Source organism: Perca flavescens, chromosome 20 (assembly GCF_004354835.1).
Source record: "Perca flavescens isolate YP-PL-M2 chromosome 20, PFLA_1.0, whole genome shotgun sequence".
Classification (NCBI taxonomy): domain Eukaryota; kingdom Metazoa; phylum Chordata; class Actinopteri; order Perciformes; family Percidae; genus Perca; species Perca flavescens.
Genome location: NC_041350.1, coordinates 23907026 through 23976896, shown reverse-complemented (window position 1 = coordinate 23976896; position 69871 = coordinate 23907026). Strand labels below are relative to the sequence as shown.

Below are 69871 nucleotides of genomic sequence, written 5' to 3'. Positions count from 1 at the left end.
GTTTTCCTCACCATCCGAGGTTTCTCCCTAAAAGGAAGTTTTCCTCACCATCCGAGGTTTCTCCCTAAACGGAAGTTTTCCTCACCATCCGAGGTTTCTCCCTAAAAGGAAGTTTTCCTCACCATCCGAGTTTTCTCCGTAAAAGGAAGTTTTCCTCACCATCCGAGGTTTCTCCCTAAAAGGAAGTTTTCCTCACCATCCGAGGTTTCTCCCTAAAAGGAAGTTTTCCTCACCATCCGAGGTTTCTCCCTAAAAGGAAGTTTTCCTCACCATCCGAGGTTTCTCCCTAAAAGGAAGTTTTCCTCACCATCCGAGGTTTCTCCCTAAAAGGAAGTTTTCCTCACCACCCGAGGTTTCTCCCTAAAAGGAAATTTTCCTCACCACCCGAGGTTTCTCCCTAAAAGGAAGTTTTTCGCCACTGTCGCACTAAATGCTTGCTCTTGGGGGAATTACTGGAATTGTTGGGTCTTTGTAAATTATAGAGTGTGGTCTAGACCTACTCTATCTGTAAAGTGGCTTGAGATAACTCTTGTTATGATTTGATACTATAAATAAAATTTAACTGAATTGAAATCGATCATGCCGGAGAAAAGCTCCAAACACGGACAGTTGTGTGCACTACCTGAGTCTGTTTTGAGCTGACACAGCATAATGCCTGAAGAAGATTAAGCAAACTGTGATCAAACAATCCCTCAGCGCCTTGAACAAACTAAGGTGGGGTTACAGGAGACGGTTTCAGGACAGGCTCAACAGTGGGGCATCACTTGTGCAGAAGGATGGAGGCAAACAGACTTTTAGACTTTGAGCGGGCACCAGTCGAAGGCTGTTGCCAACTAAACTCATATTCAACCTGTGACCTTTCTGTCCAGTTTTAGCTCCTGGCCCCCGACGTTCTGTACATTTGTCAGAATTATTAATGGATAGCATGTCTCTACAGGTCCACAATGGAGGAGGAAGAGTCATTAAGTCGGTTTCATAGCCTCTGGTCATGCATAAATGAGAACAGAGCAGTAGTCTAAAGAGCACAAATGTTAATATGGAACACTGTGTTTTCATATATCTAACATTACGTAGAATCACTTCAACAGCCTTGTAACTGGTAACTCAAGGTGCTGTTACTGTTTATTTTTCTGTGTGCATTAACTTATCAATATATGGACATGTACAGATGTCTGAATGGATTCTGATGCAATGTAGCTTAATGGTGCAACTTTCTAGACTAGCAGGAAATTAAGATTGTATCACTGTGGTGAGCAAGTAGAGCATTCTGTTGGTTTCCTTCCACGCTAAATGATCAAAACTATTATACTACTGCTATGATCATGTATGTAAGCCACAGGTAAAAACTACATGGTATGTCAACTGAGAATGTTTTAGACTATACAACCCTTTTCCCTTCTTTGCTTTATTTTATCAGCAGAACATATGCTTCTAGGATTGTGTGAACACAGGAAGCTGAGTCACACCAGTCAACTGTGACTTAGTATGATATCTATGGGAGGGAAACCAAATGTTCAGATAATTGCTCCTGTCATGTTTTGGTCATGCGATGATTCAACTGATTTGCAGTTTTATGTGAAAGCATTCCTTTAGAGATGAAACTGATAAATAACTTGGGTTTTGGGCCATTGGTTGGACGTAACAGGTTATATCAACAGACCAATTTGGGGAAATTGTAAAATAGTTTTTTCTAATATTTTAGATCAAACGATTTATAGAAAATAATCTGCAGATTAGTCAAAACCGCTTTACATTCCATGTGTCACATGCAATATTTATTATGAATTTGTACTACTATTTACTGTCTTTTGAGTTCTTTATATTTGAGAAAATTACTGCATTGCACTTTTTACTTACTTTTATCATACCGGTAGCACGACTTCAACACCCCAACCCTCTTGAAACCTCTTGGGTAAACCAACGTGGTTCACCACAGCATTTCAGCATCAGACAGTTTTCATGCCTATTCACCTGATAATGATCAAGACAGGAAGTTATCTTAATCGTGCGAGCTGAGGAATGAAGAAAGACAAACTGTTCTTTGCAGCCTTAAAGCCTTCTTAAAGTCTAGGTTACGGCATTGTAGAAATCAAAAGAAGAGGAAGCTACAGGCTAGTGGGCTGATCGTTTTCAGTATTTCTGCAATGGAAGCTGACCTACACAAGCTTCTGACTTCTCGCATGACAAGTCAACCGCAAGAGTACTTTGAACAAAAACACAATGTTGTGAAATATTTCATCCATTTTGCACAAACTAGAACTTTTCCCTGTGCATAAGTTCAACAAATTTACTGCCTCCATTGCCACGTGGGTCAAATTCTATTTTGAATTGCCGTTTTACTTTGGCTCCAACAACAAACGCAGAGCTGCTCTGTTTTGTAGTGGTCAAAATGTAAAAGCACGTATATTAGAAGGAGCAGGGGACGGTCTACAGTAACACACTGATTAAAACACTGTGGTACAGACAGATCTTGTAAAAACAGACATTTATTGCTTGTATACACGTCATTGAGCTTATGTCTACTGAGCTGTGGCAGTGTTTCCAAACTACGGGGGCAATGAGGTGGATCGATACAGCCTGTCTTTTGATAAATGGACCTATTGCCTGAATGACAGTAATCCCATCAGCTCCACCTTGCACATTAGGACAACATGGAAGCAGTGTGTGCTCCCTGGGAGTTACCCTGTAAACACAATGCTCTCTTAATCTGGAGAGTGGATAAAGACGCGGACGGAGCCACTACGAATGAAAATCTCAATAAAGCAGATGGGCCTCACACGCAAGATATCAGCACAAAAAGGAAACCTGAATATACAGGAATACTGTAGGCCAACCCTGAAGGCAAGTTGTAAACAGCATAACCTGGACATGACCAGAATATCACATTGCAGTGTTTAATAGTCTGGAATCCAGGGTCGGTTTTGTTGCTGTGACTCATGGAAGTTGCTTTGTTAGCTGTAAAAACAAATTTATATCCTTGAATACAAACACAAACACAAAACTGACTCCCAGCTTCCCGAGGGGGCCACATAGCACTGTAGAAGCTTCATTGTGTGTGTGTGTGTGTGTGTGCGCGCGCGCGCGTGTGCGTGTGTGTGTGTGTAAGTCCAGTGGTGTTTACAGCACATATGAAGTGACATCCTGGCACAGACTGGGCAGCACAGTTGATGAGGTTGGCTCCTCGGCATATGGCAGAGGAGCTGTTCATGCTACTGCAGAGATGCCACTAATGAGCCTGGGTGCTCCAGGAGAAGGAGGCTGCTGTTGCTGGCTGCACAGAAACACATCCTAGCTAGTGTCTACCTCTGAGCTCTGCACTTAGCTTGGTGCGCCTTGGATTTTTATTTTTGTTTTGTTGGATGGCAGGAGGCAAAGACAGGTCACTTAATCTATAAATTCCCCAGACTTTGTGAAATGCTGAACAGTGACTTGGTCATATGACATTTGCAAAAAGGATGTCAGGAAGTTACACATGGGTCTGGTCTGGTGTGTGTTGTAATGTTTGTGCGAGTGTGTGTGTGTGCACAAGGGAGTGGAGGATGTTGAAAATTCACTGGAATCATCCAAGCTTTACTTTCCTTGTGTGGCTCTCGGAAGGAAAAACAAAAGAAGGATACAGCCTCAAAGCTCCACTCTGAGTCCCGACGGCCAAGATTTTCTGGACGGGGTCAAAAGCCATTGAGGATGGTTGATATGGGAAGCCATGGCGCACAGTCTGCAGGAAAGAGCAGAATTTATATAAGACCTAGAGTCAGCTAATCAATCATCTGCTACACAGTCAAACTGGCTTTACTTGAGAAAAAAACAAAAAAACATTACCATAATCTCCTAGAAAAGTAATCCATTTAATGTGGAAAATTAGTCTTATTCATCCAAATAAATGAGATAAAGCATAAACATTAGTGCAAATTGGGACTGGAATATGTTTCTGATATCAGCCTGATATGTGTGCAGGCTCAGTCCTGTAAAACAGCAGTAATAAATTCATTTTATCCATCCTAAGGCTCACATTTTCAGCCTTGGGGTGCACTTCACTGCCAGGATCTTGCAGTCCACCAGCCACCAAAAATGTTATCCTCATCAGGCATCTATAACTCAATTGTTTCGCGTTACAAACCTTCCCCAGTCGTTCATACTCTGTGCAGCTTGCAGCAGTATTACGTAACAGGTAATACCTTGGCCCTGTAACCTAGGGACCTGACCCGGGCTGCTCCCAGCCGGGGCAGGAGCAGGTGGGCTGGCTCTCCAATATGTGCAACACAATCCACGCAGGCAAAGCCTTTCCAGGACAGATCTAACGGGCTAGATTATTAAACCGTGCGTGATTAAAAATGAGTTTGGGAAAAATCATGTGTGTTGGCCAGTGAGGCTAGGATTTAAAAGGATAGGGCGGTTCACTTTTCTTTTCTTTAGTCTGCTTTAAAACATGTTTACAGAAAGAGTTGGTTGCTGTAATCAGTCCTCCTGTCTACACTGGCCCTCAAGAGCTGTTAGTGATAAGGGGGACAAATTGACAGTCCTTTGCAGTGTAAATGCATGCAAAAGTTATAGCTGAACTAAAAGACAAATCGAGTAGGTATCCACCAAAGTCTTTTTAGTACCAAGCCCCTCTTCCCTCAGCAAGTCACCATTGTCAAAGAAAACACAAATAGGAAATGTTATACTAAAAGGACTGTAGCACTGAAAGATATCCACTTAATTTGTCAAACTCAGATTGAACTCCAATTTATTTTGACACAATGTGGATTTTGTCCTCCTTATGAAGGGTTCTTCTTCGCGCCAGTGGGGACGGGAGGCAGCCAGCTGTCAATGTGCATGCGAGTGTTGTATTAAGATATACTTGAAAGAAATGTGAACTTATTGTTTAATGGTCTTTCCCTTCTTAGTCAAACTGCCGAGAGCTGATTAGGTTAGCTAGCTAGGTAACTTACATTAAAGAGGAGAAACGGTGACTTGAGGCGACGATTCAGTGCAACGCAAACAGCCACGGTGCTATGACAGACAGCCTGCATACTGTACAACCATGGGCACAGCCAAGCACGGCAGTCAATAACAAGATAAATTCCCTATTAATGTGTCCAGTTATAACTTGTACTTGTATAACTATATAGACTACATTTCTGGTTTTAAGTGCGTACGCTCGTGTCATTTTCATTCCAATGAACAGTGCTGATAAGAGTCACGCCGCTGTCATCTGACAGTCAGTGTGCAGAAACAGTCCGTTAATGTACGCTGCTATTAACGTAACCCACCTTGCAAAGCTGGAAATGCTCCGACTGGAGAGTCTCCTGGATAACATCGTTTTCCCTGGGAGTACCCGGCTGGGCAGGCGCGGAGGAGGAAGAAGAAGCCGCCGTCAAGCCGTCTAGCACCTTTCTAATGTTAAACTTCTTCATTTTACTCCGGTACAGACTCGACGGTTGAGAAAACAGATTAAGCGAGCTACCATAAATTGGATAGAGAGGGGGGATAGCTGCTAGCTAGTTAGCCGAAATAACGCACAGTTAATATATTTCTGTAGCTATACATCTCACATGTTACGGAGGGTGTTGCCAGCGCACTCTCCAAAAGCACCCGAGTTACGAACATTGATTTAGCGAGTCCTTTCCGATATCAGTGTTAATCCGCCATTAAATGTTGCCAGCTTTGACGTTATTCGATCGGGATCAGTCGTTTCCGTGAGCTGTTTCCCCGGTCTGGGCTCAGCGGGTAGCAAACAGCAAACTGGCTACGGAAACGCAGTGAACTGCAGCGGGGATTGAGTCTGCGCTCTGCTGTCACCCGGATGCTGGGTCCGGTGTTACAGTGGACTCTGTGACCTCGATGGGATTTTGTTTAGCAAAACAAACGTTTTAACCAGAAATGTGTTGTGTATTTTGATTGCTTTTAACATAAGTGATGACTTCACAGGCCGTGTATTTTAATATCTTTTAGAAATCGTTACCTCGTTACCCAACATATGAGCTGCCGTACAGGTAGGCTTCTTTTAATTGAGGTAGCCTAGATATCAATCTGGCTATTTATTAAAATGGACTGTCAAATGTGCTAAGAAATAATGTTCATTCTGTCGAATGTAAAAAACAAACAAACGTGGCTGTCGAAATGGAAATAAAATGAGTGCCTCTATTTTTCTTTTAGCACCTTTACAGTTGTAGTTGTGTATTTTAATGGATAACTCCTTTTACCCACCTCTTATAGCTCGCAACAACTAAATAAATAAAATAAAATAACTAATATACACAGTGTCATTTTTATGAAAAGTACAAATACAAAAAGTAACATGAAAACCATGTCAACAACCCTATATTCCCAAATATTTAGTGAAAATCCCCCCAAAATGATGTTGTTACTATGAATGTAACTGAACACTGTAGCAATATCCATTTGAAAACATTGAAATTGGCGAACCTAAGGATCACTTTCAGTTCATTATGTGTGTGTTGCGTGGCCCCCTGCTGGCTGAAGGATCTTGAACGGCATGAATGCCTCAGGATGAAAAAGAAAGAGAAACCAATCCTTGTGACAGCTATCAATGTCTAAAAACTATCAAATAATAATGCAGGGGCAGTAGGGAAAACATGATGCCATAGATGTCGTTTAGAACCACTCAAATTGTGCTTTTTAAATCTCCCTGTGCATACTCCTCTTCACTGAAGAGCTTTCCCACAGAAATTTGATAGGAGGGTAGTCCTTTGGATCCAATCTATTGTGCGTGCATGGAAAATAGGCCGTATTTCCTCATTCCTCTTGTTCCCCAAGGAGGAAAAATGAGGTTATTTTACCTCCACAGAGAATTAGAAAACTAGAAAATGTTGTTATGAAAAGCATAAAACCTGGTTAGATGATCACCTTCATGATCTGTCATTTAGGAGGCCCATATGTTTTAGTGGCTGAGATTTATCTACTGATTTTGTGCTTAATTTAGATGGCACTTTGTAAGGAATTAAGTAGCACTTTGGAAGAGATGTAAGATAGTAGGCAACATGGTTACGGTGTTTTATAATGAAGTAGGCCTAAACCTACTTTTACTTTAGAAAAGTATCTTCTTCCACCACTGCTAATAAACACATTTAAGGATTTAAAGTGCTCATATTATGCTCATGAAGTTACATCAGAATAGGTTTACATGGTTTAATTTTCAAAAAACACCATATTTTCACCCTGTGTGTTGAGCTCTCCGTTTTAGCTACAGAGTGAGGCATCGCACTTCTGTTCCATCTTTGTTGGGAGTTGCACATGCGCAGTACCTAGGTAAGGACTACTAACCAGTCAGAGGCAGAGTATGAGGGAGTGCCATGCTAGCAGCTAGGCTAGCATTATAACGTGTGTTACAAAGTTTGTCTCGGAAGTAAAGGCTGGACTACAATAGAGCTGTTTGGAGCAGTTTGTGAACAGTGTTTTCTGTTGGAGATGGTAAGTCCCTTTGGGGTGGACTTTGGGCTTTTTCACTATGTAAATCTATAACATGCACAAAAAAGATATATAACACAATAAAGGAAAGGGAAAAAGCCAAAAAGCATAACATGAGCACTTTAAGATGTACCATAATGTGTGCACAGAGATAAAACATATAATAACAGATTTCCAAACAATATGTAATTCCTGTTATAAACTCCATATTATTCATATTTCCTCACTCAGGTGCATCCTATAGCTTTCCTCAAGCACTTTAACTGTGTTTGCACATGCATGTTTTCTACACTAGATGGGGTATTCTACCAACATTCTACCACCCTGCAATCTGAAAGCATTTTGCTGTGGAGGGCTCTTTTTACAGCCAAAATTCAGCACCATGGACAGCAACATATGGATTCCTCCCCTGATTGGTTGCCTTGATGGTGCAGGATATGATCTGTTTTTAATAATTAGGTTAATTTACATCCTGGCATTTTTGCACACACTAAGAAGTTGCCATTTTCATGCCAGTGGGACATCAAAGAGTCTGTTTGACATCCAGAATGTGTGCAGTATACCAGACTAGTATTTATGTCTGCTTTCCACAGACAGTGAATACTTAATTAACATAGGCCATCATAAACTGGGTCACTCAATCACAAGACACAATACAAGACTGGCAGAGGCACAGCAGAGATATATGTACTTCATCAACTTATTCACAAGTTTGACTAAATAGAAATTTTTATGCAATCATGATATGAAGCTGCGAGCAAAAATGCTCACTGGAGGGTAGATAAAATAGGGCAATATTAATAATGCACAAGTAACTGGATCTGATTCAGAGTGTGTGACTCCCATTCAGACTGTCATATTTATAAACAAGTTCCAAAGCTGAGCTTTTGTGTCCGATGTAAAAAAGTATTGGGGCCAGCATCTTTGTTTGACTCCTGAATTCAGGTCTCTAGTATCTGGGACATAAATCCATAATTAGCAGTTGTGTTTTACTTCTTCTCTCACTTTCCCTCGGGCGCAATTGCCACACAAAGGTAAACTTCCTTCCTGGCTTTTATGTTGCAATTTACTTGATCAGCAAAGTGTATACATGCTGTTACAATAAAGCGGTATGAGGTTTTACACATAGACCATTGCAAGGTTTAATAAAAAAACATGAACATGACAAACCTGCATAGGGCCTGAATTTGGACAAAAGCTACTGTGTTTAGGTACCCGCCGGCAGGATGTAGAACAGTTCCCTAGATGCACAGCAAGGACACTGAAAAGTAAAACTACAGCAGGACAGCAAAGAACAGATTGGTGTGCAAAAATAACCTGTGAAATACACAACATGTCAGTGAGCATAAAGGACAAGGTTTCACTCTCCTCAAATATCTACAAGACAATGCACTGAGACATATCATTAAATGCATTAAAAGCATCCAATTGCTTTCAGCATGAATATTTATATGATACTGATTTACAAAAACGGAAAATGAATCCCCTTGAAATTGATTAAAATGTGAAGGGACGCTGCTTCATTAGAGTACAAAAAACTAAAAAGCATTTACTGACAGAGCCACATGATTAAAGACAGGACAAATGAACTGATAGACGCCACTCTCCTTCAAGGTCATGGAGTGGAAAAAAAATACCCTACCCTGCCAAATGTATGTGGACAGAGGAGTCTACTTTTGGCAATATAGGGCATCACACATAGACACGAATCCTATTAACATAGACCTGGAAGTGGCCGGTGAGCTCAGTTGGTAGTGCGGAGGTTTATTCCTCGATGCAGATGTGCACCTATGATGGTTTTCCTGCATGTCTTCCCCTTTCATATCTCTCTTTTTTCCTGTCCAATAAAGGCAGAAATGCCCCCCCCGAAAATAAAAAAAATAAAAACATAGACCTCAAACATATTTGGCTGGATTCACTATTGTTGCACCTTACTCAATGAATAAACTGTATAGCGCCTTGTTACTTTACAGATTAAGATTGCACATACAGAACCTATGATGAATTTATAAAATATAATGCATTGTTATGGATTAAACTACCCATGATGAGTACATTTTGTGTACAATACTTCTGCCATTTTGTTTAAGTCAAATTGTTTTGTATGTTTGTATTGCTACTTTTACTTAAGGATGTGAATAATTCTTCTTCCACCACTACTGGTGGTCAATAAAATACTCTTTTCTTTTATCAGCAGTCACTGCTGTAAGTGCTTGATGCTCCGTCTGAGAATGTCTTTCCCTCTCTGTATCTCTGTCTATCTCTGCATCAACAAATCTAGAACTTACAAATGCATCAATCTAAAAATTCAGTCATGTCATGGTTGACATCCTATTATAGAAAAAAATATATATATATTTGTTGTGATGATGAGATGATGATTATGTACAGCATAAGTGCTCTGCTCCCTTCAGCTCTCTGGGCGGTATGTAGCATCTTTTCCTCCCTCCATCAAAATCAGGTCATGCTGATATGCTTTTCTCTACTATTGGCCATATCAAGCCTGGCTGCGATGCTTATGCACGGGTCTTAGCCATCATCTCACTGTGAAGTTATTAACATTTAATTATATGCATGTGTTGCATAACAGGCAAGTAACACTCAGAGCTGAGATTGAATAGGTTGTCGTTTAATGAGAAATGTTTAATAGCTTCAAACAACATTTTAAAAATCTTTTTGTCTCTCTCTCTTGCTGTTTTTGTTGTTTGGGAAAATGGCAGTTGTGACCGTTTCACAGTTTTAGGTCAATCACCAGCAAGTCTTAGTTGCACGATGAGTGTCACAGACTTTTCCCAGCAGGATGTATGTCATGCTGATCACTTTATTAGCCTGTTGGTATCAGTGGATCATCAGAGAAATTAGCTCAATCGTCTCCACAGAGGTGTTTATGAGGCAGCCCACACAGTCCACACATTACTGAAAAAACCTGGCGAGGTAGAAACGTGCATATAAAGTTACTGGCTATTATGTAACACAAGCTCAAATAGCTTCTAATCAGTGGCTGTGGATTCATGACATGGTATCAAAAACAGGTCTAGTTAGAGCGTTTAACCAGTAGCTGCAGTTGTTTGGCTCTTTGCCTCAGAGCCGTGGTCTCCAGCAGCACAATGACTGGCTCTGACTCTCCCCGGGAGCCTGGCTCACTTTGATCCTGTCCCAGCGGTGCTCTTCATTGGACAGGCCGGTGTCGCAGAGCATCATTTGTTTGACAAGGAAGGCACCTGCCTCATCAATATTTATATTGTCCTATAAATGGTGAGGGGGGGAATATAATTTAGAACATTGTGTATGCATCCGTTGAGTTGAGTGTTTGGCTCGGTGTTTAAACCTTGGCTGCAAGTTGTTCCTGTTCCACGTTTTGCAGTGTTAAAGTTCACGCATATAGTATAGGGTAACCTCTTGCATTCTAATTGTGAGCCACAAGAAACTTTGCTCAGGCAGAAGAGGAAATGGAAACTAAAATTTGTCATACAAAAAATGTAAAATACAAAAACCATCAAACAAGCAAATTAATACATCAATAATTCAGTTTCAGTAAGTCAGTCAGCTAAGAGAGTATGCCAATATTAGTCCTTTTACTAAGTGACAAAATACAGTCTTAGTTGTTCAAAACAGCCAAACAACGTGTGACCTCACGCATATTAATGAATTCACTAGCACGTTACTGCAAGAATATGTAACTAGATACTGTGTCCTTAAGGACACTTATACTGTGTCCTATGTTGCTGTTTGTCCCCTGAAAACTTTTGACTTTTGACAAAATTGGTGATTTATTTCGGATAAAGTGAAGAGTCAAGTATTGCTTTCTCTTCGGGCTATATTAACCATTAAAACCCCATTATTTAAAACCCCATACTATTTAATTATTTTAATGATTTGTTATTTTTCTTAGTTAATGAGAAGTTGATATTTTGGAGATACCTGATTTTCTCAGGACAGCAATGAAATGCTAAAACATGGTGTAACAGTAGCACAGGTAAAGAAGGGTCATAAAGTCAGAGAAGTGACTCAGTAATGTCAGTTATACAATAATATCTACCTAAAGCTTGCTAACATCAGCCGTCATAAGCTACTGGTCATACCAGACCCAGTAAGACTGTAGACACAAAACCTCTGAGTGTATTAAATTGAGCAAGTGTACTTATTCTTGCTAATTAATTTAACTTTCTGAAACTTTCTATTGTTTCATGTTCTTACATAATCTCACTTTAAATCATTAGGAATAGGCTAATGAAAGGAAATCTATTATAATCTATCTATTTGTAATGATAATCGTTCCTCATCTTACTGTGTTATTGGTTATTTGGCATAAACAAATACAGTAATGAAAGTGTTAAAGTTAGATTTGAATAAGTAATAATAGAGGACCTTTCTTGGTTAATATTTTGCTTAAGTGGTGCATGATTAATTTACAATTTTTTAAATTACCAAAGACAAGTAATACGTTATGAACCTGGGTTTTTTAAGGGGCTTCTATGGGTATGGGATCATGGGACAGTTTCCCATAATGTTGTTGGTAATCCATTCTTGAGCCTATGATGAAATGTGTTTACTAAAGTCATCCTGATAAAAGAAAAAAAAACTGAAAAAGGGGAATATTTGGTGCCTCATATCCTATTCAGGCTTTACTCAGCCGATAATGCCTCTGAGAAACGTTTGCATATTTCTAACTGCCACTGTAAACAGATTTTCTTCTCCTAAAATAACTTAAATACAACACACCTTTGCAGATGTCTCAAACCAGCCCATGAAGCTGTTGTCTTTACAGAAGCTGTCCAGCGAGGACACCAAGTCTCTGTCCCTTCCTGTCATGTCACATTTGTTGGCCAGCAGGACGGCAGGTACCGGACGTCCGCTGTCGAGACAGACTTTGCTATCCAGGTCCTGCTTCCACTCTGAGGCAGCCTCCAAGGTGGAGCTGTTTGTAATGTCAAAGACCACTACTGCTCCCATCGCCTCTTTGTAGAACACTCTGGACATCTTCTTAAACCTCTCCTGGCCTTGAGGGAAGAGAAAATAAATCTGTGTGATTTATGCTTCACCACAGCTTGTGCTCAAATCGAAGAGTGAAGATGAATTCATTTTCCCCAGATTTGCTGTTATTATTTGGCAAAGGCTTACAGTTTTTTTATTTATTTGAATTTAAAGTTGGCCCAGAACCAGTCAGTGATGCTACGGTTTGTTTATCATGCGTTATTTGAACTATTGGACTGTAACAACAAAGGTTATGTAACAAATGAGAGACTAACAGTAGTTTTCTGAAATAAAATGGTATATTTGCATGGCCACTGGTAAGATAGAATTAAAATAAATAATAGAATTCTAATAATAAAAAGACAGCAAATTTCCAGTCACTAAAAATACTGTGAAATTATTTAACATTTATAGTCAAATCCCAGCATGATTTATTATTGGTTGAGGGTAATATATTGGTTGAGGCATATAGGACTTTTGTAATTTAGACAAAGATAAACTTTCAACAAATACTGCGCTGCAATAGCTGTGGAGAGGTTGTAATTCCCCAGGGGATGAATAAAGTGTATCATTTACCTACAATCCATTATAGGCTAGCAGGCATAGGGATTAAATATGTCTCGGTTTTGCTAGGAGTCTGCCTGTCAGTCTACTTATGTGTATATTGAAATCAATATTATACATTAATTCTAAATTGAAAAGATTTAAATATTACATTTAAAGTTAACTAAGGTAACCACCAATTCACATAGCGATAAATTCCAAGTCCAACTGTCAAACGCGGTGATGGCAGTTGATGCAACTCTGCTAAGCTAATGTTAGTTTAGCATTAGCTGGGTTTTTGTTCTCTATTTTAGCTAGCTACTAACGTTACCCATTTAATTATGTGGATTAACAAATACATTACAAGATACAGTATCAGTTTATTAAAAATTGTTTCAACTACAGAGAACACCTTCAGCAACTAATAAATGAATGTTTTTAGCTTTAACGTTACCGTTAGCTAAAGCTAGCCAAGACGATCCCACGGTTAAGCTAGCTAGCTAGCTTTCATTTGACACAGCTGCTTCAGCTGCCTAGCCACAGTGCAGTTACCTTTGGCTTTAGCTTCCTTTTGTAGTTGTAACGTTACTGCAGATTTTACTGTTTTCCCAGAAATTGCACATTTTTATGGCATCACCATCATTTATGGTAAAAAGGGACTTCATAATCTTGAAACTCACCTGTAATGTCCCAAAGCTGCAGCCTCACCACTGTCTTTGCATCCCATTCAAGAGTTTTTAGAGCAAAGTCAACTCCAATAGATGCCTTGTATCTTTCATCAAAGCGTTTATTAACATAACGCAAGACAATGCTACTTTTCCCAACACTTAGATCCCCAATGACTAAAACTTTAAACAGCTTTTCTATACATGGTGTAACTGAACGTACCGCCATGTTGTGGTCGTTTAGCCCATAAAAATACAGCAAAGGTCTTACATAATCCGGACTTTACTGCAGAGGTCTCAACCCTACACTTTCTCTTTACAACTACTTCTTAGTGTTCCTGTTTTGAAGTTCTTCCTCCAAACCAAAGCCATAAATCCTTGACCTTCGATTTAAAACATGGTGCTGGAGTAGGCAAGGCCAATTCTACAGTCAGCTAATGTTTCACCATGAAAAACAGGAGACGAAAGCATAAAAAATATTTAATTTGACTTAGTTTAAATACTGTGTGTATATATCAGGCTGCAGGTAGCTCATTCAGAATATTATTAATGGTAACAGAAGCACTTCATCACATTATACGGTTTTGATAGGCTCTTAATACTTAGGAAATAGATTGGCTGTACATAACACAATAGAGGCATACACAGCTAATTCGTTTTTTCTAATACTGTAATGCATATAGATATCGTCTGAATATCAAAATACGATTCACAATTCATACATTCACAAAACATATGCATGTTGTTTATTTTATACATAAATCTATGTAGTTATGAAATCAGATGTCTAATTATAAAAAAATACAAATTTTAAAACTACAGTAGTTTTAACTTTCATTTCAAGACCATAGAAATGAGATAAATGTACAAAAGAAAAGAACAAAATCTAAGTGAAAATGTGGCACTTGAACTTGTTCTCTGCTACATTCGGTGCACTTGCTTGGCATACTGTATCAATATAATAAAAAAAAAATTAAAAAAAATAATAAAACATAATTGCTTGTTTTTTCCAACAAGAAATCATGTCGACATTTAAAATTTTGTCAAAAAAGAAAATTTTTATTCTGCTCTAACCGCTTAAAGCAAAAGTTGGACAGTTGGGAAATTTGCTTTCTTGCCAAAATGTTTTATAACAAGATTGATACCACTCTCATGTATTGTACACCTTAAACGAAGCTACCATCAGTAGTTAGCATAGCTTAGCATGAAGACTGGAAATGGGAAAACAGTTTTAAAACACGTGGTTAACGTTGTTCTCATTCTGAACTTTTTGGTTGTTGACTTTTGGTTTCACACAGGACACGAACATCGGTCTCGTGGGTGAAAGTTCTGTGTTTGTTTGACCCATCTCGGTCTTCATACTACGTCACAAGTCAGTTGAGACATATGGCGTGAAATGACATGCAAAAACCAAAAAATGTGTTGGGATAATTAGATATTAGCGTGTTATTCGTACACCTCTTGCTGAGAAAAGGCAGCCGTTTCCCCTTTTCAAGTCTTTATGCTAAACTTAGCTAATGGCTGTAGCTTTATATTTAGCGGACAGATGTTAGAGGGAAATCTCATCTCAAACTCTCTTCAAGAAAGCAATAAGTGTATTTTCCCAATTGCAAACTATTCCTTTAAACTTTTCAATTTCTTTTGTTAATAAAACAGAAAAGTCACAATGCGTAACACAAAACATACTTTCTAAAAATACTATTGACAAATCCAATTTTACATACAAACTATATTCCCCATTAAGTCGCCCGGTTTAAAATCTGTAAAATCATCTGCTTGTTATGTCACCTATAGTTTCTCAAATAAATTTGTTCATAGTAATAAATGTACATACATAGACAATCTTAGTTGCTCGTCTTATTGTTAAGCACAAAATGTATTTAATCCTAAAGCTTATATTAGCATATAAATATCTGTTTGTAAGAGGCAAATTTTTTCACTATTGTAGACATCAAAAAGAATTTTAAAATGTTGTGCCTTGTTCACCCTTATCATGTAACAGCTATCAATTATAGAGTGAAAAATGACTTGTCAGACCACAGAATGACTTCTTCCTTATATATATATATATATATATATATATATATATATATATATATATATATATATATATATATATATATATATATATATATATATATATATATATAATCATATACAGCACAAGTCATTAGAAACTTGAAAATATAGTACAACAACTGGTAATATTTAGTGTGCACCCTCACAGAGTTGAGGAGCTTTGCTTGAAGTCTTTGAGGATGACGGAGGCATATGTCACATTTGTAGGACTGCACAAAATCGACTCGGACACCGGCGAATTGGGGTAGGGGCTAACTGGAGGAGCAGCGCAATCTCGGAAAGGGGACGGAGGCATTAGAGCCAGAGAGTTTTCCAGGGCTAATTTGACCTCAACAACGTCCTCGTCATGAATCTGGGCGTTGTTGTACATGTAGCCTTGGAGAAGGCCAAACTGCTCATTCTCCATCTCCTCGTCCTCTAAAGGGGGGGAGGGCTCCTCATCAAACAGGTCCATGTGCAGAGGCAGGACCTGCTCCTGCTGGATCAGGTGGGCCTGGTGGTATACGGGCATGCCGCCGCTCACCGCCTCGGGCATGCTAATCATATCATTAGGATCAGGGGTGTCACTGTTGAATTTACCAACCGTCACATTCCCCTGTAGGTGGTCCATGACGACGTGTTGGGGGATAATGCAATTTGGCTGCAGATGCTGAGGTTTGTAGAGCTTCACCTCCTCCACGTCTTTTATAAGCCCACAGGCAGGAATGTGTCTGTGGGTCACCATTGGCGGAGTGATGGGGGGATTGTATATGATTGGGTCATTCTCGTCCTCCTCAGCCACATTGTACAAAGTCTTAGTGCTGAGGTCTGAGAAGTCCAGGCCTCGGCTTTGGTAGGTATTAGTTAAGGGTTTGATGACAGCCATCTGATTGGAACCTGCTTCCTGTCTCTTCACGTGCACTGACAGTCTGTGCCACGTGTGATCCCCTTTTGGAGGATGTCTTGCACCTGGTTCAGACCATGACACAGACTTTCCATTAGAACTATGAACAGAATAAAGATGGCTGTTACTTCACAGGAACCCACAAAAGTGGAGACAAAAACAGCATTTATGGTTCATGTAAGAAAGAATGATCTTGTGGTGTAAAAAAAAAAAAAAAAAGAAAAATATTTATGTTGTACGTAGTATTCCAGGTTATCTGCAGGTTTTTGAAAAATCTTTAAAAGTTGAATGAATGAATAATTTTTCATGTAATCTCTCCATACATCTATCCATTCTATCTCGCTTATCTGGGATCAGGTCACATTATTTATATCATTGGGAATGATTGTAATACATTGCTGGAAAGTACTAAAAAAGGATATAAATAATTCTAGGCCATATTGTCCCCACTGGTTTTTGATCACACTTTCAAACTTTGGCTGGTATGACTGTAAAAACAGGCATCACACTGAATTCTATGTGGTATTAAAAAGGTCTGAAGTTCTTACATTTGATTTGGTGAACCCTGCAGGAAACCTGTAGTCTGCATTTGTGATCCCACTTGTCATCCCTTAGCACACAGAGATGCTTGTTTTAATTTTACCATCAGTTCAAAGGTTCAAACAGCTGTGTGAATTGAGCACTGACCTATATCCGTCACACTTTACAACAGGTGTCCCTAAGAAAGTAAATACAGTAAGACATCAGGCTCCCTATGAGAGGGAATTACAGTAAAACCAGCATCCCTGAGGTGCCTCAGGAGCAGGACTCACAGACTCAATTAATGAACCTACCTGCCGTTTCCAGTGTTCTTCTTCCTCTTGAACATGTTGAGCAGGCTGTTGCTTCGGCAGGCAATTTTGCCATCGCCGACGTGCATGCGCACAGCGTCGGAGGTGGTGAACGCACTGCGCACGTTCCGCTCAGGTTTAGCAATGATGATGTACATCTTTGGGGTGAACATACAACCCAAAGCTACAGTCACACTGAGGCTTACAGAGAAAGACGTGGTGATAATCTTGTAGTTGCTGCCAAAGTAGATTGGCACGAACGCCAGCCATATTATACACGTGGTGTACATGGTGAAGGCGATGTATTTGGCTTCGTTGAAATTTGCAGGAACGTTGCGGGTCTTGAAGGCATAATAGGTGCAGCTCATGATGAGCAAGCCGTTGTAGCCGAGAGGGGCCACGACACCCACGTTGCTGGTGTTGCAGATGAGGAAAACTTCTTTGATGCTGGGGTAGGATTTGATGGGTTCAGGAGGCTCCAAGATGATGAGGGTAATCTCCAAGGTGAGCTGGACACTGATCAGGATGGAGGCAATGACCACTTGAGCCCAAGCGCTCATGAATCTCGGTTTCCTGGTGCAAATCTTCTTCTTGCTGCCCGCCAGAATACGGGCAATGCGGTTAGTTTTGGTTACCAGGGCGGAGTAGCACATGGCAGCTGAGAGTCCAACAAGCAGCCTCTGGAGGTAGCAGGAGGCCACGGTGGGACGGGCGATAAGGGTGAAGGGACACAGATAGCCCAAGAAGATCCCTGCGAGGATGATGTAGCAGAGCTCACGGCTGGAGGATTTGACCACAGGCGTGTCACGATATAAGACAAAGATGAAGGCAACAAATGACGTGACCAGGATGCCCAGACAGGCAAAAACCACCTGGATAATGGACTCTGGATTGCTCCACTCCAGGTAGCGCAGAGGAATTTGCTCACAGCCTGAAAAAGATAAAAACATACACAATATAAACCCACAGCCAAAATACTACAATAAAAGCAGCTCATAAAACTTTAAGCATATCCGCATCAGTTTGGTGGTTAGATTTGTGTTATCTAGAGAAAACACCACCTAAATAAAAGGTAATTGTGAGAAGAATGAAATTAAGAGTTTCAAATTGTTAAGGCTTTATAGTAGGGACATTCAAAATTATTAAAATACATTTTAGCCTGAGAAAATACAGTAAGTCTTAAACTAGGTTTTTAGCTCAACTATAAATAAACCCTTTTCTACTCCGCCATGGCCAGGCTGGGCCACAGCCAGTGGAGGAGGGGGCCAATGCAGCAGGACAAAGTAAATCACTGAGTTTCTCATGGATCCATATAAGATCTGCCTTCTGCTCCATGTTGAGGTCACACTTTGAATATCTAAATTATGTAGTTTTATTTATTTATTGGGGACAGGAAGGTTAGGGTTAGAAAGCTGACTAGAATAATTTGTAAGTCATCCCACAGTTTCTAAAGGTCTTGCAGTAAAAAATAATAATGCAAAAGCATGGAGGCAGGATGATCCGATTAAGAAAGTGTCTTGTCTTTGAACAGCACAGAAGGCCTTTGAAAGTGGGCCAGAAGAGTGGTAAGTGAAGTAGGGCTGCTGTCGGATAAAATGGTGAGGATGATGAATGGCTCTCAGGTGTCATGGGAAAGCAATGGAAATAGGACAGAACAGGTTTACGAAATAGCACAGGTGGCAAGGAGATGGGAGGAAAAGCTTGGAGGAACTTAACTTTCTACAGAACCTCTAATTAGACTAAAGAATCTCCTCGTCTCTGAAAACACCAATCATGCAACAGGAACGCCTGTGGCAACTGAAGTAACCTAAATTCATCTCAATTTACATGCAAAAATTGCAGAATCGTATGTTCTAATCAGTGGGGCTTACTGTCTTGGAAGAATATGGCAGAGAAATTCAATTTTGATGATTTAAAACAACAGTTTGACATTTTGGAGGATAAGTTTCCCAAAATGCAGCTACAGCCAGCAGACGATTAGCTGAGCTTAGAATAGCATAGAAATGGGAAACAGGAAAACAGCTAACCTAGCTCTATCCAAGACTTAAGTCTGCTTTTCAACACCTCTAAACTGCACAAATTAACATGCTATATCTCATTTGTTTAATTCAAAAACAAAACAGCAACTTGGGATTTTACGGGGCGTTATGTGACAAATTATTTCTTGGCTGATGACCAGAGACATGAAGTCTTGTGACCATTGTGAGGTTGCCTATCAACCAGTGGAGACTCTAGGAAGTTGCACATAACCCCCTACAAAACCACAAATTGTTTTTACACTTCCGTCATTGTACAGATTGGACAGACTGCTAGTAGGCAGTTTTTGTTACATTTAGACAGAGCCAGGCTAGCTGTTTCCCCGTTTCCAGTCACTATGCTAAGCTAAGCTAAGCGACTGCTGACTGGTTGTAGCTTTATATTTAATTAACAGATATGAAGGTATTAATCTCTTCATCTAACTACTGTCAAACTACCCCTCTAAAGGAAATCCAGTGAAGTCCTGTGCCAGCCCTTGTACAGTGTTCCTATCAGGTCAAACCTACCTTCCAGTTCTTCATCTGGCCACCAACCCAGCTCACAGGCCTTACATGTGAACTCGTCCTGGACGATCTCGTTGTCCTTACAATCAGTGCAGATCCAGCAGCAGCTCACTTCTCCCTTCCTGATCACCTGGACGACAAAACATGTAGAAAAAAAGTCAAAATACTTTACTACGAGTACCCCCTGAGTTTGTTTCAGTGTAAAAAGGAGTCCCACTGTTTACTGTAGTTATTTAAATATTTGTTTTTAACACTGAAAAACTAAAGATAGATCATTATAGTTATAAACCATTCATAATAACAAATAACAATCTTGACAAATATTGGAAGAACAGTCAAACCAAAGCAAAGACAGAGGTAACCTGTGCAGTGACAATATGTCCTATAAGCAGGACAGTATCTAAGGGATTTGTCCCCTACCTTGATCTCTCCTTTAGAGCAGGGCTCACTGCAGACAGAGCGGACCACGTCACTGCGGTTCATATGCATCAGTTCATCATCCAGACTGAGAAGACCCTCATGCCAGGAGCCAATGTTGATGTAGTCATAAACACCAGGCTCCACTTGCTGGAAGTTCTTAATCTCGTACCTGATAGTAGGTAAAAAGCCACGAGTTAGACAGAGACACAATTTCAACAAGGTTTTACCGATGTTGAATCAATTCTTGATGGGGAAATAACATGAGTTTTACTGCCACTTAGAAAAACAGCACACTGTATCAGCAGGGGGCCTGTCAGGTTCTCAATCAATACATGTGGCTCAAGGATTATTTCGCCAGGTGCTGATTTGTCTTTTACATCTCTTACTCCCTGGTTTGCAATAAAAACTCCCCACTGGAACTTCAAAACACTCAACCTCACCTGACAATGCAATTTTAACTTGCTCACGGATGAAAGAAGCTGAAAAACTGTTACTTATGTTCTAAACAAATTCAGTAACTTTAGCAGGATTAATGGGAGTCTTTAGTGCATGAATCATTAAAGTGGCCAGGCAATTGCTTTTCTCATTACAGTAGGGACATTATTCTGCATATGTAAATGTACCCTGATATGACTGAAAACGTCCATTAAAATAATGCGATTAAAAATGGTTGTAGGTGACTTAATGCTGCTTTAATTACAGTAGAGTAAAAACACCTCCGGTGAAGGAAAGCATTTGAAGAATTGTTTCCAGTGATGGGAAGTAACAGGTACATTTACTCAAGTACTGTACAATTTTGAGGTACTTTATACTTGGCCTTTAGTTACTTTCCAGATTCAAATTCATAATACAAAACATAATTATCAAATACATTATCATAGTAAGGAGGTGAATTCAGAAGCTACCCAGTAAAGTATTATATAGAAAATCTCTATAAATAAACTTAAAAAAAGAAAAGAAAAAAAAAGAGCCCCATATTAACAAACAACGCTAAAGTGATGTACATTAATGCATCAATAATCATAATCCAATATTATAATACACATTATTCTGCAAAATGAGCGCTTTTACTTTTGGTATATTTTGATGCTAATATTTTTGTACTAAGTCAAATTTGAAATGCATGACTTACTTGTAGCAGAGTTTTTTCTATAATGTGGTAATGCTATTTTTTAACCATCAATAAACCATCTGAGTACATCTTCCACTACTGAGTATTTCTAGAAGAATGGCAGGAACGTGTGTTTTACCTCCCGGGTGAGTCGCCATTCTCATCAAACCAAATGTCCTCTCCAGAAACACCCGTGAAGGAGGTCTTGAGCAGAAAGTCCAGTAAGTGGCTGCCATCGACAGGCTTCATGTTTTCACAGAGCCCCACATGCCCAGGGCAGAGAACAGTGTGCATGTCTTGCAGCCCGTGGGCCATGGCGTAGATGGCATTGATGACGAAGCCCATCTTGCTGTCTTGAACGTAGTTGTCCTCCAGACTTTCATAACCTGCCCAGCCACACACGAGACAACGGTAAGAGTTCATCTCCAGGACAGAAATTTAAAAAGGGAAAGCCTTACAGGAGGGGCTTCATTGCTGCAAGCAGTAGCATGTTGTGTGTTATGCTGTAGGAATCATTTCGAAGTCTCTGTACAGGTGTGTCTAGCATGATGTAAAATATTACAAAGGAGTGATAGGGTGCTCAGTGCTCACAGATGCATTCTTGTAAAAAGTATTTGGCTGAATACAGGCTTTAAAAGAACTGGAAGCCTTTAGGAAATGGCTTCAAAGAAACCTTGTTACCATGGCAAGACTATCCATTTCTACACTCATGAGTCCAGATTCAATTAGAGTTGGTCTAAAATACTGCGACACTGAGATTGTGTATCCTCAAGCAGAAAAATTAACCAACTGTTCTGACGTGTTTAGGATCTGTTGTCTTCTTTTGATATCATTTTTTCCTCCGACAAACGCGATGAGTGAATGAGACAAACAGTGTGTGATGTTCAAACACACCCTATCAGTTCAGTGTAATGCAAGCTAGAAGCAGAGTAAGCAGGTGTTTTTTAGTTGCTTTGTGATAAAGTAAGATGTCAACTTAGGGTTATTACAAAGAGCTGCACCATGCATTCGATATATTGTGGTCAGGTACGTATGTTTGGCAGGTCCTGGAGTTGAAGACTATGGTTTCATTGTAGCATCCTTTGGTGTGAAATTTGGTGCATCTTTTGCCAGAGCACAAAAAACTCTTGTAAAATCAGCACTTGGAAAGAAGGGAACAACAAGCTAAATCTTTCTTTCCACCAACTATCTGACATTGAATCCCTGTACAATCATCAGTTTAGTCATTCACACATTTAGATTTTGTTTTTTACAAAAAGATCACTCTGGTAAAGCATATTTTCACTTCAGTACCCTATGCTAGTAAATTACCATAGCTTATGAAACGTGGTCTAGACTGAAAATGATGTGATACACTGCTCTTGTCACTTTACTCTACAGTATCTGTCTGCACCTGTTCCAAAAATCCCTGTTTCATATTTTATGGAAATGAAGTAGAGTGTGATTTAGCAACTGGTTATGTAATATCTGATGGAAAATGATACAGCTTTTAACTGAATTTTACCCTAGTAGGGAATAAATATTAGGTGGCCGTTATGACTGATTTAATCTACTCTTTGATGATGCAATAATACTTTAATGTGAACCCAACATTTGATTCAAGCAAGTGAAACTCCATTATAAGCAAAATTATTGTTACACTATGAGCGGTCTTCATTGCTGGTATAGGTTAGTGACCGTATTTTAAAAAGTAGTGGTATTTCATTTGACAGCTCTAAGTTGAATTACCTTTTGTTTGCATTTCTAGAAGTTATAGGCTTAAAATTATTTGAAATAATAAACTGACAGGTTTCTTTGTTTGTTTGAAGAATCTTTAAAAACCTGTTTTACAATAGTTTTTGGTACAAAGTCAAGAAGAGACTTTGGAACAGGTTAGCCCCTGATATTGGCACTATTACATAAATATTTCTTATTAAATCTAACTTCAAAATGTATTTATTTAGAATGGCTTTTAATACTCTTTTTCCTGCTTTTATGTAACCTTTTCTGATTTTACTGTATGTTCTGTTTTATTCTTTTCTGATTTAACTGTATGTTAGGTTTTATTCTTGGACCTTGATGTAAAAGAATTTTGATACCTGCTGGTTGCTGTAAAGGGCTATATAAATATATTTAAATATATAAATACATGTGGATTGCTGATTGATTATGTTTTAAGGATTTCTTAAATTTTCAGAATTTTTCTCTTATTTCTCATGAGTTGAGGCAGAAGTATGGAATCTTTTTCTAAAATCTTGTATACTGTATTTTATTGTAAGTTTATTTAAAATGACTTGTTTCAATGATTGTGCAGGGTGGGCAAAGATATTCACTCTCTTTTCTAGTTACATCATTAGTCATACAGTACATATTGTCAGTTGCTACATTTATCCTACTGTGTAAGACAACACTGCAAACACTGCACAAAACAACGGTGTGACACATGAGGCTGACAAGCTTTTGAGCATCATCCATTTTTTTCTCACCACCCGTCTTAAATCAAGTCATGATCCTAAACGAGGACTGCTGGGAAATTGACTGCCTGTGCAAACCAACACCTAAACAGTAAATTCTGTTGTGTAGCAGCTGGGTGAGTGGCCGACGGGAACCGTGGGTGATGACCTAGTTTAACAGCTCCTTGGCTTTGACGCTCGCCTCACTCACTGAGCTGTGTGAGCTTCAGTCATGATGCAATGATGTCACAATGTCAGCATGCAAGCAGAGGGCGTCCTGCTACACGGCCGCCGCAAGACAACTCAACCCTCTCCGTCCAAATGTGAATACAACTACAAACTACAATGGCTCTGTTAATACGTGTTATCTGTTGCAAGGTGGCTTCACGAGATCTGTGGCTACATGCAACTTAAGCCTGATCAGCCAGTTACCATCTCACTCAAATGTTATTGGGCTGTTTTGTACGACTTAAGGCCACAAAAGGGTGTGAGAGCAGAACGTGAGAGCAGACCAAATGTTGGGCTCTCACTGGAAAAACAAATAGAAACATCCCAATAGCTTGATATATTAGAGGTTAACTGAGATTAATAGTACGTTTAGAGAGAAATGAGAATATGAGCTGAATACTGAAATGATCACATCATGTAATAAAACCTTAATATCAGTCAACCTCTATGTATATTGCCAAAGTGAGGAGCTTTATGGTTCCATTCAGAGGGATTCACTCACCGTCTTGGAGTTCTACACCAAAGAAATATAAATTATATTGTAAAAACCATAGAAGTGTCAGGACAGCAAACAATAGCTCTATCTCCACGTATGAGGCATACATAAATAGTGTAATAACTGCTATTAAAATATGACGCTTTGTAGGAATGAAGAAAAGCTTGACATATGAGAATAATAAAGAAGAGAACTCCATTCTCGTAAATAATGTGCAAAGGAATAAAAGTTTAAAACAACTGAAGAAAGTGAGGTGCAATGGTAAAAACGTCACTTGAAGAACCTTGAGAGCTATTAACTAAAAAGTATAAAAATGTTTTTTGCTGCATGCATCATTTTATATTTACGTTTATCAATATAATGAATTTGAAAGAATTAATAAAAGGATTTTAGAAATACTGGATTAAACAGCAGCAATAATCTTAACCTAGTAAATTGGGATTGAAAACGTAAATATATATTCTGTAGATAGATGTGTAAAAGAAATATGTAAGGGCAGTATGTAAAAAATATGTTTTGGAAACATGCTTGTTGAGAATTTTTTCAAGAAACCAAGAACTTAGGCTAATGCATTAATTGTGTTCCTTTGTAAAAGAAAAGGATTTAAATTTACCTAGATCATCATCCTCTGCAAATCCACGTGTCACCAAAATGAACAATATGAAAAAAATATGTGTTATTGGATTGACACAGAGAGAATTGTACCCTCTGGCAGTCTTTTTTCATAATTAAAGAACGTGTTCCAGTTTACGGGGCCTTTCGGCATCGTCCTCTGGGCATTGCACACATCACAACAGTTGAAAAAGACAAGCTGACGTGCACACTGGCATAAGAATGTAAACCAGAAAAACATTAGTTTGAATTGTTCAGCTACCTGTGCAGTTTCGTGCATAATTCAGGTTCTCTAGCGGGTGTCCGGGAAGGCGGCACTGGAAGCGGTACTGCCAGAACTCGGGGAACCACGGGTTGCGGGTGTTGGTGCTGAGCTTGAGCTTCAGGAAGTATTCATCGAAGGAGGAGACCTCTTTAGACTGCAGCTTCACTGTGATGCCGCCCACAGCCTCCTGTTCGTATCCCTCCACCACCTCGACTCGGTCGGCCCAGCCATCACTGCACAGTGGAACACACCGCAAATAGCCCCACGTTCTGCCTATCATGCATTAACATTACATTTGAGGCACAGGGCTAAACATCTGTATTTCTGGAAGAAAAAAAACAAACAACTGATGACCTTTAATCCCAAGAAGGTCATTGATTTTAGTTATCTATTTGTTTATTGGTCAGGGACAGTGATCATTAAAAGGTGCTGTAGGTAGGATTGTGAAGATCCAGGACTTAGCCAATTTGAACATCAACAACTTCTCAGTCCCTCCCCTTTTCTGCTAAAGCCCAAACGGTCTCCTAAGCCCCTCCCCCCACAAGGGAGAATGAATGCGTGTGCCTGAGCAGTGATAGACACCCCCCCCCTGGCCCTGATTGGTGGATCTGAACAGGGAGCAGTGGATTTTTTTTTTTTTTTTTTTTAATTACCTGCTTCATGTAGTTCTACTGGAACATAGGGTCAGTTTTAGCAAATATGACAGAAAGTTAGTTTTAGAAGTCTTACCTACTGCATCTTTAATCAACAGAAAAGTAACTGTAAATGAGCCAGAGTTAGCTCAACAGGCTAATTTTAATCCGTTGTCCCTGGAGAGTTTAAAAATAGCAACATAAAAAAAAAAAAAAAAAAGACTTATTACAGGCAGCACGTAAAAGCAATATATACAAACTAATATTCAGATTTACATCTTCTGAAGCAATTTCGAGAACCCTCAAAGACTTTTCTAATCATCGTATCGGAAATTATATTATGTCCTTGCTTAATTTATATGATGTGAACCAACATTTTAAAAGTATTATTATTAGTTGTAATTTTCTACATTAGTGGTATTTTTACATTTTCATTCAAAAATAACGCTTTTGTATATTTTTCTTGGACAAAATAAGCAAGGAATGACGTCATTGTCCTCCATCCATTCCACCATCCTGGATGGCAAACAAGAGTCACAACACTCTTTTTATCAAGCAGGGAAAAAACTATTTCCTCATCTACTGTAGATGGTTGGAAGTGTGATGTTTCTGGAGAGAAAATAGGTAAGTGTTGTAAAATTACCTTCTGGGGTTTTCAAAGATCACTGGGTATTTTTCTTCTAAAAATAACAGATGTTTAGCACTGTGACTCAAATGTAATGCTTATACATAAGAGGCACAAACTGGGATCCTTCTTGCAACTGAAGGATAACATGCTCATGTATTAGCTAAGAGGTCTGCAAGAATTTGGAAAGTTTGAAGTTTTCAGAAACAAGAAACCAAACCCCAGCTATATATAGATATAAGCAACTTGAGACATGAGCAACTTATGATCAGTTAACTGTGTATGCATTTTTGTCATTGTGTATATTTTGGATACCTGTTAATTCATATTTTCATAGTTGCTCGCTTTATATTTGCACTCTCTCCTCCTTTCTTATTAATATTTGCACTCTCTCCTCCTTTCTTATTTGAAGTCAAATAATATAAAATCCATTTGCTTCAAACACATTTAAATTGTAGAACAAGTAACAAACAGTAGTCTGCATCTGGCAAAAGGAGAACTGTTTTGCGATGCTGGTGACGCTCCTGAAGTCCGTGACAGTGTCGTGTTTGAAGCTACATGCAGCCTCACTAACAAGCCTCACTTTACTTTACTTTGTGGACCCCAGGAAGAGTAGCTGATGTTCTGCATCAGCTAATGGGGATCCTAATAAAATAAAATCAAATAAAATTATTGAATCCTTTTGTTGCTCTGACTTTCTTTCCCTTTCAGCCTTCCCGCTGAGGGGCGTGGAGTGCTCACTGTACTTGCCGAAAGAAGAAAAAAAAACAATCACAAGTCCGGTGAGAATTCACAGATCAGTACTGTAGCAGTACAATCTGCCCTGGAGAGAAACCAGCTCCCACCCTGCACACAGACTCTTACTGTAAGTGTGACTGTGTCTCACCGATGGCCATAGTTAGTATTTATAGTATACATGCTCGCCTATTTGGAAATCAATTCTGCATCGAATACTCTGATCATACTGATGAGACAAATGCTTTTGTTTGACACTTCAGATTTGAATAAAAAAAATAAATAAATAAAAATCCCTTCATTTGAGTTGCAAATGCAGCTTGAGTATTTCTAAGCAGTGTGGGATCACATCCATGATGCATAAGTGTGACTTACATGAGTAAGAAATGAAGGAGCAGAACAGGGATATGGAGGGAGCTTAAATAAAACCGTTTCAAGGAGGATTTGGCACAAAAACAACTCTCTAGAATGCAACAACACACTGGATGTAATTAAATATTACAAATCACTTTTCTTGCCACAAAACATGAATCATCATGTGCAGAATGGCAATATTCTCATGAGGTATGACAACTGGAACATATGAACACAAAAACTATAATGACTTCAAAACAAAAGCCAACAGTCCGGTTATATTAATATATATTTTTGCTGATTGACAGTTCAGTCCTGTATGATAAAGCATGACAATACGAATAAATGAATTATACGCAAAACGCTGTCAAACCTGCGATGAGAGCTTATTTATTTTGCTAATTAATTAATCATTTGCATCTTTTAAAGATCCATTTTGGTTCAGACTAAAATATCTAGACAACTATTGGATGAATTTCCATTCATCTTTGCAAAGATATTAATGTTCCCCAGACGTGACAATATCTTTGACTTTTCATGTAGTGCCACTATGAGGTTAACAGGACTCGAAGATTATACTACCTAAACATTGTTTATGTATCTAATGTTTTGTTGTAAAGGGATATACAGTATAACATGAGCCAACGACATGATGCTGATGATGTTAGCATTTATCTCAAAGCGATGCTGTGAATAAGTGCACAGCCTCACAGAGCTGCTATGGCTGTAGACTCTGTAGTAGCAGGGTGGTGGTGGTAATTTGTTTGTGATTTAAAGGCATAGTTATCTCAGTGTCTGTTGAATAGCAATGGTGAGTAACACTGCACTAAGAAACTACTGAGATTCTCCTAAAACAGTCGCTTTTTGTATAAAAAAAAATAAAAATGCTTCTGCAGGCTGAAATAAATCTGAAGCAAAACAATGAATCTTCGTTTTAAACAGACTCATTCTAAGATACTGAATATTCATCCACAGTACAAAAATACCAGCCTTCAAAAACCCACAATTTGGCCAAAAACCCAAGCCAACAGCACGTTTGGCTTGGCTGGCACTTCAAAAATGAACTGACAATGGCTGTCCAGTGTGACAGTATCAACAGTACCTAGCCATCTGCTTCTCAGCATCACACTCCCTCCAGTCCAACACTCGGAGTGCCAAAAACTTACAGTTCTGACGTCAACGAGCGCACGTACTGTACAGATTTATAACACAAATCTTGTATCCCACAATCATGAATCATTTAATTTTGGGGGGGAAGGATGCATTGCTGCCAGACATTATTGAAAGTACTAGTAGAGGATATTTAGGTCAATGAAACAGATTAGGAGTTAAATGGTTGTCAAGCACGGGATGATAAAACTGATATATTCTTTTATCATTTCACTTGAGTCGATAAAATGAGTTGTGTGTTGTTTGAGATGTGTGTGGGAGCTGTGCTGTGAGAACAGCCACAGTTTGTTTTTTTCCATCCTGCACACAGCAGAAGATGGATGGCTGATGACCAGTACCTCAGGCATTCTCCAACGGCCCATTGCACACAGGGCTGCATGTGTTCACTTACTGCGTTGCTCTAAAAAACATTTTCCTTTTTCAGTTGTCTCCTTGACCCAGAAAACACACGCACGCACACACGCACACACACACGCACAGTGCTCTACCAAACTCATGGCCTTCTTTATCTTCCCTGGAGACTTTAGCAGCAGCGCAAATTCAAGTGAAAGGGGTGAGAGGAAGTTTAAACGCCCTTTTTTTCCATACGCAGGCCTGCATTTCATCTTTCGGGTTGAGACGGGGTTTTTTTTTTACTACTCCTTCTCATCAACCTTTGTGAATAAAAAGCAGCAACAAATGAGTGAGCCGCTCTCAGTAAATGAACCATAGCGAGCTTTCATCGCAGCCTGGTTTCAGATGCTGCAACTGCTCCTAACAGGACTTGAGGTGAGCTGAGACTCCACAAAGAGGGAATGTCTGGTGGTATGAGCGCTGATATGAGCTTTGATGTTCACTACTCCTCATACCCCAGTTTATGCTGGAGGTGCTGTCCCATATTAGCCCATCCTGCCTGTGATCTGACAGGGAGAGGGAGGGAGAGCTCGCTGCGTAGATGCATTATTCATTACCGACTGCCTGACTCAAAGCATCTTCTGCTTTCAGAGGAAATCTACTCCCAGAAGGACAACGAGAATACTTCGGTTCCATATGAACTTTGTGTATACCATCCTTCCTGAGCGGAGACAATTATTATAACATCTGTATTTCCCTCACCGAATTAAGGCGTAATTTTTCTGGAAAATCTACCATTTCACTTTTTTTTATTAAACTATTATTTTTATTATTATTATTTGTCTATTATGCAATTATTAAATCACTTTGAACTGCCACTGCATAGAAATAAATTATCTAACCTTAATGAATATAACGTACAATTAAATACAATTGAAAGCTCCAGAAAGGTTACTAAATGGACCTTGTAGTAAGATCAAGGTCAAACATGTACTTTCAATCTAAACTTGTAAAGCCATTCTAGAGGAAAAGTCCTTTAAGTGCTCAGAAAAATAAAAGCAATCTTAACTCCATCTGAGGAAGATCGTGTGATACGACTGAAAGCCCCAAAACAGCTACTAAATGGACATTGTGGTGAAATTGTCTGGTCAACTACATTTATCTTCATTATCACCACAAATCGATAAAAGTCAATAAATGAGGCACAAATAGCTGAAAAGGTGATAAGTATTCCTTATCCAGTAGGAATGAAAGCCCCAGAACTGCTACTAAATGGATTCCAAGATCAAAAACATATTTTTGTACAAATTAAGCAACAACATACTGTATGTCATTGTTCTTGTTTCCATCCTAGATGGGAAACATTTGTCATAACCACCAAGCAGGGGATGAAGTATTTTGTCATCTATGGTTAGAAGAGTATTTGAGGCTCATTGTTTTTTTTTTTTTTTTTTTTTTCCAACAACAAAAAACAGATTTAGCTCTGTGACTGGAATGTAATGTTTGTACATGAGAGGCACAAACAGGGGTCTTGCAACTGAAGGTTTACATGCTCCTGTATAGTTTGAGAGGTCTGCAAGATTTTGGTTTGACAAGGATTTTAAAAATCAATTAAATAGTCCGAACAAAACATAGATCCCCAAATTTGTCAAGATTTTAACAGCTCCTGAGTTCTTGAGATACAAAAAAACCAAACCCCCCCCCGCCCCCTCCCCATATCTAACTGTATAAGCATTGCATATAAGCAACTTGAGATATGAGCAATTTATGAACCTTACCGTTCACCTCGTTAATATTTTTGGCATTGTGCATTATAGAATATCTGCTTATTCATATTTTCATAGTTGCTCTCTTTATATTTGCACTCTTCCCTACTTTGTACAGCACCTGCTGCACAACAATTTCCCTCAGGATAGATGTTCTACCTTATGCTTTCTTATTTGAAGTCAATTCATATGAAATCCTTTTGTTGCACACATTTCAAAAAAATTGTCTAACGAGTAACAAACAGTAGTCTGCATCTGGCAAAAGGAGAACTGTTGTTTTGCGATGCTGGTGACGCTCCAGAAGTCTGTGACAGTGTCGTGTTTGAAGCTACATGCAGCCTCACTAACAAGCCTCACTTTACTGAATCATTTTTGTTGCTGTTACTTTCTTTCCCTTTCAGCCTTCCCGCTGAGGGGCGTGGAGTGCTCACTGTACTTTCCAAAAGAAAAGAGAAAGAAAAAAAAAAAAGTCCATAGACACAATCACAAGTCCGGTGAAAGTTTCTCACTTAAACTTTCAATTTGCCTGATCCTTATTGTGTTGGACTTTCATTTCTCTTAAAAACTTGTTTAAACCCTCTGCAAACTTAAAAACAAAACAGCAGCACTAAAATACTTATTTTCATCATCCTGAAAAAAAGTATTGTTCAAACTATCTAACAACCCTGAAAACAGAATATTTCAGCTCCATCCAGAGCATAACCGAATATTACAGAACATTTACCTCACAGGATAATTTTTCTGGATAATAACAAATGCATACAAGACAATCCAAAGCTCTAGAACAGCTACTAAATGGACCTTGCGGTCAAATGGTTTTGTCAGCTGCTATTTCCAAGGTCAAAAATGAACTTTCAATGCCTTTCAATGAAAAGTCCTTAAAGTGCTCAGAAAAACATAAAACAGCTTATTCCATAACAACTAAGCAACCTCTGTCTAGTGAGATACACAACCACAATGGTCTTCTTTATCGACACAAATGTCGTTAATCCACGTGGCGCAAAAAAGCTGTTGCAGTTTTCCTGATCCTATTGTGTTGACTGAGTTTCATGGCCAATCAAATCTTCCACAAAGCCACTGTAAACTTAACGCAAAGATTCTTCTTTTTTTTTCCACCATTCCTGTTTGAAAACTTTTCTTCCAAAAGATAAATCCCCCCCCAATAGACAAAACCAAAACTCCCCTGGGGGAAACAACCGCTAACAAACCTGCCAATTAGGAGGAACTCCCCGGCTACTCCGAGCCGTCTCATGGCCATGAGCAGCCCCCGAACAGTCATGCCTTCACAGAAGCAGACAACAACTCGGGCTTTAGGCAGACGCTCACGCAGCTTCCTCAGCAGCCTGTCAAAGTGCTTCTCCCCGGCGTTGCTGTAGATCTTGTCTGAGTGGGCGATGCAGATGCCGTCCTGTGAGGCGAGCTCTTTGAACACCTCCATCCCACTCTCCCCGTAGTTACCTGAGAAAGACAAGAGGAGGGTTTTATTAAAGAGTCAGTGGTTCACGCTGTATTCAGGATTTCAAATTGTTTAAATGTTGAATATGGCGCCCAGATAGCTCAGTTGCTAGAGCGGGCGCCCATATATAGAGGTTTAGTCCTCGATGCAGCGGTGCGGGGTTCGACTCAGACCTGCGGCCCTTCGCTGCATGTCATGCCACCCCCCTCTCTCCCCTTTCATGTCTTCAACTGTGTAAAATAAAGGCCTAAAATGGCAAAAAAATAAATCGTAAAAAAAAAGTTGAATATGGTCTTTTTTTAAACAAAATATTGAGGGAGGGTTTACTGAGAAAAAACAGCTCTTCCTTTAGCATTCAAGTGGTCCGTTGTGTCCCCAGACTTCTTTAAAGGTCCCATGACATGGTGCTCTTTGGATGCTTTTATATAGACCTTAGTGGTCCCCTAATACTGTATCTGAAGTCTCCTTCCCAAAATTCAGCCTTGGTGCAGAATTACAGCCACTAGAGCCAGTCCCACAATGAGCTGTCCGTAGTATGTGCCATTTCTGTGTCTTTAGCTATTGAGGAGGAGAGAGGGGGGGGCAAGGTGGAGGGTGGGGGTGTGGCCTTGACCAACTGCCACTTTGCTTGTTTGAAAGCCATGATGTCTCTCTCTCTCTCTCTCTCTCTCTCTCTCTCTCTCTCTCTCTCTCTCTCTCTCTCTCTCTCTCTCTCTCTCTCTCTCTCTCTCTCTCTCTCTCTCTCTCTCTCTCTCTCTCTCTCTCTCTCTCTCTCTCTCTCTCTCTCTCTCTCTCTTGGGTGGGCCAAATTCTCTGGGCAGGCAAAGCAGAGAAAGGGGAGGTAACCTTGCTCCTTATGACCTCATAAGGAGAAGATTCCAGATCGGCCCATCTGAGCTTTCATTTTCTCAAAGGCAGAGCAGGATACCCAGGGCTCGGTTTACACCTATCGCCATTTCTAGCCACTGGGGGACCATAGGCAGGCTGGGGGAACGCACATTAATGTTAAAAAAACCTCATAAAAAGGGACATTTTCATGCCATGGGACCTTTAAATGGAATCAAGAGCAGCACAACTAGAGCATACAGGGTTAAAGTAAGCTCAACAGCATTATCGGAGGACCAGGGAGCACTCTTATGTTACATCTTCAATAAAAAAGCTTCAGTATTTATGCTGAAATCGGTCTGATATGTAAAGAAATGTAATCACTGAATTGGCAAAAGCACATACAGATCTTGATCACAGTAAACAAAGAAGGGTTGCCAGGTTTTGATTGGAATTTTATCAGCTTATCACTTGTCTCAAATTCTCTCAGTGGAAATACACAAGATTGCAACAGCTGCCTTACGGGTATTTCAGGTATGCATCTTGCTCTTGCTCAACACTGTGGGTGGAATCTTAATTAGTATAATCATTCTGTACATTATAATGTATAAGTGTCTACATACTCATATATTGTAGTTTTCAATAAATCTAAAGTTAATGTAAAGAATAAAAAATAAAAATAAAGATGTGGCAATTTAATGCAAAGGTATGTCTTTTCAAACGAGACACAAGGATGTGTAAAAAAGTGACCTTTTGTCAGTGGGCCTGGACTAGTTAATACAAAATACAACAACTTCTTTCTATACATATCAAATGCATATCTCATGCTAGAACTAGTGATTTTTTTCATTATCAATTAATCTAGTTTTTGCATGAAAAACGGTTAATCAGTTATCAATACAGTTGCCAGTCCATTTTAATGTTGATCTAATAATCGATGAATTGCTTCATTTCAAGTTGCAAGAGCAGCAGACACTTGTGGGAGCAACAAACTAAGACTCATGGCAAAACTGAGGAAGAAAAGAAAAGAAAAAAGAATTTTGTGTCTTGTTAATATGCAATTGGTCCTGGACTTTGTTGCAAAAAAGAAACTCTACGTACTCCACAGAAAAACACCATTTTCTCTTTCCTCGTCTGAAATTGATATTCTATTTATACTAATATCATGCAGATGAGCCTCACAAAAGAGAGCCCAACAGTCTGCAGCCACCTGCTGTTAGAACATCAGCCTACAAAACGTCATTCACAAGACAAAACAGTTACATTACATATTGCAGCAAAACACAACATTGATTAAATCAGTGCAGCAGAGATGGTTACAAGTCCTGCATCTGTGCTTCAATAAGGGGGCACACCTAAAAGACAGGACTGTTGATGCATTAAAGGGGGCAGTCCACTGATTTTACACATGATGTTCAGTTTACTTGTCATAAGGAGCCTTACTCCACCTGTGAAAACCTTTGTATAAATGTCTTCAGTGGTTCTGCAGGCAGTCTGTGTTACAAACTGGATGTGTGGAGTAGCAGGGAGGGTCTAATGAAAGAGGCCATTAAATTGCATCATGAGAGATGTAGCCTACTGTAGTAAAAGTTAGGATGTCGCTGCTTTTGCTGCTTCGATGTTGACAATTCTCTTTTTAATCTGTCTCTTGGGAGTCTCCTAACTTTATGTAAGTGCAATACTAAATCACCAGAGTACCACTTTAAAAGAAATGTGTCTTACCCTCTGTGTGCACTGCAGACACATAAGTCCAGTTGTATCGTTTGACGATGTCCAGGAGGGCCCTGGCCTGAAGAGTGTCTGAGGGCACGACTCTCAGGAAGTACTTAAATAATGTCTTGTCACTGAGGTCGATACTGGTTGCAGAATAGGCGATCTGCGGGATGTTGAACAGCTGCAGAAGGTTTTGAACTTGAATTGCGACTGAGCTGGAGCCGGGCCCGATGACCCCCGCTATGGGCTTCTTGGTGGTCGGTGGCTGACTGGAGGGCACCCCCTCGATGCACCACCTGGACCCATCCCTGTCGTCCCGGATGGAGATGAGAGAGTCTCGTATGAACTCGATGCTCTGCTCCAGAGCCACTGAGGAATGCCAGCAGGAGTCCCTGATCTCACAGCCCAGGGTGATGTTGGGTAACAGGTTTGGGTCCGAGTTAATCCGATCCAAGGCGTGGAACATGGCCTCCACTCTTTGGATGCCGTACTGCTCACGGACTTCTCCACATTTCCTCTCTGCCACCTTCTCAGCGGAGGGTTGGTGGTGAACAGAGAAGAGGGCACCGATTATAATATCCCCGTCCATCCTCGCCACCAGGCGAGAGGCAGAGCTCGGCACCACGGACCTCTCATACTTTCCATTAGACAACACAAATGCCTCAAACAGTAAAACAGGCAAGTACAAGATGCTCACAGCAGTCAGGTAAATCATATTCAACATTGTGCCACAGGAGAAGAAGGTAGAATCACTTCCACTTTGCCATAATGTAGGTCCATCAATCCACCTTTGGATCAAATAGAAAATTACCTCAGCTACTTCTCCTTCAGTGCTGTCACCCTGTATAAGAGACATGGAGCATTAATAACTGTTTTTACACATGTAACGTCAACAATTAGTCTATTAATTAAGTAGGCCTAGCTGTCTATCTAAATTGATCAGCACCTATTTTCATAATCGATTAATCATTTGAGTATTTTTTTTTTTTTTTTTTTTTTTTTTAAACAAACATTCTCCAGTTGCAGCTTCTCAAATTTGATCTAGATTTGATGCTTTCGTCTTATATGATAATAAACTGAATATCTTTGTGTGCTGGACTATTGGCTGAACAAAACAGGTCATTTGAATATGTCACATTCAGCTTTTTTCATTTTTCACTATCCTCTGACAAATGGCAGGATCAATCAAAGAGTCAGAACATTGAGATTAATCCAAAATGAAAATAAATGTCCACTAATTTGACTTTTCTAACGGTTGTTAAAAAGACTTAATACCTACCTCGTCCTCTATCACAAATCATACAGAAGTTTGTGGAAACCGACATACAGTAAAAGTTGCATCAAAAACATGCAAAAAGACAGTTACTGGAGTCATGTTAAATAAATAATAAATAAAGTATAAACAATAAAGTATGCAATGACCTACAGGGTGGAACCTAAAACAATTCATCTCAGCAGCGATCCTATATGACAAGCTTTAAGGACACTAAATGTTAGATCTGAGAGATAAAAAGTTAGCTCTGAAATAGGGGAACGTTCTGAGTTTCAGCACCACGGACAGCTGCCTGCATCTCTCGGCGCATTTTGTTCATTCAAACCGATCTGTATCAACCTGCGACTGTTCCTTCAACTTTTACCCCCGACAGCATCACCTAAAGACACAGGGCCGTGCTCTATTTGAATCATCCTTTTCACCGTCTCACAGCTGACTCAAGCGTTCAGTCGCTGCTCTACAGACTGTGTCATTTACAGGACAACATCGTCACCTACCTATGCACATGCATACCAATTAAAGGATGAAGATTAATTAACAGAGCAGGCTAATACAGCGCTGTCATATTAATTAGACGGTGTCTGCAAAGCACCTAATAACTGGCATTACTTACCTACATGCACCAGCCAATTCGGGACATAGCGGGTCTGTGTCTTCTCTGAAGCAAGGAAGCCAGCCTGGACTCTTCTGCCGAGAATTTACTGTGGCACTGAGTCTCTCTCTGTCTCTCTCTCTCTCTCTCTCCCTGCCCCCTCTCTTTCTCTCTCTGTCTGTACTGATCATGCCCCCTTCTTCTCCTCTTCCTCACTGCATCTTGAAACCGGGTCACACGCACTGCAGTGCCCCTGATTTGAAGCCCAAATTCTTACGCGTCAGGGGGATGTTTCAGACAATGTAGCATCGATTAATGGCATTTCTTGTGTAAGTTCACGTGGGGAAAAGGTAGCCATGTGAGGAGAGATGTTAACCTGAAACGCAAAGATAAATATACCAAGTCTATGTGGAGCAAAATGTTTCCCCCCTCATGAAAAGTGTAAAGAGACCGGTCAAACTTCCCCTAATTCGTCCTGCTGCGTCGTGCCTGTCAGTGACAGATGTGATGCACTTGCAATCAGCCGCTGCAGCCGTAAAAACACCATACTCTACTGCCACCGTGTGGCGGATAACCAGTACTGCGCCTGCGCCAGGACTTTTTTTTTAAATAAAACTTTAACAATTGAACAATATACGGTTGTTAGGTCATATAAGATGTTATGACAATAAAGCTCACTCAATAGCTGCTTACGATATATTTTACATCGTATTAAAAAAAATAAAATACAAAAATAATTATACATTTTAAGATAGTTGGAAGTTAATATACAGCATCTTTATTCAGGTTTTTTTCAAACAATTTTAATAACATTTGTTAGTTTATTTAAAAATGTTTTTTTTTTTATATATATATATATATATATATATATATATATATATATATATATATATATATATATATATATATATATATATATATATATATATATATATAAAATAAATATCAGAATATTTTATTGAATCAAAGGCGCAAGTAGGTTGAAAACTAAACAGTGTGCCCAGAAACAGACATTATAATATGGCAGAATTGCCACTTAAATAGAATTTGCCACTTGTATTTAATCATAACTACTCATATTAAGTATTAAGTATACAAATAAAAGTACTGAACAAATGCCTTTACTTCGTTGTCAAAAAAAAAAAAAAAAAAAAAAAAAAACAGATCCCCCTGCTCTGACCTCACTTCCTGTATTTAAAAATGGCGAACAGCAACATTAGATTTAAATGTTAGAGTCGGTACGTTCAGTGTGTTTTGGTGAACATCAGCCTGATTATCTGGAGCTGCTGGGACTTGAAACGACTTCTGATGCAGCGATAGCAACCAGATCCATTTGTGGGAGGCTTTAAAAGTAAATCTGCTTGCTTTTATCGTTTGCTTGTTTGCAATCAAACCATAAAATACGCAGCCACACAGCCTGGAAGTGTTTTCATTTTGTAAGAGTGTTTATGTTTCTCAGGGACTGCTGCCTGCTTCCGTGAACAAAAAAAAAAAAAAAAAAAAAAAAGATAGGAAAGAGCACATTTTAGAATGGTTTTGTTAGCTGACGTGTAAATGAAGCGATACACCGGTTAGCTAGCTAGCAATCGGATTTAATGTGAGCCGTGTTAACTGACGAACACAGTGGATACACTGTAACTACTTTTTCTGTCTCGTTTTGGAAAATCTAACAGTAGCTCTATTAATGGTCCGCAACATGGGGTTCTTGGCCCTCCGAAGGGTCCCAAGATTAAAGCTAAGGGGCCGTATGATTACAAAGACATCTATTTCACAGAATGCTTATTTTTTTTGGGACTTTTGTTAATTACTGAATACTTTTACTTTTTCAGGTGTATACAAATCTAAAGTCAAATCAAATACTGTGAGAAGGAAAAATAATAATTAAACTATTACTACTAAAACTATTACTAATAAATGTTAAATTGCATGTTAAGGAGGGAGGAAAAAGCTGAAAACCAACTAAACTAAGCCAAATGTTAGTGGAAATGTTAGATATTGCTTAATTTTGTCGATATTAAAAAAAGGACAGACTAGGACAGCACTCCCAATTTGACTTTTAATTGCCACCCAAACATTTTGGCCAAGATGTCCTTCATCTTATTTTCTGGCAATTTCACAATCAATGCAGTCACCTATAATTAACCCAATCTGTGTATATAGATTTTTGTGTTAAGGAACTCGGTTTGTCTACCAGATGTAAAGATTTGTCATACAGTATGCTGCTGATGTAGTAATACATCAATTTACAGTATAATTACTTTTGTTAACTCTTAATTTGCTTCGCGTGTAGAGTTTAACCATGAGTAGCCGAAGAAAGAGGGCCCCTCCTGTGAGGGTGGACGAAGACGTCAAGAAGAGGTTAAACTGGAACATGCTGGATGACCGCAAGAACGAGGAAATCCAGGTAGATGAGCAGACACCGACCTGCTCCATTCTTCCCGTCGACCCTCCTCCCAGCAACTCCTTTCTCCCAGCCGCCGAGGATGTCCCGGAGGCTGCCTGCAGCAGCTCAGTCGGTTTCCCAGAGGAACTTCCCGGTACGTCGTCAGACAGCAGCTCTGCCTCGGCCTCCCTGGCCCTCAGCGTGGTGCCGGCTTTGAAGCTGGGCCACAGCTGGAAGGCGCTTATCGGGGAGTTCAGCGTCCATCCGGCTTGGATCCCATCTGACTGTGAACTGAGAGCTTTGGTGCTCCACAGGATGGGTGAGCAGCTTTGCCTCAGCTACAGCGGCTATGATGAGAGCTCGGGACTGCAGTGGAGGGCCGACGAGGACGCCTGCACAGCGGAGTGCAGCCTCAGTGGGATCCCGCTGGAGGACCTCGACTGGATGCAGAAGAGGAAGGTGGTGCAGCTCTGCCACCAGGCCAAAGAGAGCTCAGTAGAGGTATGGAAAAATATTACATTTCATTTGAAGAACAAATGCTGCCTGAAAATCATAGGTTTTATAAACATGACTTCAGTGCTTACCCATACACTAACTTTAATGCTGGTAGTCAATAAATAGTCTTGTTCTGCGCAAACATCACATTTCAACCTCCATCTAAAGAGAACAAGGAAAATATTAAATATCTTGTTTGCAATCTACAGTATATCTGCTCTTAAAAAAAGGCTGCAGGTTGCTGAACTTGTGATATGCTGATGTGTTTATATTCTATAAGTATTTTAGGGGCATTTTATCCTGTTATTAGAGCATTGAGAGAGAGCTCACATGAAATGAGGAGAGAGAAATAGAGAATGACATGCAAAGGAGGTCAACTTCTGGACCTGAAGATGTTGCAATAAATGGCTGCCAGGTTTAGGTCACCAAACATAACAGATGGGTTTTCACTCTAGTTTATCCTCTCAGCCAAATCCATGCCCATAGTTTCTTGTTGAATTGAAAATCTGCTTACCTGCTCATTATGTTGGGATGGCAAAAAGTCATAGTTCTGTGTTTCACATTATTTCTTCCATCAGCTGTTGTTTGTCTGCATCTGGCAGGTGGGGATTTACTTGCTGGAAACTGGGCTCGGGAAGCCAGAGTACCTCAGCGAGGGAAACGCTCGGATGAAGAAAGCAAATCAATTAATGCAAAAGTTAATGGAGTATTTCTACGATTTCATTATACCCGGTAAGGGTCTAGTCTTAATGTGTAATGCATCCTGTGATCCAAGTTCTCAGGAAAAAAAAAAGAAAAAAAAATTGATTTCTCTGCTTTATATTCATTGTAGAAATTGTAGAGAATGACGAGGAGGAATGTGACACTGACCTGGAGAGGCAAAATGTGGAGGAGCTCTATGATTACGTCAGACATCTGCACCAGAGAGAGAGCCAGGAGGCGACATATGACGTTCAGCACAAAGCTCTTATTCCTGTTCTCAGACCCTATCAGAGCCAGGCGGTCAACTGGATGCTGAAGAGAGAGAGATACAGGAACACTACACCTAAAGGTGATCACTTCTTGTCTGGCACAACTGTACACTGCTGCGTTCTAATGAGATGTAAAACTTTGAAATTTAGGATGATGCTGAAGGAGACTATACTAGTGCTTTTTCACTTATGCACACACTTAAACAGCCTTGTAACCAACAACAGCAAAGTTAAGTTCCTGTAGTGGAAAAAGGCCTACGTTAGGACTGTGACAGTTATGTAATTGAGATTGTCAATATTTCCCATTTCTTTGCAGAACAAATTCTGCATTTCCTCTGGCGGGAGGTGATCACTTTGTGCGGCAAGAAGTTGTTCTACAACCCCTTTACCGGCTGGTAAGAACTTGAATGTTAACAGGTCAGTTCACTTAAATCACAAAAAAAACATATGGTCCCACCAGTAATATCTGCCCAGGCAAATAGTTTCAGTTTTATGTTCAGAGAACAAATCTTATACATTTTATAATGTATTTCTCCAATTCTTTGAGCAACACAAGTGAACTTCCATTCACCTCTATTGTGTTGAGTCAGCAGCAGAGGTGTCTTAAGCTGGTATCTCAAAACCCCAGCACATTAAACAAAAACATATACGCATGGATAGATACCACTAGAGGTAACTGGGAAAATATGTCTTTTTGAATTGGGCTGGACTGATCCTTTAATTTTCTATATTAATGTAATTTTGTGAATGCACAGTTACCTCCTTTTGTTGTAGTTCAAAGGATGAGGTTTTTAGTAATACATGAAAGTATTTTTAGTAATACTTTCTTTTCTTTTTTCAGCTTAATACGAGAATTTCCCCTGGCAGGTGTGGAGTGGCCTGGTGGGATCTTGGCAGATGAAATGGGGCTGGGAAAGACAGTGGAAGTTCTGGCTCTCATCCTGTTTCACACCCGACAGGACCTGGAGCAGGAGGCCCTCACCCTGCCTGTGGTGAGGATCAGCAGGCAGCTACAGTTACAAATACCGACTTTGTTTAAAAAGTTCACCTTTTTCTTTCCCTCTTTTACCTTCACCTTATTGGTGCAAGGGATGATTAACAGTCATGTAATGTAGGGGATTTTGTCTACTGTTCTATTTATTTTAATATGCTCTGTAAAGACATCAGCTACTTTGTGAAAATGATTAATTGTTTCTCTTTGGTCTTGCAGGGAAAATCTGTAAATTATTTCATACCTCCTCCTCCTCTAGAGAAAAAGGTCATCCGCTGCAAATCTGAAGTTCAGCCTAAAATGAAAGTATCTTACCCAAGTAGGTCACTCACCGTCCTCTCTGACATCACAGCTTTTAATACCACTACCATTTAGATATTTTACACAAATCTGGTTCTTTCTGTGCAGCTGTGCGGGTCATGCTCCTCACTGCAATCAAGGAGATGAGATCTGGCAAAGGAGCCTCCGTCAACGCCGTCTTCACCTACATCCGTGCCACTTACGGTTATGACCTCCTAAAAAACCGCAACCACATCAAGAAGATGCTGGTGAAGCTGATAGACGAAGGCCTGGTTGACCGGGTCAAAGGCCGCGGCTTGGCGGGGTCATTTAAACTGGGAAAGAACTACAAAGAGACAAAAAAGACATCAACAGGAGCATCCAAGTCTGTAAGAAAAAAAAAAAGAGCTTCAAATATAAATGTTTTATGCTACGATTATTACTTTATTGTATTATTGAACTTTTGTCCAATTTCTTTTTTTCCTCGTAGAACTCCAGAAACACAGAGAGCACGCCGAGGAAAGTGTTTCAGAGACGAGCAAAAGAGAAGGCAGAAGCAGCGCTGCAAAACTCTCTTCTTACAGATGATCTGAGAGATCAGTACTCTCCTGCGTCGGACTGTCTAGAACCAGAGGAGACGGCAACGAAGAAGGAATGGGATGAAAGTCTGAAGAAGAAAGCAGAAGACATGCTGGGTCATTCCAGGACAGCCTTACAGATGGCTCAGGATAAAAGTGAGTCAGATACACGGGACGTTCCCAGAATGGATGATCTACCTGAAGAAAGGGGAGAAGCTCTTCAGCTTGAATCAGAAGAGATGGAAACCCCCACCAGAGCGTCCGTTTTCCCTTTCAACACCCCAGACTACCGCTTTGAGTGCATCTGTGGTGAACTGGGCATTGTTGACTACAAGGCTCGTGTCCAGTGTATGAACTGCCAGCTGTGGCAGCATGCAGACTGTGTAAACTACAAAGAAGAAAGCCTCGAGACTACACCTTTCTACTGCCCCCACTGCCTGGTTGCCATGAAGCCCGTCTCCACCGGTGCCACCCTCATCATCTCCCCGAGCTCCATCTGCCACCAGTGGGTGGAGGAGATCAACCGGCACATCAGGTCCTCCTCGCTGCGAGTGCTGGTGAGAAAGTAGATGGATATATGAGTGGTTTGATAAATGTTTTTTTTTTTATCTACCATGTAGAAAGGTCACCTATTAACATTCCTTGAATCCAAATTAGACACACATTAGTGCCAACTGTTGGGATGTTGTACTTCTCTCAGGGACTGAGACCACATTTGAGTACCACGGTCTTAAAATTTCACAACTACGTATATTTCTATCATGCACGTTGGCACCCAAAGAGTCAGATTGCTAACCCTGACACAGTTATAGGGACTTCTTAGAGTGGTGGGTTGACCGGTTCATGGAATTGGTGTGTAGTTTAAATAACGTTGAAGTGCAGTGTTAGTTGCCATAACTACCACTAATAAATGTGAACTTTTTTGCCAAGTCTGATTTACAAATTGAGATTACGCTCACACATTTAAAAGATAACAGATAAATTCAGCCCTTTATCGCAAGTGATAGTTTTACATGATTAAGGCAAATCAGTCACGTCAAATCATGAAATAAATTTTTAGCGAGTTGTAATCCTGTCCTTCAGTACATTAAATTCCAAGACATTTGTGCATAAACATTTTTTTAAGAATATAAATTATTTTAATGTTCTTCCTCATCTCCCCTGCTGAAGAGGCCTCTGAGGGCAACTTGACTTTTATTCCTTATTACTTAAAGTACAGACTCAAATTTAACTTGCATTCTCTTGCACTTCCAAAAGGCACCAAACAGTTAATCCTAAAGTAGTAATTTATGTAATTTCTTTATCCCAGGTTTATCAGGGTGTGAAGAAGCATGGATTCATCCAGCCACATATGCTCGCTGAGCAGGATGTGGTCATCACCACCTACGACGTGCTGCGGTCAGAGCTCAACTACGTGGACATTCCGCACAGCAACAGCAAGGATGGACGCCGCTTCCGCAACCAGAAGCGCTACATGGCCATACCCAGTCCTCTGGTTGCTGTGGAGTGGTGGCGCATCTGTCTGGACGAGGCTCAGATGGTTGAATGTCCCACTGCCAAGGTGAGAATCCAGAAATCAGTACCTGGAAGTGGTTTGCATCGTTACACTAGAGGATAATAAAGCATTTTGGGTTTCATGGGATGGGTAGCGCTTGTGTTTCTAACCTTATTTCTATATCAAGGTACCATATCGATATAAATGTGTAACCAAAATCTCATGTAGTCATACGTAGGTTGTTTGTGAGACGTCAGACTGTGTGTTTAATACAACTTTGTTTATGCTGCCCTTTATAATTTACCGTCAGGCTGCAGAGATGGCTCTGCGCCTCGCATCGGTCAACCGCTGGTGTGTCAGTGGCACTCCGGTCCAGAGAGGCTTAGAAGGTAAAACCAAAGAAATCATTACATTCATACAATTATCAAAGCAGGCCTTGAATAAGCGGCTCTGTGTTTGGTCTCTTAAGACTCAATGTTTAAAAATCATCAAAACCTGGGAAAAAAAAAAAAATAAATCTCTAACCAGATGTTTTCTTTGAAGATCTGTACGGCCTTGTACTTTTCCTGGGAGTTGACCCGTACTGGGTAAAACACTGGTGGGACCAGCTGCTTTATCGCCCTTATCGCCGTGGAAACACAGAGCCGCTGTACAATGTAATTGCTCAATTGTTGTGGCGATCAGCTAAAAAAGACGTCATTGATCAGGTAGGACAACAAAAGTTCTGCATTCCTGTGACCCTGTTTGAGACATCATTTTTACTCATTTAAAGAATCTAATAGTCAATCAGAAAGGTTTAAATAAGGACAAGACGTAATGTTACATTCCAGAAAACGTATTTCAAGTATGTTCAATGATCTGCTCTCGGTTGCTTTTCCAGATCCAAATTCCGCCTCAGACAGAGGAGGTGCACTGGCTGCACTTCTCCCCCGTCGAGGGACACTTCTACCACCGTCAGCACGAGGTCTGCTCCCAGGACGCTCTGGCCAAACTCAGGAAGATATCCGACTGGAGCCTGAAACTTGGCAGCCTCGACCGCCGCACCGTCCACACCATCCTGGGCCCGCTGCTGAGGCTGCGTCAGGCCTGCTGCCATCCACAGGCTGTGAGGGGGGAGTTCCTGCCACTGCAGAAAAGGTAGCTGACGTATTATATTTTCAAGGCGCTCGTAGGCGGGAAGAAAGGTCCTCATCTGAAGGCAGCTGCAGCGGTTAATTAGCAATCTAGCTAGACTAAATAGAGTATCACCGCATTAGTAGTGGTAATAGACCACAGCAACCTTTTTGTCAATTATACAATGTGAAGTTTTGTTTATTTAAAGTTGACCCATTCTGTGTCATTTGTGCTGGAGTGTTTGTTGAGTGGGTTTGTCTGTGCCGTGCCTCCCCAGCACCATGACGATGGAGGAGCTCCTTAAGTCCCTGCAGAAGAAATGTCGAGTGGAGTGTGAAGAAGCTCACAGACAATTGGTGTGCGCACTCAATGGCCTGGCTGGAATACACATCATCAGAGGTATAAAACCCCACTTCTGGGCTTTTGCTCCCAGGTTCCCATGGGAATCACTTCAAAAAACACAAGACAAGCCATGATCTCATCTTTGGGTCTCGTTTTGCACCAAGACGTTTTGTTGTTACAGGGCTCTGTAAGGCGGTGTGTATAATGTGGCCGGAGTGCACTAGGGTGTTTTGTATAGCACGTTTCATTAGCGCTACATGTGACGGACATGTTGAGTGTCACTAATAATCACCGTCTCCTTTGCCACACCGCAGATGAGTTTGTAGAGGCAACCGAGATGTATAGAGAAGTGCTTCGTTCATCAGAAGAACACAAAGGCAGACTGAAAACCGATTCATTACAGGTATATGGCCTCATTCCATTCATTCCTCCTTCACGTCTGTGATTAACATATGAAGGGCTTCATTTCTGAATACAGACATTAGACAGTCTATTAAGCTTGTGATGCTACTGACATTAGTTTGTGATACTACTTTCATGATGGACATTAGATTTGTATTTCTAACCATTATGGATAGTTGATATATTGAGAGTTTCTGCAAAAATGTCTGATTCCTTGGCTTTTTTGCTATTGTGCTAAAACAGCGACTTCATGCTACCCACAATTTGATGGAACTGCTCAGCGCAAAGCACCCTGGGATACCTCCCACGCTAAGAGATGACAGACTAAGTGAGGAGGTAATTCATTTAACACATTTATTACAGTAAGAAATGTGTTAATTTGGGCTATAAACCTGTGGTGCCCTTTAGTTTTCGTATCCTTTTTTTTTTTTTTAAAGCATGGCCACTGAAGTTTGCTTTTATCATTCTCTGTGTCTCTGTAGGCGGAGCAGCTGCGACAGCACTACATGACCAAATACGACTCTGAGGTAGCAGATGCCCGTCAGGCTCTGCAGCCAGTGCTACAAAATATCAAAGAGCTGAAACGCAAAGTGAGAAAGAAGGGGAAAAAAAAAAAAATATCACTCTCTCTCATTATTACCTTTTAAATTGACTTAAAGTGGGGTTCAGGGACACGCACCATAGTTGTTAGTAGAATAGTTTCCTTGTTGTAATGGGAGCAAATGCTGTTTTATGATGTTTTTACGGAATTTATTGTTACCCAACATGCCTGCCTTTAGTTACATTTCCTCTACCTTAAGTTTAGTTTCTGATTCACTGAATAGGTAATAGTTTGAGTGTAAAGATGGACATACTGAAGTCAGATTTGCATTTGGTGTTAACACTGTAATTAAGACTGAACTTTAGACCAAACTAAAAATTTCTTTTCCACGGTTACGAATGCGCTAAACTAACCGGGCTCGTTAAAACCACGCTACTAAAGGTTAGCCTAGCCGATAACAAAATAATCCCCTGCCTCCTTTTCCCTACGTGTCGCGTTCAACGTGAGTGTGAGACTAACCAGCCTGGGTGAGTGCAAGGCTTTCCTAATACTGGAGGGGTTTGCGTGGTGTCACTGACTCACCTCAGACTGATAGTTTGAAGAGACAACTGCTTCGGGGACCACTCTGGTGCTTAATTGGCTCCGTTCCGTCGGCATCCTTGCTGAGCCAGCCCCAGGTTTGTAGTGGGGGAAACAAGAAAGTCTCTGTACTTTGTCTTCCGTAGTGTTCTTCAGCTAGCGATCTCTGCTCTCTAGCTGGAAGCAACCTTCTCCAAAATTGCTGTCACCTACACCATTTTTGAAGGTTTCTTTTTTTCTAAAATCCCCACACCACTATTTATACACAATCTCAGATACACAATTTGCTAAAAACCTGCAACAATAGAAATACTTCAAAAAAAAAAAAAAAGTGTGCCACAGTAAACCAGAAGCTCACATAGGTTAATTCTCAGGGAGGTTCCCAAAATGCCATCCATGACAGCACCTCTCTTAAAAAAAGGTCCCATGGCATGACAATTTCACTTTGAGGTTTTTTTAACATTAATATGAGTTACCCCAGCCTGTCTATGGTCCCCCAGGGGCTAGAAATGGCGATAGGTGTAAACCGAGCCCTGGGTATCCTGCTCTGCCTTTGAGAAAATGAAAGCTCAGATGGGCCGATCTGGAATCTTCTCCTTATGAGGTCATAAGGAGCAAGGTTACCTCACCTTTCTCTGCTTTGCCTGCCCAGAGAATTTGGCCCACCCATGAGAGAGAGAGAGACATCATGGCTTTCGAACGAGCAAAGTGGCAGTTGGTCAAGGCCACACCCCCACCCTCCACCTTGCCCCCCCCTCTCCTCCTCAATAGCTAAAGACACAGACATGGCACATCCTAAGGAAAGCTCATTGTGGGACTGGCTCTAGTGGCTGTAATTCTGCACCAAGGCTGAATTTCGGAAAAGAAACTTCAGATACAGTATTAGGGGACCACTAAGGTCTATATAAAAGCATCCAAAGAGCACCATGTCATGGGACCATTAAGATCAGTCAAGGGCTCAGCAGCAACCAATCTCCAGTAGAAACCATATACCCAACAAAGGTGGTAGTATATATGGAGGTTGCTCAACTGGGATTTCCTCATAAGCACACGTCTTTGAGGTCAACTCCCTCAGCTAGGTTTTCACGCTCATCAGTACAAACTGTCTCTCCTAGAAGATTTAATGTGAGACATAGTTTCTGTGCTACAATCAGTGTCTTGATTCAACACTGGCAGCTCACTCACCCTACACCATTCGTCAGAGACTGGTCAGCCAAATCCACTGGAGGAGGAACCTCTGATCTACGTACAACATTTGGCAAAGACAGTGTCTGCTAAGTCAACTGGAGGTGGGTCCTCTGGACTGTGGACCTCCACAGCGGGCTCTAGAGTGACCACATCATGGTTCGTTGTGGGGTCTAGAATAACTTTGAGACTGGGTGCCTAGACAACCTGGAAAAACTTGATATTCCAGAGCGAACTTAGCCATCTTCAACTCAAGCGCTTTCATTTCATACTCCCGCTTTCCTGACACTCCCTCTCTTTAGCTGCATATTCATCAGTGCAGACAGAAGAATCCACATGATCTCAAACCTCTAACTCCTCAAACGATTTCCATATTCCCCGTCTATTCAACCTAACCAAACGTTCAAGGGTTACTTCAGTTCCCAGAAACTCCTCTGGCTCAAAGTCTGCCATGTTCTACTCTTAGCTAGCGCTTGCAACAAAACAGGAATACCACAATGTATAGACCAGTGGTGGACAAAGTAGTCAGATCCTTTACTTAAAAGTACTAACACCACACTGTTTAAATTCTCCATTAAAATTAAAAGTTCTGCATTGAAAATGGTACTTAAGTATGTAAGACATCAGGAAAATGTACTTTATTTTTTTTTTCCAAGATTATTTTTTGGGCATTTTTAGGCCTGTACTGACAGGACAGCCGAAGAAATTAAGGGAGAGAGGCTGGAATGACATGCAGCAAAGGGCCGTAGGTCGGCGTCGAACCCGGGCCCGCTGCGCCGAGGAGCAAACCTCTAAACATGGGCGCCCGCTCAACCAACGGAGCTATCTGGGCACCCAGGAAAATGTACTTAAAGTAATCAAAGTCCTAAATGCAGAAAAATCCTGGCATTTTAGAAACTGGAAATGTGTTTAATCGGCTCATCATTTCAGCTGGACTTGTAGGCCGTTATATTGTTGTAAGTTTAATTTAACTTAAATGTACTTAGTTACATTCCACCACCGATAGACTGGCTATGTGAACCAAATATTACCCAACTGGCAACAACGCGATAAACTAACAGGGCTCGTTAAAACCACCGCTAGGTTAGCCCTGCCGGTGACAAAATAATCCCTCTGCGTCCTTTTCCCAACGTGTTGCATCCAACGTGAGTGAGACTAACCAGCCTGGGTGACAGCCACGCTGCTCTACTACTGGAGGGGTTTGCGTGGGGTCACCTCCGACTCTGATAGTTCGCGTTCGGAAGATGCAAGAATGCTTCTGGGACCACTCCGGTGCCATTAGCTCCGCTCCGTCGGCGTCCTTGCTGGGCCAGCCCAGCTCCTCCTTTGTTGTAGCAGTTCATATTTTTTTTTTTATGTGTTTATACAAAAGTTTGTAGTAGAGGAAACAAAGTATTTCGTAGTGTTCTTCATTTAGGACATAGGACCGTTAGCTTGAGACCCCTGGCCTTTGTCATTGTCTCCGAAATAGCAATCCTCCACACACCTGTGACGAGAGGTTAAATCAGCCCACAGCCACGCCCCCCTCATGTGACGTCAACCTGACCCTGCCCACCACCTGATTAATAGCATAACACCTGCATTAAAACTGACTAAATAGATCCCAAAGTGGGGTTCAGGGACACTAAACTTGTTTCTCACCTTAGTAATAAGTATAATAGTTTCCTTGGTTTAATGGGAGCAAAAGCTGTTTTATGTTTTATATTGTTTGTTTTTATTGTATTTATTACCTATCATATTATTAAATATCATAGCTCTACCTTGAGTTTAGTTTCTGTTTCACTCAATGGGAGTATTTAATAGCTTCCAGCTATTAAATACTCCCATTGAGTGAAATTTGAGTCTAAAGATGGACACACTGAAGTCAAATTGATCTGTATTTGGACCACTGCATTTAAGACAGAACTAAAAACTTATTTTCTTCATATGATTAACTTTCTCTCTTTTAAGGTGAAGCTGAATAATCCCTGGTGGCTGGATGTTATCCAGAAGGCGATCCGCTGCTCCAACGACGACGACCTGGTGTCCCGCATCAAGAATGAGCTGACGTCCAGCTACAAACAACAAGCCAACAAGCTCACCATGGCAGAAAAGTAAACTGTTTATGTATTGAAAAATAAGACGATAGTAGGTATTCGTACACCAATGTGATAAAAGCAAAACGGGCTATCCTGCAGGTTCCGCGATGCCTGTGGTCTGCAGTTCCTACTCACCACACAAATGCAAGATCTGATGAAATCCCAAAAGACTGTGCAGGACGCGGTGAAGAGTCTCGAAGGCCCGGCTTCAAAGAAAGTGATTGATGAGGCCACCATTTGTCACCTCAGGCCTATGAGACTACCACTCAATAAGTAAGACTTCAGCATGTTTAGCTTCATTTCAGTAGTTTATGGCCTTGTTTTACCTTTGTTTATCATAACCAATATTTCTTTCTTGTCACATTTTAGTTGCGTTTTTTGCAAAGCGGATGTACTTTTCATCGATTATGAGTCCAAGCTGTTTTCTCACACGTAAGTAGAGTAATGTTTTAGACTGTCAAATTTTATGAAAAGTTAATTGTTGATTTATGAGTAAAAAATTCCCAACAGGGTGAAGGGTCAGACGGCCATCTTTGAAGAAATGATTGAAGATGAAGAGGGGCTGATGGACGACCGTCTCCCCACCACCAGCCGAGGTCTGTGGGCAGCCAGCGAGACTGAGCGCTCGCTCAAAGCCATCTTGTCTTTTGCCAAAGTTAAACGCATGGACGCGGAGTTGGTGGAGGAGGGCAACACTTTCATGGAGCTGTTTGAGTACTGGAAGAAAGAGTACAAGGTTTGTACACACTTTTTCAACCCCGCTCTTCATTTTCAAGCAAGGCAAGCACAACCTATTTAAATAGCCAAAGTCTGAGTAATGACAGATTTCCTATTCCATCCTCTTCCTCTGCATTAAAACTTCCAACTGTTGAAGAACACAATGTCTCTTTGTTTGAGACAAAATGTCAAGAGAGGTTTACAAACACATGACGGTTATATCATTTCTTTTCCAGTTTGTAAGCCATTATAAATTGTAAAAAAGGATCCTGAGGCTCTTTCTAAATGCAGAAATAGATTATAAGCTGTTAGTCCAAAAGAAATATGAACAGATTGTTCAATGAATGTTTAAACATATATGCACAATACTCTCTTATTTTGCAAATTCAAATGTATTTAATATTGCTTAAATGCATAAAACTACTTTATGCTTTCAGAGTATGAGCTAGAAAGCCAGAAATCTCAACAGCTGGTATATAAATCATTGATAGATTGGTATTTATCAACTATCACCCTCCTGCACAGTGTCAATGCCAGTGCCAGTATTAAAGAGAAACAAAGTGGAGTGAAAGCTACCTCTGTCCCTTCCCAGGTGCTGCATGAGTACTGGATGGTGCTGAGGAACCACGTGTCGGCCATCGATGAGATGGGTATGGCCACCGAGAGACTACGCGTGCGTCTGCCCGATGAACCCAAGCCCAAACTGCTGCACATCATCGAGCCACATGAAGTCAGTTAAAGACAACGAAACATCTTATTATCATACATTATAACAACATGTTAAGGGCAAGCTATCATGTTTAAAGGAACACGCCGACTTATTGGAAATTTAGCTTATTCACCGTAACCCCCAGAGTAAGACAAGTCCATACATACCCTTCTCATCTCCGTGCGTGCTGTAACGCTGTCTGATGGTTCCAGCATTAGCTTAGCCCAGCACAGATCCTGCAGGTAACTGGTTCCAACTAGCCGACTGCTCGGAATTGTGACAAAAGTGACAAAATAACGCCAACATGTTCCTATTTACATGTTGTGATTTGTAGAGTCACAGCGTGTACAAAAAACAACGTAACATGAGACACAGCCATCTTCTAACAGTAAACAAACCGGGAACTATATTCTCAGACAGGCTTCCTGCGAGCATATGACTCCGCCCAAGTACTATATTCTTCCACCTGAGAATATAGTTCCCGGTTTGTTTACAGTTAGAAGACGGCTGTGTCTCATGTTACGTTGTTTTTTGTACACGCTGTGACTCTATAAATCACAACATGTAAATAGGAACATGTTGGCGTTATTTTGTCACTTATTCGGAGCAGTAGGATTACTGGAACCATTCACCTGCATGTTCTGTGCTGGCCTGATGCCGCTGGAGCCGCCAGACAGCATTACAGCACGCACAGAGATGAGAAGGGTATGTATCGACTTGTCTAACTCTGGGGGTTACGGTGAATAAGCTAAATTCCCAATAAGTCGGCGTTTTCCTTTAAAAGATACTTCAAATAAATTTCATTTATACAGCCCAATATCACAAATTTGCTTCAAGGGTTTTTTTTTTTTTTTTTTTTTACACACTGTACAGCTTATTACACCCCCAAAATCCCTTTTAAAGTAATCATCAAAAGTGTATCTTTGTTTAGTTACTTAATTATTATTTCCACAAAAATAATCTTGATTTATTTTAGTTTGGGATAATTTGAATGATTGTTTCACTCTGAACTGCAGTGTAATTTATGTAAAAAATGGGCTGACTAATCACGTTAAAGTTTACTTCTTTTTTAAACAATTTGCCACTAATATGAGCATGAAGGCAATATAGCTGGTTTGGTCTTAATTAATACTGTTCACGGAGGAATTAAAAGCTCAAGCCTGGCCTCTGACCCATTATCGGGCACCATTGTTGTTTTTTGTTGTCTGAAGGATGTAATATTCTGCCTTAACTATTTTTATTGCGTTCCTGACCTCTGCCCTTGGTTTTTTGCTTCCAGGTGGAGCAGAACAGAGTGAAGCTTTTGAATGACCAGGCAGTGGCCAAGTCTCAACTCCAAAAGAAGCTTGGCCAGTTTCTGTATCTCACAAATCTGGAGAAGGTAATTTTCATTTTGAAGTGACTACAAAGTACAGACAGTCTTTCCCAGCTCATTCAGAGACTTATTATCTCTAACTGTGTGGTAGGATCTCACTCCAAATAACATCCATGCCTTTGTTCCAGTCCCAGGACAAGTCTACTGGAGGGCTGAACCCAGAGCCGTGCCCCATCTGTGCCCGGCCCCTGGGACAGGAGGTGAGCATTGTTTAGTTGTGAGGAAGAACTTGTTAGCTGTAGATTTGAAATGGATCACAGATTCAGTATTTTATGCATCATCTCTCTGCTCTTTATTGATTTGACTATCTTGATACACCGGTTGAGCTTTACGGTCTTGTCTTATCAACACTGGCAGGGATTGTAATTACATCTAAACTAAAGCTGACTAAAGCATTGTCCTGCCTCAGGATTTGTTTTTTCAACATTTGGCATTTGGTTGATATTGTGTGTCAGGCATGTGTAAAAACATCTTTTGATGATAGCAATGTGCCTGATGCACCCAGGAAGTCTGCAGGTGGAAGATTTGCCTTCTTTGGCTTCCCACTGCTTCAAAGTCATAGTTAAAGGCTCTATTTATCTCTTAACACTGTGTTAAATTGATTGGCTCCAAGCTATACTTCTGACCTACAAAGCCCTTTAGGGGCGCACACTTAAGTCGACACAACAAGCTCTTCTCGCAGCTTCAGGTTTGTTACCAAGTGTGACCGATACTTAAACCGATTACTTACTTGAACGATCCTGGACTTTATTTGATTGATGTATTCATTATTTTATCTCACTTATCAGGTTTTTTTTTTTTACAGTTTTATTTTATTACTGTCTCTCTTTTCCAGTGGGCAGTGCTGACCTGCGGCCACTGCTTCTGCAATGAGTGCATTGCTATCATTGTGGAGCAGTACAGCGTGGGCTCAAGGCGGCGTTCCATCAAATGTGCCATCTGCAGGCAGACTACGTCCCTCACAGAGATCTCCTACGTGTTCACCACCCAGTCGTCCAGTCAGGACCAGGACATACCGGTCAAAGTCAGTCAGCAACACAGGGACTGGTATTTTGTCAGTTATGGCTGGATCCAGATGTTGTGATTTTTTTGATTTGGGTTCCATCTGGCTTTTTTGTCCAAAAGTTGTTAGATGTATTTTATTGCTCGACTCAATGATTGTGATGTTATTTGTGTCTATAACTAGCACTTATTAGGGGGTTATACTTTGATTCGTGCCTTGTGTTAATGTATGTAATTGTAATTTAACATAGCCATTTTTTATTACTTTAACACTATAGCCAAATTTTTCTCTTCCTGTGTTGGTCAGGGAAGCCACTCTACCAAAGTGGAGGCAGTAGTGAGAACACTTAAGAAGATTCAAGTGACCGACCCCGGGGCCAAGTGTCTCGTTTTCTCCACGGTAACTGTAAACTATCCCTGCTCTGGAAGATAGTGATTTATTTTGATGATATCGAGTTTGGATCTGACCCAGATGCTTTCCTTTTCTCTCCTGCGCAGTGGCTGAGTGTCCTGGACATCATTGCCAAGGCCTTGTTCGACAACAACATGGAGTTCTCTCAAATCAATGGGATTCACAAATTCCAGGTTTGAATTTTCAGTGTCCTCATTTCTAAATATGCTTACCACACTTAACCAGTGATGCTTTCCCCCCCAATGTGAAACACAACTACACCAGGCCGGGTTTACAACTTAGGGACAATGCACTTGTCACAGCAAACTTCTCTAAAGAGATTTACACATGCTTACTTTCTAAGTTGACACTGATGTACAGTATGTCCTCCACCAACATAGCAATTCTCCAATTTGCCGTTACACACAAACATATCATTCCTATGACTTTATTTTTTAGGTTAAATATATATTTTTTACCCATACCCTTGGCATAAGAAAAGACGCTAATGATGGAAATCCTAGGTACAGCACACCACCAATATCTTATTATTTAGGCCATCTCCATTGAACATTTAATAGAAATCTTTTCCAAAGTTTGTGAGATACCGAGTTTGTATGGGTCACCCTGCATTAAAAAACAGTGTGGACTACATTATGGCACCTTGTGATTTTAATTTAGTTTCAGAGCTTTTTCTGTAGTAACATTTGAAGGGTAAACACTGAATACTTGTAGTTTCAGCATGAAAAATATATTGAATACAGCAACATGTCTGCTATCGGAGATTCCATATTAAGTAAAACAAAAATTGTTATATTATATTATGAAAACCCTTAGACCTACTTTTAGATTGCTGTATTGAAACATAAGAAATCCCACACATCTTGAACTTAAATAAATTAAGCACATGCCAGAAATCACCTGAATGTGTGTAAGTAGATCACTGACTTCAATGTTCCAGGAGAATCTGTGCTCCTTCAAATACGAAGAAAAGATCAACATCCTTCTCCTTCCTCTCCACACCGGCTCCAATGGTCTGAACATCATCGAAGCGACTCACGTGTTGCTGGTGGAGCCGATCCTCAACCCAGCTCACGAGCTCCAGGCCATAGGCAGAGTGCATCGGATTGGCCAAACCAAGTAAGAAGCACGGAGTTACTCAACTTACTGCAAATATAGATGGACACATACATGCAATTAGTTTTTTCCATAGCGGTCATATTTGTGTGTTTTGGAGGTTAGGGCTTCAATCGTGGCTATTATCCGTACAGTATTTACTTTAATATTAAACATGTGCCTCCAGTGTTTTGTACATTCAGTTTGATTTCTGTTTTCTCTGTCCACCAGGCCAACATTTGTCCACAGATTCCTCATCAAATCCACCATTGAAGAGAGAATGCAGGCAATGCTGAAGACCGCAGAGAAAAAGTAAGAATAGTAACAAAATATAGTCAATTGTACTGAAGACAATTGTTAAAAGCCATAAATATACTGTATAGGTGGATGTTTACATTCAAGGGTTGGAGGTGACAGTTTTTTTAAATTCTAGTCACACCAGCACTACCATGAAGCACTCGGAGGCTGCCGTACTGACAGTAGCCGACCTGGCTGATCTGTTTACTGAAGACACAGAACATCTGGAGTGAATCTGAACATCTGGATACACAGGGAGGATTACCTGCAGGGAAATAGAGCTCACTCTTTACATAGTGTTGATAGAATTACTCAATTTTTTTAATATTTTACGTTTTTATATACTGTACACATGCTAATGTTATCAAATACATTCCCAAAAGGATATTTTATCAGATCACTGACAGCAGACTACAACATGTCTCTTAATTGTATTTACATTTTTCAATCTCTTTGGAGTATTTGTGTATTTGGCTCAATTGTTGTTATAGTTGTAACTTGTACAAGGACATGTTTGATGATCACATTTGACTAGACTGAACAGTATTGTTCCTTGTGTTAATCTAATATTAGTATATGCCTTTATATACAACTTTACTTAAGTTAAGTTGAACATGGGGGGGAATTCAGATGATCATTCACATGAAATCACACCAGTGATTGAGGTAATCTCACAACTTTCAGGAAATAAAACGTACGTTGGTGTCGGGGCGTCAACTGGTTATGACCAGCTCTTTTTGTCCAGTGCTTTTATTGTGATTTATGTCTATGTAGTAAAAACCGGTAGCAGGAAGGAAGCCATTGACCTTAACTCAGTTTTACTCCTTTACAATTGAAGCAGAAGTGAGATTTTCTTCTCCCAGACAATCTTCCTAAAGCCATTTGTCTGTTAAATACAATGACAGACAATTCAGCCTAACACTTAGGCCTGTCTTATTTGCAAGACAAAAAAAGCACAAGATTCAGTGTCTTGGAGACTATTCTTGTAAATTAAGCTCTTAAAAGTCTGAAAAAGGGGAAGAAGTTTTCTGCCTCATGGCGCCAATTATGTCATTGTTTTCATATATTACCACTTACAAATTGTTTAGCAAAATGTGGCTGTTTTTATAACATATCTCCTGTTTCAAAGCTTTTTTATAAGTGATTTTTTTTTTACGGTCTCTTCCACCACACACGAACACTCACAGGTCTTTGGCATCGGGACTGAATTGCCCTCGACTCGTAATGACCTTTTCGCCTGACTGACTGGGATTCCCGCACCAGTAAAGATTTTAAAATGTCCAGACAAAGGATGTAGACAACAAAGAGTGCCAGCCCTGCACTGTTGTTCCTCTTTACATGGTTACCAGATTTTGTGTTGCTCCCTGTAGTAAGACACAGTTGTAAGACGTTTACTAAGAGGACATCGCCGCAGTAGGCGGTAACATACGTGTTACCTTGGACTCCTCTCAGCTCCCCCTATTCATGTGCGGAATCTCATTGTTGGTGGGGACATCATTCAAGCTGGTGTTTTAAGGCCAGAGGGAGGCTCCCAGTTCATTAGAGCCGTGTTTTGAGGGTTGGAGTAAGAGAGGGGTACTACGTCTTGTGGTGACAGCGAGCTGTGGTGAATAGTCCACAGAAGATTCACAGAGTTTCGGGGAGAGGGTCAAAAGGTAGTGGAGTGGCTGAGCTGAGAGAAACCAGAGGGAGAGTCCTTGGAAGATGGCACCTGCCAGTTTGGTTTTTGCCTGGTTACTGTTCACCATGAGGATGGTCACCTCAACGGTGTCTCTGGAGCCAGAGGAGGAGGGTGAGCTCACACCTTGTATCACACACCCGGGAATGAAGTGTCAAGGGTCTAACAAACGGGAAAACGTATTCCTTTAAGAAGTCTAAATTAGAGTAATCTTTCATATTGACGATTATTGGTTTAACATGGGCTTCTCTGGCTTTGAAATGTTCTTTCAAAAGGGACCATTTAATGCTTTGATTCAAGTATAAATTATGTTTTAATTGGTGTTTCTAGTTTCTTTCACAATCGCAGCAGTATAATTAGGCATTAAACACTTAGCAGTGGTGAAAGAAGTATTCAGATCTTTTATTAGGTAAAAGTAGCAATACAATTAAAGTAAAAGTCCCATTCCAAATCTTACTCAAGTATAAGTACAGAAGTATAAAGAATGAAAGTACTCATTATGCAGCAGAATGACCCCTATCTGACTTATGTTATTATACATCATATTATTGGATTATTATTATTAGCAGCATTTTAATGTTGGTCGAGGTGGAGCTAATTTTAACTACTATATGTATACTAAGGGGTAGTTTAATCTATAAAATACATCCCATTTTAGGAATACATCCTATGCTTTTTATGTAAAATCTTATTTTGAAAAGTAGCTTTAGCTGTCAGATAAATGTAGTGGAGTATAAAGTAGCAGAAAAATGGAAATACTACAGTACATGAGTAAATGTACTTAGTTACATTCCACCACTGACATTTAAATATCAGTGGCTGGACTTTGTGTGTAAAATAAACGTTATGTCTAAGAATTAACATATGTCAATATAAATATCTATACTTGCAGTCTAGGCGAGACAAAGGTAGAGAACCCAAAGTTTAAAAGAAAAACACATTCAACATCTCGTCACATTATCTGAAAGGATTTTTCTATGAGATTTAATCTGTTTTTAAATTCTTTCTATTAGAGCTCAATGAAACTGTCATTTGTACCAACGACCATATGGAGGTTGTTATTCCAAGTGCCTTTTTCCTCAACAAAGTGCCTCCAGTTTATGTAAGTGAGCAAAACTCAAAGTATTTTCCCTCAATGTAGGCATTCCCTAGTACTGATATCCTAAATTATTTGCAGTGCGATTTTGCTGAATAATTAATTTCTTTTGTATTGTTTTGGTTTTTTGTTTAGATTTGGGATTTGCATTTAAATGATCCGGAGTGCCGTGGCGTTGAGGTCGGAGATGACTATGTTTTCAGCATTAAGACAAATCTCTCTGACTGTGGAACAGTAATGGTATCACCTTCAATCTTTTGCTCAACATTTGCATTAAAGTCTGTGACAACTTCTTCATCCGGTCAAAGAGCCTAACTAATCAAATGTTGCATGTGAACTCAGACATTTAGAATAACCCTTAATTTGTTAAGAGTTGTTCTAAATGTCTGAGTTCATGAAGTTTGTCTTCATAATGAAGACGAACTACACTTGGTATCTCCATCATTGACAACAGAAGATCCCCATCATAATAAATTACCTATTTTACGATGTATACGGTTGTTGTGTGAACTGCCCCCCCAATCAGGATCTTTTTACTGCTAAAAAAGGAGCTACTTTAGTCGATTTATTGCACTTTACATAAAAGTTAAAAAATAACTTGAATACGACCAAACACTTTTTTTCTGCTGTGACGTAAATATGGACTGTGAGGCTCTGTGTTCAAATGAGTACTATGGAATTAGCTCATAGCAAGTATAATAAGATGGCCAGAGAAAGGCACATACTCGAAGCCCAGACAGAAAGGGGTGAAGAGAAAAGAAGGGGGTTGGAAGGAGTGGCGTGAATGTCAAGAAAGAAGGGTGGCGTTGTTCCTTTTCCCTATAACCGCGCAGGACCTTATTCAAAGCAGCAAGGGGACATTGAATGGCCTCGTAGTTCTAAATTATCAGGCTTTACATGGAAATGATGATTATTTGTTGATGTTCACTGAGTAGGAAGGCCATAAATCATTGGCCAACTAGCCTCCTGATTATTGTAATCCAGCCACTCAGCGATTCAAACTTCGGCAAGGTGTAAATCCCTACTTCAGCGCACGAGTGTCCTTGAATTGCTTGCTTGGAATGCATGAAGGTTTTTCTTGTAAAGCAAGCAAAAGGTTAACACAGCTTTCAACCAGGGAGGAAATCTCCCAGTGCTCCACCTCAGCAGTTTTACAAGGTTTTTCACATTGCAGCTGAGGAAAGTAAAGCCTGCTGTGGATTAGATGGCTGTTGCTAAAGGAGAGGAATGCCATAGCTGTCAATCTTGCTTTCACCTTGAACTTAGAACCTTTTTAAACCTGCCATCAGACAAGAAATGACTGAATTGTTGGGTTTAAAGGTCAGCCATTTTTACTGAAACATGACAGTGTCCTCCCTGCTCATGTTTCAGCAATAGTTGTGCATTTGTGAGACACGGAGCATTCATGTTACGCAGTGATAAGTGCAGGTGCCAGTGGGGTTCTGTTGTGGCTTAATGAAAACCTGTTGCTCACAGTCAGTGGTGCTCATAGTGGGGTGGGGGGGGGGGTTGTGTGTTTACCAAGAGGTAGTAAAAGATGTCTCGTATGTTAGAGCTCAAGGCAAACTATCTTGCTCAGTGACCACAGAAGCCACCCTTCATCTGCGCTCAGACAAATCTTTGACACAACCTTTTCACTCGTCCACATTTTACGCTTTCTCCTACGTCATCTGCCAACAGTTAAATACTGAACAGTATTGCTCACATTTACAGTGCGTGAAAGAATGATTAACTGTAAAAGTTATAGCTTGGGAAAGAGGTTACATACTGGAGCCTCAATTTAATGTGATTCTCACAACTGGAGAATGCTGCAGTTATCTGCATCTTACATGTGTCATTTTACTATCCAACCACATTCCCACCTATAACAATACTACCTTAAAATTAGTAATAGAATTAATTGGCAACTATTTTAATAATTACTGATTTAACTAATTTTCCATGCAAAAATGTCAAACTTTTGATGATTCTGGGTTTGCAAATGTGAGAATTCACTGCTTTTCTTGGTCTTTTGTTATGACAAATATTATTTATTTGGGTTTTAGACGAATAAGCAATTTCAAGATTTCACCTTGGGCTTTAAGATATGTGGTTTTTCACCATTTGCTCGCATTCTATAAATCTTATGTCTAATAAATTAAACAAGGCAATAATCTGCAGATTAATCAATAATGAAGTAATCATTTGTTTCAATAATTTTTTGCAAAAACATTGCATTACAATACATTACATTGTGTAAGGTTTGGCCACAAGGTAGACGAGTGTAGATCTGGGCAAGTCTGTGACCAGAATTGTTGAGCTGCCTGAGATTTTCATTGACCAGATTAAATGAAACATGTAAGAAGAGACACCCTCTTGGTATGAGATACCTGCTCTCTTCAAGCTCCCTTTCACTTAACATCCACGCCAGATTTCAGTAGTGGTTCACACTTTATACACAGTCTGTGGTTCAGACACAAAATAGCATATTGGATATTATCTATTCTTGTATTGGCAAAAGAAAAAACTGCTGCAACAATGTATTGCACTTAGCAATTAAAATGTCTCTTACTTGATCATTTTCCACAGACTTTTATATTTGTCTTCTCTCCTCAGGGCTCAGATGATACACACATCATGTTCATAAACACCATACACAACAACGATTCAGATGTTATAACGAGAAACTATGTCAACATAACATTTGTGTGCCGCTACCCTATCAACTACCTGGTCCAACAACCCAACGGGGAAAACATGATTAGAGTTGACGTCAGGTAAGTGTTTAGTTTTTTTAATTTTTTAATTAACATTAATTTAATCCAAATTATAATTATATATACAGTATAACTAGAAGGGCACTCAAAGACCCCAGACCTCTGCCAAGATGCCCTATCTCACAATGTTAATGCAGTGGGAATTTCACCAGTTGGGAACTAATATTTCCAATTATTCCGACACCACATGATAGCAAACACCCTATCTCGCAATGTTAACGAAAGGGAAAATCATTTGTGTATCCGCCCTGTGGTTTGGATCTGCTCCAAAATGTAAGGCGTTCTTCTTTGGCCCATGCTACACCCTTCCACCAAGTTTCACGCAAATCAGGCCTGTAGTTTTTCCATAATCCTTCCGACAGACAAATAAACCAAAAAACGTGACCTCCTTGGTGGAGGTTATAATATTTGGTTTTAACATGTGGCTCCTTTAATCCTTATATCTCTACAGAACCATCACTCTGAACACAGAGGATGGAAACTTTTCGGTGTCGATGTTACTGTACAAAGATGACGCCTTTAAAGACAAATGGACCACTGTGCCGTCACTGACGCTGGATGATGACATCTTTGTAAAAGTTTTTATGGTAAATCACCCTAAATGAAAAAGTCAATTATCAGACATATTAAAGACTTCAACTGAATACCTACACCTCAAATACACCATGTAAAGCAATATTATGGGTTCTGGATGACCTACAATCTAGGAATGGGGAAAATTAAGAGTACAAATCAGCTAATAAAGAGTAAAATACCTGTTTAAGACAAGTCCTGACAGTGATTGTGTATGCCGAGCTTTGAAAAACACATTAAAGAGTTTGAAGTATTCTTACTATTGGCAGCTATTTTTGGAGTGGGTTAAGCATGTTGTTACACGATGTTAAGCAATATGTTGTGGAGAAAAAAGCAAAATGCTGGAAATCTAACCCCTAAACCTAATAACTGGTTGGGCCACCCTTAGCAGCAACAACTGCAACCCCGTGGCCAGATAGTAATTTGAGCACTGCTCCTCTTCTCTGGTCTTGTTGTTATAACCTCTTAGTACAGCTGTTGTTTACTTATTATGATTCATCATTTTGTAGCCCAGTATGGAAAAGGAATTACCTTGTGTAAGGAATGACTTGACTGTCCCCAGTTTTTGTATGTTTTCCTGATGGTGGGGCAGATAACTGATGTTCGATTTTTTTCCTGAAACCTTGGACACACACCTTCCAAAGAGTTCCACTTTTTGTCTCCTTCGGTCCACAGAATGTTGTCCCAAAAGTCTTGGGGATCATGTTCTATGTGCAGGCCATTTTTGCACAGAGTCGTCGCTGCGCTCTTGGGGTAATTTTGGGCGGCCGGCCACCATTTGTGGATAATGGCTCTCACTGTGGTTGCTGGATTCCCAAAGCTTTGGAAATGGCTTTATAACCCTTTCCAGACAAGGCCTGGGTGTGGCTAGAGAAATTGAACTCAGGTGTGGACAACCACAGTTATAGTATGTTTTAACAAGGGGGGCAATCACTTTTTCACACAGGGCCATGATGGTTTGGATTTTTTTTCTCCTTTAATAATAAACACCTTCATTTACAAATTGCATTTTGTGTTTACTTGTGTTGTCCTTGACTTTTGATGCTGCAAAGGAACAGGAAATGAGGAAGGGGGCAAACACTTTTTCACACCACTGTATGTGTCACAGATACCGGCTCAACTGATGCTGCGTATGGAGAGATGCTGGGCTACACCAACCAGTGATCCATACAGCAATATTCAGTACACCTTCATCCGAGACAGGTATACCCTGGAACAGTTTAAACAAAGTCGATATTTTTATTTCAATATGAGCAAATATGGGGGAAAAACATATCTCATAGTGGAGCTATACATTGATAAAGCCCGTTCTTTTTCATTTGCCATCTTGCAGCTTACAAGTATGAATAAATAGGATACTTTTATAGATGTTATGCTGAAACCTTCTAATAGCATGTGTGACACACACACACACACACACACACACACACACACACACACACACACCTCTCTGCTGTTGAAATCTGAAATATAAGAATATGTTGCTCAGAGAGCTGGCTAGACAACTACTGTCAGAGCCTGGTCATCCTGTCTGAGAGGCCACGTGCATTTCAGTTCAACAGCTGTGCATGTCCTTGACAACCAGGCAGTATTTGGTACCGTTAGAAGCAGCAGGGCAATGAAATGCACAATGATTTCAAAATGCCACAGGGAAAAGGAAATACAAATCTGTCTCCAACTGTGTTGAATCACTTAAGATAGTATTTACATTATTTCTAAGCGTTGCAATTCATCACGAGTTCTGTTCCTTGTCGCTACAGTATTTCATTCTAGATTTAAATCTCACTAACACCAGGCCTCCCTGACTTCTTTGTCTTCCTTCCCGTAGCTGCCCAGTGTTGTTAAATGAACAGACTCTGAGTGTGCTGAAGAATGGCCAGGGCCCAGAGGCCATGTTCAGGATACAAATGTTCAAGTTTGTCGGCAGCTCTTACACCAACGTCTTTCTCCATTGCAACGTCCAGATCTGCCACAACACCCCGGGGCTGTGTATGCCTGTGAGTGAGCTCATGCAACACCCATTCCTCACACTGGTAGTCAGAGGCCAGTTCAGAGCGACTATGTGCAGCTTATGTCCTTAATATAGACCCATTGGCCTAGAATTGTTTTTCAGCCATATAAGCTTGTAGTTAAGCTGTCCTGATTTGAAATGTGCACTGATTGACATTGAGACTTTCTTTCACGTTTTTCTCATGTATTTGCCACACAGAACTGTTCCGGTGAAGGTGAAGATGATTTAGTCAGGATACGGAGAGACATCCCTCTGTCTCATACAGTGTCTTATGGACCAATTAGACGACTACTAAACAATAGTGAAAAGCCCAATCTGAGTATGTGTATTTCATCTCTGTAACTCATATGGATCTTTAGCATTTCAATCTTCTAAGAGATTCAAGATAAGTGTATAAAATTCATATATATTCATATACCTGTGTCCTTTTCTACGTAGATGCAGGCGGAGTCCCTCCTGTGGAGACCTTTGTCCTCGGAGGGCTGCTGGTTGTCTTGCTGCTGATCACTGGAGTGTTTGGGAGGCTGTGGCTTCGCTCCAGACGTTTCTACCCAGCGCGGGAGGCGCAGCTCACCCTGTCCAATATTCACCACATCTCAGAGGTGGCCTCATGAATCAGGGGGTCAGGGACCTTTTTTAACAACGAAATGGACCCACAAACACATTAACATGTACAAATACAAACACACATGTACAGGTGTGATTTATGATAATGATGAAGTCTTGCATATGTTTTTTCTTTATAGAATGAATTCTTGAATTGTAAGAAATCAGCTTAAATAAAAGGTTTGCTTAAAGTGTTGTCCCTGTGTATTTTTTCCAGTGGTGAAAAAGTGCATTTACTTGAGTACTTACTGTAAGTACCAGTTTGAGTATTTCCATTTTATGCTACTTTATCCTTTTGCTTTGATACAGTTTAGTGGGAAATAGTTATTTTTACTCCACTACAACTATCAGACAGCTATAATTACTTTGTGTGTAAAATCTGAATCTAAAACTCATATGATCAGTTTGTAAAATATGGTGGATTATTATAGATTAAACTACCCAACAGTGTAAAATAGTTAAAAATTATAATTATCTCCACCTCAACCAGCTGCAGCAATAAAATGCTTTTATTTATTTGTTTACTTGATTTACATAACAGTGTAAAGGTAGGTTTCTTTTATATTTCTCATTATCAAATAATCGTATTAAAAGACCAGAAGACACTGTGTGTGTTAGTCTGTCTCTCAATGCTTTCCGACTTCCCTCAGTCCAAAAACCCATTTGTTTGAATTTATATCACAAATATATAGTTTTATTTTTTTATAAAAAGACAGCTTTTTAAAACAGCTGAGCTCTGTAGTTTTTTAGCAAATGTTACTCAAACAGTAGTAACAAATTCTTTGTTGGGGACTATTTCAGCTATGGATGAATTACACATTACTGAATATTTACAGCACCATGACAGGGTAAGTGGGATTGACACAAAATAATATATACTGTAATGTTAATGGTAATGATGGAAGATGTCTCCCACTGCAACAGTGTGGCTTTTTTATGTGTTTTTAACAGTTTTTAGACAAAAACAGGTCTGTGGCACAGGGGATTATGCTAAATCCGGCTTTAACTACATAGGCAGGATAGTAGGAGTAATTAATTGTTAGTTATGGAATTTATATGGGATTGATATTGAGAAAATAGATTATCACGAGCCTAAGCACTTCATAAACCACTATTTTAGCCTTTATACATTTATAAGCAATTTGAATTGCTGGCAAGAATGTATCCATTAAAATCCAATGATAACACAGACATTTTATAAGTGATTAAATGTAAAACTGTCCTCGGGGTATTCCCCAGTCTGTCTATTTCAGTGCCCTCTCATAGGTCTGTCCATAATCTATAAATATGTCCATTTACGTGATGACGTATTACTGCGGCGTCCCACACCAGGATCAACACAAACGCCAATTGACTAGACTACTAGAGAGAAACGAAGGACTCACAACTGAAGAACCTTTCACAGCCAGCTCATAGCATAAGACGATTGACACATTTCATACTGTGAGATGCTTATGTTGCTGTAAATCCCACGTTGCTGGTGTCGACGGCGTTGCTATAACTTAATAAGTATTGTTAAAATACACTTGGAGGACCCCGTAACTCGGGTAAGCAGTTTCTAGAAGCTATCAGCTAACTTAGCTAACTGAGTAGGCTAACGAAGTTTAGCTTCTAATGATAACTGGCTGGCCATGTTGTTGATGTTCTTTTGTTTAACTTAACAAAGTGTTCTCTCTTATCAGCTAACACGTTTCCGTGCGCAATTATCGTGAAAACAACTTCTTACAGTCAACCAGAATATTGCGATATTACTGCCGCTAAGACTAAAATTGGTTAGTATTGTTAGAGCCGGTTGTTGCTGTGTTTGTGTTTTTAGCTGTTTGCTAACTTGCCAGCTATGCTTGCGTAATTCAACTAGCTGTTGCTTGCCGTGTTTGCAAATACTTCAACAATAGCTCTCTTGTATGGCTTTGCGGTTTGGACTAGAATTGTTTGTTGTCTTTTTAGCCAGTATTATCCTGCAAATCCCTTAACATAAGTAACGCTACCAAATAAGCCGGGGGCTAATGATTCAGAGGTATTTACCTCGTGGGTCTGTTGGCCGCTGAGAGGCAAACTGTTTGCATAAGATATTGAAATTCACCAAAAGGCGAGGGGTCAGGCTTGCCCTGAGGTCCTGGAACAACCGGTTTGACCATGAAACCCAAGAGGGGTGTTGTGAAAGGTTACTAAACAGCCTAAAGATTTGGTAAACATGCACAGAGAGAGAGCATGTGCGAGGCTTAAGTTACAGAATAGTTTGAAGTCTCACGTGTGTTACGTCGGAGTGTTGCATTAATGTTCATGGGATAATGTAACACCAGCATGCTTTGTTCCAGCTGACTGATTTCTAAACATTGTTGTTTGCCATGACATGTATTTGGTTTCTTAAGACTTGTGAAATAAGTATATTTTTGTTAACTTTGTTTCAGGGTTGAACACTTCACCTCTATTCCCTGCACGAACCAATTGGGCAAGGAGCAATACAGTAAAAAAGAAATGGAGAGCCTGCACTCCCACTGCCTTAAATGCATCAACAGAAGATGCATGGTAAGACCAGAGACAGATGTTTGCTGCGACCTCATCGGCTGTCCTCTTGTCTGTGGGGCAGTTTTTCACTTATGCAAACTAGAGGAACACCGTCTACTGTGTCCATATGAACGGCTGCCATGCCTTAACAGCGTATTTGGCTGCCCGTTCACTATTACGAGGATCAAAATGGCACAACACCTTGAGACGTGCCCAGCAAGTATAGTGTGTTGTACTATGGAGTGGAATCGCTGGCCTGTAAGCTACACCGATCGCAAGTCCTATGAAAACTTGAGCAAAGACTTTGACGAAGTGGAGCAGCTAGACATGGCCTTGGCTCTGCAGGATCAGAGGATGTTGTTGGAGTCTCTGAAGGTCACAACCACTGTGTCAAGGAACGGAGATAAGGAAGCCGATGAAAGTGACAAAATGGCCACAGCATCGAGCCTACCTGAGACAGTGTTGGGTAATGGAACAGTGGAAATGGAAGAGGCGCCCTATAATGGGTTGTATAGAGCCTCCGTAGAGACAAGCAGAAGTTTAGCAGCGGCATTGGACATCATCGCTAATGCCAAGGATATCGATGTAATTGTTGGAAATTTAAATGGGGAAAAGACTGATAAGAATGGAGCACTCCACAATGGAGAAAATGGAGATAGTCAGAATGTCTGTGTCGTGGAGGGTGGGAAGAATGTAAATATGCAGGAGAATGACTCCGATTCAGAGTGTGAGCTTGGAGCAGTAGGTGGAGTAGATTGTGCAGTCGGGACAGATGGAGAAGAGGATGGTATTAGCTGGGTAGAAGAAAACGATTTTGTAGAGGTTTTTTTTGAAGAGAAAGAAGACATTATCGAGGATCCAATGAATGATTCCAACCTTGTCTGGCCACAGATGCCTCAGAATGACATGCCTGTAGTAGCACTGGAACCTCCTGTGCCCCAAATAGCTCCAGTTCCACATCCAATGCCATTCCTGCTGTCTGATCACGTGAGAAATAACTTCTTACAACACTTACCTACTGAACTCAGGTATAGATGTTTGGAGCGTAAACTACAGAGTGTTGAAGTTCTTAGAGGAATAAGTATGTTTACATTTAATGGACGCCGGGCTCTGCTGTCAGACCCTTACTTGTTTCGAGCAAAGATGGAGGATAAGTCAGTAGACACGTCTGACCTGGAGGTAGCAGATGACCCCATGGGCCTCCACGGCATTGACCTCATCACTGCAGCTTTGCTCTTTTGCCTCGGCGACTCTCCAGGAGGCAGAGGCATCTCAGACAGCAGGTTTGTCGATGGGTACCACATTGACTTTGGTACTCAGACATTCTCATTCCCTTCAGCCATTCTCGCAACCAACACTATGGTGGGAGATATTGCTTCAGCCTCAGCCTGCGATCACGCTAGCCCACAGCTGTCCAATCCGAGCCCCTTCCACACGCTCAGGCTGGACCTGGTGCTCGAATGTGTGGCTCGATACCAAACAAAGCAGCGCTCCATGTTCACATTTGTGTGTGGGCAGCTGTTCCGGCGGGATGAGTTCTCGTCTCATTTCAAAAATGTTCACGGGGATATTCACGCCGGACTCAATGGCTGGATGGAGCAGCGCTGTCCCTTGGCCTACTATGGCTGCACCTACTCCCAAAGACGGTTCTGCCCGTCTGTACAAGGCTTCAGAATCATCCACGACCGGCACCTTGGCTCGTTTGGGGTTAAGCCTGGTTTGCCCTTAAAAACTGGGGACAACCTCCCAAGAAAAACCTGCCGCTTTGACTCTCGGTACGATCAGTTCAGCAGCCTTCCGTTTGAAGTGTTGCAACATGTAGCAAGCTTCCTGGACAGCTTCAGCTTGTGCCAACTGTCCAGAGTGTCCCACGCCATGAGGGATGTGTGTGCTAGTCTGGTCCAGATGCGTGGCATGGTCGTCCTGCTGTGGGAGAAGAAACGGCGTGCTGATGGGTCTCTTTCATGGCAGATCACAGACAAGGTTAGTTATTTTTTTTGCTATTTTAAAAAACACATTTGATAACCTCCTATACTTGTTTCCTTCATGTAACTATGTTACAAAAAAAGTTCACTGTCACAGCATGAGAGCAATAGACTGATTCTCTGTTTGTCATTCAGGTGTGGCGATTCAGCACAGCTTTTGGTACTGTAAATGAGTGGAAGTTTGCCAACATCGCCAGCATGGCCGACCACCTCAAGAAGTGCAAGTTCAATATGATTTCCCGTCGGGAAGAGGCGATCCCGCTGCCATGCATGTGTTTCACCAGAGAGCTCACGAAGGAAGGAAGGTGTTTACGCTCAGTTCTCAAACCAGTAGCATAAGTGATTTTGAAAGATGAAGTCATCTTTTGGACTTTCCTGAGACCATTAGAACTCAAATACACATGTATTTCCCTCCAGTGTTTACAGACCTCAGTCTCTTCCAGCCTCAAAAAGATAACTCCTGGTTGGACGTTACAAACTGTTGGTTGTTCTTTGCTCCACTCCCCTAAATAAGACAAAGCCAGTAATGGGTAGATTTATACGCAGTCTGATGTGCAGCAATCACAGATCGGGACTGTAAACAAGCAAATAAAATTGCTTGCCTTGTATAATACTAGTGTACTGAAGTTGTACCCTTATCTGCTCTGACATTGTGAA

At 40.4% G+C, this 69871-nt stretch overlaps 6 protein-coding genes across 22 annotated transcripts in view; 3 read left to right on the top strand and 3 right to left on the bottom strand.

The window, feature by feature from the left end:
* Window positions 1-5758, bottom strand: part of stxbp5b (syntaxin binding protein 5b (tomosyn)) — a 37087-nt gene extending 31329 nt beyond the window's left edge. For all 3 annotated transcript variants that reach the window (XM_028565595.1, XM_028565596.1, XM_028565597.1), the window contains exons 1-2: window positions 5253-5758; window positions 3618-3715 (exon numbers count right to left, since the gene is read on the bottom strand). In XM_028565595.1, coding sequence (XP_028421396.1) covers window positions 3618-3715; window positions 5253-5396 — 242 coding nt within the window. In that variant the 5' untranslated portion in view covers window positions 5397-5758. The remainder of the gene's footprint in view (window positions 1-3617; window positions 3716-5252) is intronic.
* A 4260-nt stretch (window positions 5759-10018) lies between these two features.
* rab32b (RAB32b, member RAS oncogene family) lies at window positions 10019-14076 on the bottom strand. 2 transcript variants are annotated; one of them, XM_028566031.1, is made up of 3 exons: window positions 13608-14076; window positions 12133-12410; window positions 10019-10336 (listed from the first exon to the last, which is right to left on the bottom strand). In XM_028566031.1, the coding sequence occupies exons 1-3, from the start codon at window positions 13819-13821 to the stop codon at window positions 10274-10276; spliced, it is 555 nt and encodes a 184-aa protein (XP_028421832.1). In that variant the 5' UTR covers window positions 13822-14076; the 3' UTR covers window positions 10019-10273. The 2 variants fall into 2 exon arrangements, with proteins under 2 accessions (XP_028421832.1, XP_028421831.1); XM_028566030.1 differs by having other exon boundaries at window positions 10019-10656; window positions 13608-14070.
* Window positions 14077-15775: 1699 nt separating this feature from the next.
* Window positions 15776-47612, bottom strand: grm1b (glutamate receptor, metabotropic 1b). Of its 13 annotated transcripts, none has more exons than XM_028565775.1 (17): window positions 47135-47612; window positions 44459-44535; window positions 44144-44242; window positions 42858-43213; window positions 42525-42748; window positions 40355-42427; window positions 39930-40002; window positions 39387-39836; window positions 36984-37338; window positions 35107-35938; window positions 32312-32561; window positions 25486-25721; window positions 21595-21841; window positions 20345-20513; window positions 19928-20054; window positions 17388-18315; window positions 15776-16654 (listed from the first exon to the last, which is right to left on the bottom strand). In XM_028565775.1, exons 10-17 carry the CDS (start codon window positions 35819-35821, stop codon window positions 15814-15816), a joined length of 3513 nt encoding a protein of 1170 aa, XP_028421576.1. In that variant the 5' UTR covers window positions 35822-35938; window positions 36984-37338; window positions 39387-39836; window positions 39930-40002; window positions 40355-42427; window positions 42525-42748; window positions 42858-43213; window positions 44144-44242; window positions 44459-44535; window positions 47135-47612; the 3' UTR covers window positions 15776-15813. The 13 variants fall into 13 exon arrangements, with proteins under 13 accessions (XP_028421576.1, XP_028421564.1, XP_028421570.1 ...); XM_028565763.1 differs by having other exon boundaries at window positions 35107-35885; XM_028565769.1 differs by having other exon boundaries at window positions 35107-35885; window positions 39387-39815.
* shprh (SNF2 histone linker PHD RING helicase) lies at window positions 38144-56731 on the top strand. 2 transcript variants are annotated; one of them, XM_028565761.1, is made up of 30 exons: window positions 38144-38313; window positions 39253-39846; window positions 40443-40572; window positions 40673-40891; window positions 41128-41206; window positions 41653-41803; window positions 42022-42121; window positions 42211-42470; window positions 42572-43216; window positions 43969-44220; window positions 44465-44543; window positions 44698-44861; window positions 45035-45291; window positions 45545-45666; window positions 45924-46012; window positions 46255-46347; window positions 46494-46601; window positions 50267-50409; window positions 50494-50667; window positions 50764-50826; window positions 50905-51130; window positions 51704-51841; window positions 53100-53201; window positions 53324-53395; window positions 54031-54219; window positions 54505-54597; window positions 54696-54782; window positions 55550-55728; window positions 55936-56016; window positions 56138-56731. In XM_028565761.1, the coding sequence occupies exons 2-30, from the start codon at window positions 39262-39264 to the stop codon at window positions 56232-56234; spliced, it is 4977 nt and encodes a 1658-aa protein (XP_028421562.1). In that variant the 5' UTR covers window positions 38144-38313; window positions 39253-39261; the 3' UTR covers window positions 56235-56731. The 2 variants fall into 2 exon arrangements, with proteins under 2 accessions (XP_028421562.1, XP_028421563.1); XM_028565762.1 differs by lacking the exons at window positions 54505-54597; window positions 54696-54782; window positions 55550-55728; window positions 55936-56016; window positions 56138-56731 and having other exon boundaries at window positions 53287-53395; window positions 54031-54165.
* Window positions 56732-57705: 974 nt separating this feature from the next.
* On the top strand, window positions 57706-64729 carry si:dkeyp-110a12.4 (pancreatic secretory granule membrane major glycoprotein GP2). Its single transcript, XM_028566393.1, has 8 exons — window positions 57706-57793; window positions 58693-58781; window positions 61371-61531; window positions 61983-62118; window positions 63213-63307; window positions 63933-64101; window positions 64314-64434; window positions 64554-64729. Exons 1-8 carry the CDS (start codon window positions 57706-57708, stop codon window positions 64727-64729), a joined length of 1035 nt encoding a protein of 344 aa, XP_028422194.1.
* Window positions 64730-66053: 1324 nt separating this feature from the next.
* Window positions 66054-69871, top strand: part of fbxo30a (F-box protein 30a) — a 5812-nt gene continuing 1994 nt past the window's right edge. The window contains exons 1-3 of the mRNA XM_028565778.1: window positions 66054-66268; window positions 67133-69212; window positions 69350-69871. The exon at window positions 69350-69871 is cut by the window's right edge and continues 1994 nt beyond it. Of these exons, the coding sequence (XP_028421579.1) occupies window positions 67200-69212; window positions 69350-69553 (2217 nt within the window). The 5' untranslated portion in view covers window positions 66054-66268; window positions 67133-67199 and the 3' untranslated portion in view covers window positions 69554-69871. The remainder of the gene's footprint in view (window positions 66269-67132; window positions 69213-69349) is intronic.

What these genes read in the sequence shown, in the direction of transcription:
- rab32b (XM_028566030.1), bottom strand. Translation starts at nt 13,821, where the DNA reads ATGGCGGTACGTTCAGTTACACCATGTATAGAAAAGCTGTTTAAAGTT. An exon ending in GCAGCTTTGGGACATTACAG is followed by an intron (nt 12,411 to 13,607) that starts GTGAGTTTCAAG and finishes TCTTCCCTCAAG; the next exon opens with GCCAGGAGAGGTTTAAGAAG. An exon ending in GGTTTGAGACATCTGCAAAG is followed by an intron (nt 10,657 to 12,132) that starts GTGTGTTGTATT and finishes CACCATTTATAG; the next exon opens with GACAATATAAATATTGATGA.
- grm1b (XM_028565767.1), bottom strand. Translation starts at nt 37,153, where the DNA reads ATGATCAGTACAGACAGAGAGAGAAAGAGAGGGGGCAGGGAGAGAGAG. An exon ending in GCCAGATGAAGAACTGGAAG is followed by an intron (nt 18,316 to 19,927) that starts GTAGGTTTGACC and finishes TATCTTTTTCAG; the next exon opens with GCTGTGAGCAAATTCCTCTG. An exon ending in AAGAACACTGGAAACGGCAG is followed by an intron (nt 16,655 to 17,387) that starts GTAGGTTCATTA and finishes TTCTGTTCATAG; the next exon opens with TTCTAATGGAAAGTCTGTGT.
- shprh (XM_028565761.1), top strand. Translation starts at nt 39,262, where the DNA reads ATGAGTAGCCGAAGAAAGAGGGCCCCTCCTGTGAGGGTGGACGAAGAC. An exon ending in CAACAGGAGCATCCAAGTCT is followed by an intron (nt 42,471 to 42,571) that starts GTAAGAAAAAAA and finishes TTTTCCTCGTAG; the next exon opens with AACTCCAGAAACACAGAGAG. An exon ending in TTGAATGTCCCACTGCCAAG is followed by an intron (nt 44,221 to 44,464) that starts GTGAGAATCCAG and finishes ATTTACCGTCAG; the next exon opens with GCTGCAGAGATGGCTCTGCG.
- si:dkeyp-110a12.4 (XM_028566393.1), top strand. Translation starts at nt 57,706, where the DNA reads ATGGCACCTGCCAGTTTGGTTTTTGCCTGGTTACTGTTCACCATGAGG. An exon ending in ACAAAGTGCCTCCAGTTTAT is followed by an intron (nt 58,782 to 61,370) that starts GTAAGTGAGCAA and finishes TTCTCTCCTCAG; the next exon opens with GGCTCAGATGATACACACAT. An exon ending in TCTTTGTAAAAGTTTTTATG is followed by an intron (nt 62,119 to 63,212) that starts GTAAATCACCCT and finishes TATGTGTCACAG; the next exon opens with ATACCGGCTCAACTGATGCT.